Source organism: Saccostrea cucullata, unplaced genomic scaffold (genome assembly GCF_032062105.1).
Source record: "Saccostrea cucullata isolate Sc308-1 unplaced genomic scaffold, CSIRO_AGI_Scuc_v1 ctg1239, whole genome shotgun sequence".
NCBI lineage: Eukaryota > Metazoa > Mollusca > Bivalvia > Ostreida > Ostreidae > Saccostrea > Saccostrea cuccullata.
The window spans coordinates 116,922-189,010 of NW_026923555.1; the positions used below are offsets into that span (position 1 = coordinate 116,922).

The 72,089-nt window shown below is 32.6% G+C and overlaps 4 protein-coding genes and 1 long non-coding RNA gene across 6 annotated transcripts; 3 read left to right on the forward strand and 2 right to left on the reverse strand.

Annotated features, from left to right (window-relative positions):
* Positions 1–22,957: 22,957 nt before the first annotated feature.
* On the forward strand, positions 22,958–25,678 carry LOC134264304 (uncharacterized). Its single transcript, XR_009991489.1, has 3 exons — positions 22,958–23,266; positions 24,497–24,613; positions 24,903–25,678. It is a non-coding gene; the product is annotated as an uncharacterized LOC134264304 (long non-coding RNA).
* A 9,877-nt stretch (positions 25,679–35,555) lies between these two features.
* On the forward strand, positions 35,556–44,164 carry LOC134264309 (uncharacterized). Its single transcript, XM_062746608.1, has 6 exons — positions 35,556–35,771; positions 36,079–36,198; positions 38,438–38,558; positions 43,059–43,168; positions 43,705–43,755; positions 44,109–44,164. The coding sequence occupies exons 1-6, from the start codon at positions 35,558–35,560 to the stop codon at positions 44,162–44,164; spliced, it is 672 nt and encodes a 223-aa protein (XP_062602592.1). The 5' UTR covers positions 35,556–35,557.
* A 12,005-nt stretch (positions 44,165–56,169) lies between these two features.
* On the reverse strand, positions 56,170–57,735 carry LOC134264310 (uncharacterized). The gene is made up of 4 exons (XM_062746609.1): positions 57,731–57,735; positions 57,241–57,299; positions 56,498–56,638; positions 56,170–56,410 (listed from the first exon to the last, which is right to left on the reverse strand). Exons 1-4 carry the CDS (start codon positions 57,733–57,735, stop codon positions 56,187–56,189), a joined length of 429 nt encoding a protein of 142 aa, XP_062602593.1. The 3' UTR covers positions 56,170–56,186.
* A 7,369-nt stretch (positions 57,736–65,104) lies between these two features.
* On the reverse strand, positions 65,105–66,811 carry LOC134264305 (uncharacterized). Its single transcript, XM_062746604.1, has 4 exons — positions 66,713–66,811; positions 66,552–66,613; positions 66,106–66,246; positions 65,105–65,554 (listed from the first exon to the last, which is right to left on the reverse strand). The coding sequence occupies exons 1-4, from the start codon at positions 66,802–66,804 to the stop codon at positions 65,247–65,249; spliced, it is 603 nt and encodes a 200-aa protein (XP_062602588.1). The 5' UTR covers positions 66,805–66,811; the 3' UTR covers positions 65,105–65,246.
* An 836-nt stretch (positions 66,812–67,647) lies between these two features.
* LOC134264306 (uncharacterized) lies at positions 67,648–70,780 on the forward strand. Of its 2 annotated transcripts, none has more exons than XM_062746605.1 (5): positions 67,648–67,738; positions 68,013–68,259; positions 68,589–68,705; positions 68,823–68,910; positions 70,211–70,780. In XM_062746605.1, exons 1-5 carry the CDS (start codon positions 67,679–67,681, stop codon positions 70,260–70,262), a joined length of 564 nt encoding a protein of 187 aa, XP_062602589.1. In that variant the 5' UTR covers positions 67,648–67,678; the 3' UTR covers positions 70,263–70,780. The 2 variants fall into 2 exon arrangements, with proteins under 2 accessions (XP_062602589.1, XP_062602590.1); XM_062746606.1 differs by having other exon boundaries at positions 70,253–70,780.
* Positions 70,781–72,089: the final 1,309 nt, after the last annotated feature.

A 72,089-nucleotide genomic window follows, 5' to 3' on the forward strand; every position in this document is an offset into this window, starting at 1 on the left:
GAGGACAAGTTAAACAAGGCGATGAAAATGAAATGTTAAGGAACATGTTCTGGAATGGAATGAAGCCTAGTTTGAAGGACATATCAGGCCATTTGCATGACAAATACCTCGATTTTGATGAGCTGAGAATGGCAATGAGAGTAATCGAGCAGGACAAAGAGAAAAGAGCAGAATCAGAAAAACAGTCAAAGCCTATACCATCAAAGAGAGTTACTGTAGACAGAAAGCAGGAGGATACAGATGATTTAAGAGTTGTTGTAAATAGACTGTCAACGGAATTAGAGGAGATGAGGAGAGAAAGGAGAAATGATCAGTACAGAGGAAGAGGAATGACACGAGGAAATTACACTCCTAGATTTAGAGCTCCTCATAGATTCAGTATGCCATACAGATATCAGGCTCCTCAGATGCAGCAAAATACCAGATTTCAGAATCCACAATCAACAGCCTCTGAGGAAGTTGTATGTTGGAGATGCGGCCAACAAGGTCACCTCCAAATTGGATGTCGAGTTAACGTTGACCATTACAGAGGACATTTAAACGGACGTCGACCGTCGGTAAGGGGACGACGATAGGTCGGAGATTACAGAGCCCCATGTACCAGCCGAAATTGATCGGTGATTCAACAGAAACAGAAATTTTGATTTCACAGATTAAAGCCAAAGCCTTACTAGATACAGGATCAACAGTATCCACAATATCAAGATCATTTTATGACAACAATCTGCAAGAAAATCCTATTCATCCAATACAAGATTTCATCAACATCGAGTGTGCAGATGGAAATTCTCTTTCTTACCAAGGGTACATTGAAACAGAAATTCAGCCAATAGGAATTCCCAACTGTCAACCTTTACCATGCCTTTTCTTGATTGTACCAGATTCGAATTACAGCAAATCAACTCCAGTATTATTAGGAACCAACATCATCAACTTATTTCTTAGCAACACTCATCAGCAGTATGGAGAGAAATTCTTGCAGGAAACACCTTTACAAAACACCTTGGTATTTAGCATTTAGAAGTTTACAACTGAGAGAAAAAGCATTAATGAAGCAGAACTTTAGATTAGCCGTAGTGAAATCAGCTGAACAACAGACAATCACCATCCGTCCGAATAGCCAAGTAGTGATTAATGGATATGCAGATAGAAAGATCCCATACCACTCAACTTGTGCACTGCTACAATCAACAAAATACTCAAGAATTCCAACAGATCTTGACATTGAACCATCTGTCGTCAACTTCAACTTCAAAGAAAATCAAGTCATACCAGTGAACATCAGTAACTTGACAACAAGAACAGTGACTGTTAATCCAAAGGCAATACTTTGTGAGATACACCCAGTATCCATCATAGATCAGCCTCAACATCTACAACAGGAGGAGATAACTCATTTACAGGATGTGAAAATATCTACTGACAACTTATCATCAAGTCAGATACAGGAAGTACATGAACTACTCAGAGCGTACGAGGATATATTTTCAAAAGGCGAGACTGATATTGGATTTAATGACACGGTAAAGCACAGAATTGACTTACTCGATGAACAACCTTTCAAGCAGAGAACACGGCGAATACCACCTGCTATGTTTGAAGAGATTAGAAACCATTTACAAATGCTTTTAGATTCCAACGTCATAAGAAAGTCAAGTTCACCATTCTCAAGTAATGTGGTCTTAGTTAGAAAAAAGGACAACAAATTAAGGATTTGCATAGATTACAGACAACTTAACCAGAGGACAAAGAAAGATGCATATGCCTTGCCGAGGATAGAAGAAATTCTTAATGCTCTTTCAGGAAACAGTTACTTTTCAGTTTTGGATATGAAGTCCGGGTACCATCAGGTAGAGATATTAGAAGAGCATAAAGAGCGTACAGCCTTCACCGTAGGACCTCTCGGATTTTACGAATTTAACAGACTTCCATTCGGACTATCAAATAGCCCTGCCACTTACCAACGGCTGATGGAGAGCTGTTTAGGAGACCTACATTTGAATATTTGTTTCATTTTCCTCGACGACTTAATCATATTCTCAAGATCATATGAAGAACACATCCACAGATTCCAACTTGTTTTCGACAAACTCAGGGAATCAGGTCTCAAACTCTCACCAAAGAAGTGTAACTTATTCATGAAGAAGGTAAAGTATGTCGGCCACATTGTTTCCGAGGAAGGAATAGAGACAGACCCAGAGAAAGTGCAGAAAGTCCTGGATTGGCCCATACCACATACACCAGAAGAAATAAGAAAGTTTATTGGTTTCATCGGGTATTACAGAAGATTTATCCCCAATTTCAGTAAAATCTCAAAGCCATTGACAAAAATGATGCCAAAAGCTAATAGGAAGAAGGACAAAAAGGGAAAACAAGCAGCAAAGGAATTTAGATGGGGAACAGAACAACAACAAGCCTTCCAACATCTTAAGCAACTCTTGACAGAACCACCGATTCTTTGATATGCTGATTACAATCTTCCATTTGAGCTACATACAGACGCCAGCAAGCTAGGACTTGGAGCTGTACTGTACCAAGAACAACAAGGAAGAAAAAGAGTCATCAGCTACGCCAGCCGCAGTCTAAGTCCTACAGAGAAGAACTACGCAGCGCACAAATTAGAGTTCTTAGCTTTGAAATGGTCTATTTGTGAAAAATTTCATGATTATCTCTATGGACATAAATTCACAGTACTGACGGACAACAATCCCTTGACATACGTACTGACGTCAGCCAAACTTGACGCAGCAGGGCATAGGTGGCTAGCAGCTTTATCAGTTTATGATTTCAATATTATTTACAGGCCTGGTAAACAGAATCAAGATGCAGATGCCCTGTCCAGAAGACCAACTAATAATGATTTTCAGTCCATTTCTACAGATTCCATCAAAGCCGTATGTAAAGCAGTTCATGCAGAGCCACTTGTTACTACTTTGTCTTTAGATACTTCTATTATTGATCAAAATTTTTCTCAACAGGATGTTATTAACCAGCAGATAGATTGGTACAGTGTTCAGAGAAACGATCTGACCATTAGATCCTGGATTCATCATGTCAAGCTACAAAAGAAACCTAGACTTGAGGACTTACCATTTCATCCTCATTCACAGGCATTAGTTAGAAATTTCAACAAACTTAGACTTATCAATAATATTCTTTACAGGGAAACAACTTCATTTGACAACATGAATCAGCAATTAGTAATACCCAGATCATTCAAAGACAAAGTTTTGATGGAACTACACAACAAGTTTGGCCATCCGGGCAGAGAAAGAACATCATCTCTTGTCAAAGACAGATTCTATTGGGTAGGAATGCACCAAGACATCGAAAACTGGATAAAGAACTGCAACAGATGTGTGCACAGGAAATCAACAAACCAGAAAGCACCATTAGTCAACATCAATTCTTCCTATCCACTAGAACTGGTTTGCATGGATTTCTTGACATTAGAGATGAGCAAAGGAGGATATCAACATGTACTTGTTTTAACTGACCACTTCACTCGTTTTGCGCATGCGATACCAACACGCAACATGACTGCAAAGACAACAGCAGAAGCGTTATACAACAATTTTATTACTTACTACGGAATTCCAACACGAATACATTCAGACCAAGGAGCTAATTTCGAGAGCCAAATTATCAAAGAATTATGTCAGATTACAGGGATGAAAAAGTCAAGGACAACCCCTTACCATGCAATGGGCAACGGACAATGTGAGAGGTATAACAGAACTTTACTCAACATGCTAGGAACCCTGAAACCATCACAGAAACAGAACTGGAAGCTGTATATTAACCCATTAGTGCATGCGTACAACTGCATCAAGAACGAGTCAACCGGAGTTTCCCCATATTTCCTTATGTTTGGACGTGAACCAAAATTACCGATCGACATAGAGTTTGGCCTAAAGAAAGAAGAAAAGAAATCAGTATCCAAATACATCAGCAACTTGAAAGAAAACATGAAAGCAGCTTACGAACTAGTGAACAAAATTACCAAGAAATCACAGGAAAGACAAAAAGAGATTTATGATAGAAGAACAACAAATGCAGAAATACAGATAGGTGATAGAGTTCTAGTAAAAATTGTAGCTTTTGATGGAAAGCACAAAATCGCTGATAAGTGGGAAGAAGAGCCATTTTTGGTAATTGAACATCCTAATCCAGAAATTCCAGTATATAAAGTACAAAAAGAAACAAAAGAAGGAAAAACTCGAACTTTACATCGAAACCTTCTACTCCCTATTGGACATCTAGACTCTTATAAAGCCAGTTCAGAAGAGTCATCATCACCATCACTTTCCAGACCCATTCCTAAACCCAGGACGAGGCAAACAAGGAAGAAACAAGAACAGGTTCTAGAGAGAACACCAGAAACTAGAGAATTAGAAGATGACAGAGATGCTAGTTCTGATGAAGAGTCAGTTACAGAATTTATCTCGGTACCGGTACCAAGGATCCCTGAGGTTAACATCCCAGTAGATGTTAGTAAGCACCCAGGAGAGCAGAGAGTACACAGATTAGAAGAACAGAGAGTACAGAGCCCTAGAGAGCAGAGAGTACAGAGCCCTAGAGAGCACATAGTACATAGCCCTAGAGAGGAGATTGTACATAGCCCTAGAGAGCAGCCTGTACAAAGACCCATACAACAGATGGATCATATAGAAGAGAGTCAGGAAAGAGAAGAAGAAATACAGCATCATGATGCAGAGGAGGAAGTAAGAGATCGACAGCCAGTAGAGACAGAGGCGGAGCAACAGCAGAAACATGCTGAAGCCAGTAGTCCCAGATCTGATGATAAAGAAGAAGAACCTGTACCAGTGTTACCAAGGAGAAGTACTAGGGAGAGAAGAAAACCAGATAGATTGAACCCTCAGGAATATGTCTTAATGCAGCAACAGCAGCAACAAGAATGGATGAAGAAATGCGATTATCTGAATCGTTTGAAGTCTTCAACAGAAATGAAGTCATATGAAAAGGAAATAGTCCAAACAATGCTAGATATTTTAAAGAGAAATTAATCTGTTTTTAATTGTACATGTATATATTTATTTTTATTTCAGATCGTCCAGTTAACTTGAAGAATTGCAGGAACAGAGCAGAGTATAGTTAGTAAGTCCATTAGAGAAATGACGGGGACGTCATTTTCTAATGGGGGGGGGGGGGGGGGGGGGGGGGAGTTTGTAGTAGAGGTACTTTTATTTAAAATAATAAAAGTTAAGTGATTTTTAATGATATAAAATAAATATTAAATATAAACTAAATAAAGTATTAAATAAGTTATAAATGATAAGTTTTCCGTTAAAACTTTATTCTTTCCATTCTTTACTAACTTGGGTATTTAGTGCTATAGTTATACACCCCTTTGGATCCACACCTGTACATACACTTTTACATGACCACATACATATCTATTGGTCAAGTTTTGAAATGCTTAGTTTTCATTGGTTGGTGTTTTGGTCTTTGTGGTGTAGTGAGTTTTATTCAGTTTAAGCTCTAAAATTCTGACTTCTAATGGAGAAGACCTAGTTTGTTTTGCTGTTGAAATAATTTATTTCCTAAGACCTTGAGACCTAAGACAGTTCCAGAAATGTAAGTTTTTACTTGTTTTATATTACAAGATATGTTTTCTATAATATTTAGTTAAAAATGTGGAAAACAAGATATTTTACTTTTAATTGTTACATTAGGAGTTATCTGTCTATTTATTCAGATATTGATAAATCTGATGAAGTTTTGCAAGAGATCAATTTGTATATAAACCTGAAAATAATTTGAAGTGAAGATTTTGATAATCAAGATAATCTAAATAATTATTTATTTTGGGAAAGGTATTTGTAAAGGACAAATCCTGATTTTATTATTTATTGTACATAGGTAACACCATAAAATAAAGAAATGTATAGTTGAATTGGAGAAAGTTCAGTTCCATAAATTGGTATGTTTGTAAAGAAAAACATATAAGAAAGATAACTCTTCGCACGATTGTAAAGTGTAATTGCATTATAAGAGTTACCTCCCTTATTTCATGTGTAAAGTATATTTCTTGTGTATTATCATAGTAAATAATGATAATTTATTGTAAAAGGGAAGACAGATAATTTGTTATATTTTATAAGCGGAATATATGTTAATTGAAATACTATTTTGTACATATTTTTATGACGCAATTTGTATATTGCAGGACTTCGTTATATTATATTCCAATCATCTAAAGATATCATCAAAATAAACGTATAAATTATCAACTGTGTTTTCCATCATCATTGCCGGGAATACCCGCTACATTCACTAATACTTTATAATGTAAAGTCATTGTGCACCTCCTATTTTATTACTTTTTGATCTGAGACCTATTTTGGACTTCGTTATCATATAATCATCTGGGAGTCGGGGGCATCATTTAGTGATCTGAGGCAGGGGTAACTAAATGCACACAGTACCTCTAGATTTTATTCATACCAGATTGGAAAAAGGAAAACAAGTTTTAAAAAGAAAATCATACAGTTCTTGTTTATTTGTGTTTGTGTGTGTTTGTGTGAGAGAGAGGGTGTGTTATGGTGTAAAAGGGTATGTTTATGTATGAGAGTGTGTTTGAGGGTTTGTTAGTATTGTATGTATTCTAGAAAACAAGATATGGCAAAATTCATAAATGCTCACTGTTCTTATTGCCAAGTAATATATGTTTGGGTGTTCATATTTAAAAAAGACTTGTGTGTTTACAGGCACAATTATCTTCCTTGATAATTGTGCCTGTAAACACACAAGTCTTTTTTAAATATGAACACCCAAACAAAAGCCATAAAACTTTACGGTATTTTTTTACGTTTTGGGTATAGAACAATATTTGTTATTTAGTATCCCGAAAGGTCTAATCACCCAAATACCTTTGAAATATGAAAGTTTTAGTGCCAACTGTTCAAGTTTAGGGCTAAGTTTTTGTTAAGTGAGTCAAACTCTAAGATAAGGCTAAAATGTCAATAGATATATATTTATAAATCTTGCAAATCTTGAAAACTGAAACAAGAACAAACTTTGAAGTATTTATAAATTAAAAAAAGTCTCTCTTTAATCCTCTTTCTGTAAATCTTCAAAACTGAAAGAAGAAAAAAATTACTCATCTAGTATGATTTAAAAGGCTTGCAAAATTTGCAAACGATGAGTAATGTGCAAAAAATGCGAACAAAAAATGTGCGTTTAAAGTAAGGTATGTCAAATTGAAAAGGTCATTCAAGGACTAACAATTTTCCAATATTCGAAAGTACAACGTACATGTATTGTCCCGCATACGTTTTATTTTAATCCCAATACATTCCTCGTTTCATGGTAGTAGTATCTTTATTGGCTTATACATTACATATACTCACCGTCAATGAAAACGCAACACTCTAATTTTAGGGTGAAAAGTATATACGGGTTATAACTATATACCAAACAAGTTAGGACATCTTTTACTTTGCCAAATCAGTTATTTAATGGTTGAATGGTTTTCATTTCATTACCGAAAGCTGATTTTTTAGCCCTCTTAACAAATAACATTTAAATAAAACACCCCCCTTCCGACTATTTAATCAAATCATGCTAGTCCGCTATGAAAATTATACATGTACGCAGTCCGATTTCTACCACCCATTAGGTTTATCAATGTCTTTATCTGAGCGAAATAAATATTCTTGGGCATTTTTAATTGCCTGTTGTTCAGATACTGCGGTCGAATTTTCTCTAACTTGGCGTAGTGTAGTAACTCTTGGACTTCCGGTCAAGAAAATGTTATTTATGCTATTGAAACACATGAGCCTGATGAGTTGTGATATAGTGTACATTTGCATCTGCAGCTCTTTTTTTCTTTATTTTAAGAATTTCCAGCATAAGCAATGAAAATCGGTCATTTTGAGGAAATATAGGCATCACATACGGTAAAGAAAGAAGGATTTTTTCCCGGCCTTTTAGTACAATACTTATGATTAACAGTTCCAAAACCTTGAAAACCCAAAATATTGTTTAAAATTTTATTTAAAATGCAAAAATTTGATTTCTGTTAAGAGGGCTAAAAAGCAACTTCCGGTAGAGGAAGGAAATTCATTCAACCGTTAAATAATTGATTTGGCAAAGTAAAAGATGTCCTAACTTTTTTTGTACATAGTTATAACCCGTATATACTTTTCACCCTAAAATTAGAGTGTTGCGTTTTCATTGACGGTGAGTATATATTGCCACATTTAACATTTCTTTATAAACAATGGTTAACAGGTGTTACACAGGTGCTATTACATAATTTTATACAAATATATAGGAAAAAAATGAAAACAAAAACAAAAACAAAGTACAAAGAACAATGCAGGTGTCTTTTTTTGTATTACACATGTATTAATACTACTGTATGATAAAGTTTTCCCTCTTTTTAAAACATTCAAACACAAATTTCCCCAGTTTTTTAAGTATATTTTCTGAATCTGAATTAAGTAATTCAATAAATTTTGCCATACTAGGTCTTATATAATAATATTTTTTAATATATTTTTCTCTTAACTCGGTGTAGAAGTTACATATTAGAACAAAATGATATTCATCTTCTATTTGACTATGTAGTCAATGTAATATTTTTTAAAAAGATAATCGATCGCGAACAGTAATTTTTTGAATATATTAAATGGTATTCTTAATAAGTTCACTACCGGTTAAAACGGAGAGGACTATAGATGTCCTCTGAGTCTGTCAATCCATCTGTCTGTCCGACAGTCTAGGTATACCTCTGTCTGTCAGACTGTTGCACTTGATATTCCGCACTTTTCTTTCTACACACACGACTTATTAATTCATTTATTGGGCTATGTGGTAATTATCATTGTTGACAGCAATCAATAATTTCTAAATGACCTTTGTAATGTGTTGTATAAATTCCATTTAAATCAATTAATAAAATCTTATTCGTGGAAATGCGATATGTTAGCGCCAAGACGTTTCGCACCAAATTTTATCTAAAATAAATTATTTTAGTCAAAAGAATATAAATATATGTTTTAAGATGAACATTTGTATTATATACTACATGTAAGTAGCAAATATTCCGATTCTGCATGGTGCTATACGGGTGAGTCACAGTGCACCATGTTAGGGAACGGTCCGAAAACCCATATCACGTATCGGACCGGTGGGCAGATAATCCATATCAAACTGGAGGTAACGCTTGTATATAATTTAGAAGCTAATTTATTTGATTTAATTTAAGTGTATGGAAGGCATTCTTGTGGTGAAGGCTTGTCCGGAGACACAGCAAGACTTTTCTATGTGAAGTAACCGTAGATCATTAAATTTTTATTTTTATATAATTGTTTTTTATTCAAGCAAATTAAGTTTCATTGATAAACAAATAATGTCCGAAATTTTCTCATTTTGTATTTTTATAAAATTGAAATTTTCTTCCAATTGTATATAAAAAGCAATGTATATTTTAGAAAACAGGGCAACAGAAGTAAAAAGGATGTGCAACTCTCTAGCTCATTATTCAATGACCAGTGAAACGTTCATAGTAGCTGATTTGGTAGAGTGCTCGCTTCTTGATCGACAGATCCTGAGTTCAAATCGGCCGAAGTCGATGAAAAATGCGTGGCAACTGTTCCATCGCCATGCGTTCTGCACTTTGAATTGAACGTTGCGGGTCCTTCGGATTAGACCTTTCAAACCGAGGACCCGTGTAAGGGCAGACATTGGCACGGTATAGATCTCTCACTGCTTTATGGCCCTGAATGCCGAGAAAGTTTCGAATAGGATGTAAAAAACAATAAATCAATCAATGAATGATCATTGACTTGTACCTCTCTAAGATTTACAACAATATATTATGATTTAGAAGATCATTAAATACCAAAAAAAAATAAGAAATAAAAAAAATAAGAAAAAAAAATAAATAAAGTGCAACTTCACGAAGACTTAAAAGTATTTTATCTTCAGAATATTCGATAGCAATACGATACTGATTTTTATGATATACCTGTATTAATGTAATATCAATACTTCTTAACAAAAGCTATTCAAATAAAATATAGGTAGCAATCATGTAAAATTTATATGGTATTCAATAATTTAACTATTAGATATGAACGTTAGAATTACAAACTTGAAAGTGACAGACATTGTTAAATGTGATATTTAGTAATTGGGAGGAATGTCATTTTATTTTCAAACAAATCTGCATCAATTAAGTGCTATAAATCAAGTTTTATTTAACAAACAAGTCAAATATTGAAGGGAGCAGTGTTGAGATCGTCTTATATTACAATCAACATCAGACTGTTTTCTAGTATGTGTCTGTGGTTAACCGGTGTTAACTGTAACTTTTTTATTTAAATGCAAAAATTTTCTATTCAAATGTACACATATGGTGCAAAACATTTTTTGAAAGAGATTATGAAGCGTGAATAATTTTAAAAGGATGAACATCTCGCTTTACCTGTCCAGCAGGGAATACAGAACATGCATAACATATTCAATTTATTACTAAAAGGAAAAGAAGAAGAAAAGAAGAAAATTTTGATCGTGTTTGTGTTTGTATATATGTTGGTGTACTTGTGATTATATTCAATCTTTATCTTGAATACTTAGAAAAATAGAACATTTGCATGGTGTTTATTGATGAAAAATATTACTACTGTGATCCAGAAAATTCAGGGCGCGGATTTAAGAAAATTAACCAATTCACCTGGATTTTCCATCCGTTCTAAGTGATATGTGCAGATTCTATGAAATTAAAAGCACACGTTGATACGTAATTGTTTAAATATGTAAACAGGGCATGGGCTCTGTTATTGTTGATGTTTACATTACACCGAGTGTGTACAGTTTGCTAATTTCAGTACAAATCATAGAGGACGGACTCAAAATTCTGGTAAGTTGGTTTTTATTCCTCACATTTATACACGTGTAGTATGAAGATTTTGATTTGTCTTTAACAGGACATTGATTCCGATGAAGCCTATATTTTTTATATCTCTTTTTTCTTGATGGGAGTCACGTAAATGTCAATAAGTGAGTGTCATTTATTGTCTCCCGCTTTCGCAAAAGCGAAGGGGGCATTAAATCCCATTCGTCTGTTTATCTGTAAGTCTAGATCTGTTGTTCGGTCCGTCCGATCCGTAACACAATCTTTAATCTTTGTCATATATTTTCAATTAGAAGAGATAAAACTTTTATAGTACACGCGTATATTAAGTGTGACAAGACCTTTCTTAATACACATTAAAATTTAATCCCCTGAACTTGAAAGTATACCTACTTTTAAAAACATTAATCTTGGTCATGATGTTTGAATTAGAAGAGATTGGACATATATATATATATATATATATATATATATATATATATATATATATATATATATATATATATATAATTGTGATCAATCATAAATTTTGAAATATTTAAGGACTTATAATCGGGAAAAAATAATTAACAAAGGCGTAAGCAATACATAGCTATGTGGTTGTTCGAGTTCGAGAGTTGGTGGCACAAATTAATTGTAGAGTTTACACTAAATTGAGAGAATAATTTGGTTTTGTATGGTCAGGAATTGGGTCTAATTTACGTTCATTCTGGTGAAGTCATTCAATTTGTTAATACCATTTGGGCGGAATGACTTCAATCTGTGCATCCAGAACTTTTCTTCGCTTTTCCTCTGAGCATCTGTCCATCTTGGGTTATGGTCAATCACCACTACTGTCATGTCCTCCCATTTGTGACCCTCAAGGTTGAAATGTTCCCCAACGGGTTCATTGAGTTTTTTGGTCCTAATGGTCGAACGGTGGTTATTGACTCTCCTACGGAGATCTCCTGTTTCACCAACATACTGTTTGGAGCAAACTTTGCAACTGATGAGATAAATGCAGTTGTCAGTATGACAGGACAAATTCCCTAGTATTTTGTAGCTGCGGCCTGTAACAGGGCTGTTAAAACTGTCTGTGCCAGTGCTGTGCTTACAAAGAAGACATCTCCTGTCAGAGCAAGTTTTAAAGCCCCCGTTAGGTAATGGGTTGTCCAGTCTGGTTCTTACTACCATGTCCTTTAGATTCCTTGGGCGTCTGTATGCAGCCAATGGGGGTTCCATAAAGACCTCTGCCATTCGTTTGTTTGAATGGAGAATTGGTAGGTTCTTTTGAAGGATACCGCTAAGGTTCTTAAGGACGGGATGGTATGTGGTTACCAGAGGGACCCTGTCGCTATTGTCTTTTTCCTTGTAGCGTAATAGGTTTTGCCTGTCATGTTCCGCCATCTCATCAATAGCTGTTTGTACGGTGCGGGCATTGTAGCCTCTTTTGCATAAGTGGGACTTAAGAAGACCACTTTGCTCCTGATATAAGGCAGGGGACGAACAGATGCGTCGAATTCTGGTGGCTAGACCCTTAGGCACTCCCTTAAAAGTTTGTGGGGGATGAGAGCTAGTGGGCATAAGATATAGGTGGGAGTCTGTGGGTTTGGTGTGGAGACTGAATTCGATTTCACCATCAATCAGGGTAGATGTAGTATCTAGGAATACGTTTTTCGAATTAGATACGTCTACTGTAAATTTGATCGACTGATGAAAGGTGTTGGCAAACGTAATGAATGCCTCGAGGTTCTCGCGACAATCCACCCACTTCATCTCTATATCGTCAATAAAACGCAACCAGCTATGAGGCCTAAATGGTGCTTGAAGTAACAAGTTGCGTTCCAGTCTGCCCATGAAGACATTGGCATAAGACGGTGCCATTTTCTTACCCATTGCAGTGCCATTAACTTGCAGGTAATGTTTTCCATTAAACATGAAGTTGTTGAACTTAAGAACATGTTCAAGGAGCTTAGCAAGGGACTCGGTAGAAGGAACTTGTATGGATCTACTATCCCAGACTTCTCTACAGGCTTCGATACCCTCATCGTGCGGAATATTGGTGTACAAAGATGTGACGTCCATAGTCACGAGGAGGGTATGATCTGGGAGGCCAGTAGAGGGCATCTTGTTAATGTAGTCCGTAGTGTCCTTAAGATAGGATGGCAAACTTTCTACGTGTGGACGGAGATGTAAATCAATGAATTCAGAAATTTTCTCCGTGGGGTGTCCAATTGCGCTGACTATGGGGCGACCTGGCATGCCTTCTTTGTGTATTTTAGGAAGCAGATAGAATTGTCCTGGTCTACAGTGAATAGGATTTAAGGTCTCATAGACGTGTAATTAAGTATGTAAGTATCTAGTGTTCAGTAGTTTAGTAGTAGTGCTAGTTGTTTTTGTTTCTCTTTTTCCTTTGTTCTTATGACTTTTTAACTTTTTTCTTTGTCCTGAGGAAGGGACAGGGCGTCCCGAAAATTTGACAATTTTTATTGTTCGTGTCGTTGGTCATTTTTAGTGCTTTATATCTATAAATATATATATATATATATATATATATATATATATATATATATATATATATATATATATATATATATATATATATATATATATATATAAAAGTAAAAATCCAAAAATATCACAAAAAATTTACTGCAAGCGCTTTCGCCATGTTCGGCTCATGAGCCGAACATGGCGAAAGCGCTTGCAGTAAATTCACAAAAAAATTACTGCAAGCGCTTTCGCCATGTTCGGCTCATGAGCCGAACATTGCGAAAGCGCTTGCAGTAAATTTTTTGTGATATTTTTGGATTTTTACTTTTAAATATACCAAAAACTGTACCGATTCTTCATTTTGTTTTGAAATTATTTATTGATCGGTACATGAATCCAAGATGTCACAGACCAGAGCTAAGACGGTAGCGGAATCCAACGGAATTATAGGGATTTTAGAAGAAATCTCGGAGAAAATTTCTACACTTTGTAGTAAGTATGAGAATCTTACCGTTGCAATCAAGGATATGGAGGAACGGAACCGCATATTTCGAGAGGAAGTCCAGGTTTTATTATCTACCAGGAATGCTGACAACGATGGAAATATTATGTCACATGGAAATAACTATGCGACTAATGCGGAAAATATAATTCAACAATGGAGCGAATTAAATCTTGAAAAGGAAGCTTACAAGAAGAGGAGACAACTGAAAGATGTATGGTTTAAACTTCTTAACCAGAGGAAACAGGCATACTGGAATGCTATCAAAAATGAAAATCTTGCCAATACCTACGAAAACTGGAAAAATGAAGAAATAATTATTTTTCCCAGGAAATTTAGGATCAAAACGATCGACTCGGAATCCACCGAGGAAACAGAAATTAGAGCTAATTTAGCACTACAAAGATTTGAGACGGAAATTACATTACTTCGACTGAGAGTTCCTAAATTCAAAAGTCAGTTCGAAAATTGTGATAAAGTTATGACCGAAGAAATACAAAAATGCAGTAATGGCAAAATGGAGGAAAAACTACTGGAATTATGGCTTAAGGATGTGTCAAGAGAGGAGGAGAAATCACAAAAATTCTTGGAATCTAAAAAATGTGGTTAGATTATTACAAAGAAAACTACGGCAATGAAACAACCAAAACACCAAATAAATCAAAACCGGAAAACAGGCCAACCAAGAAAAATTTCAACAGAAAACCGAGAGACAACTTTCCGGAAAGAAAAAACAACAGATTTACCAACTCTAAATCTAGATCAAAGACACCTCAAGAGCGTCACACATCGTATGCAAATGCCGTAAAAAATGGCAATTTACCTAAGCGAATTGCCGATCAGAGAATACCGAATAACCCACGAGGATTCCTCCCAAGAAATCAAAACAATTATGGTCCGACCAAAGGAAGATTCAACAATATGAGAACCGGTCATAATGGCGATAGAGGACAAAATGGCGGCCATCAAAATCAACCATTACAGGATCAAGAGATTAGAGAAAAACGGAACTCGAATCAAAATTCGAACAACAGAAAACATTTTTTAGGACCACGCCAAACTCAAAGAACACGGAAAAAACAAGCAACTTTCCGTTTCAAGAGTCATTAAATAATAAATCGACAGGTCCCAAAATTATTAATCTCTCAAGCAGAGATTTAAATAATATCGAAAAAGAAATATTATTCAGGGGATTAAAATTTACGCCAACACCAAACAGGGACAATGTGGACTTAATTGCAGATACGGATGAATTTTGTTGCAAATTACGTTTAAGAGAATATTTTCAAAATTCTCCATATGATGATGAATCCCTTGTTAGAAACAAAAAAGGATTTAGACCGCCGATAAACAGAGACAAACATTTAGAAGAATTTATAACATGTCTTAAGTCTTCTGCTCACTCTAACAAAGAAGAAACGAGGACAAAAAGTAATATATCTAAATCCCAACAAAATGCAATACAGGATCTACGGAATGATTCATCCATAATCATAAAAGAAGCTGATAAAGGAGGCGCTGTTATTATTATGGACAAACCCCATTATAAGGAAATGGTACTGAACGAATTTCAGAACTGTCGGTTTTATAGAAAATTAACAGCCAGCGAAGATCGTCACACAATGCTCAAGGTTGAGAAATTACCTAAAAAATATGCCGATAATTTAACAAAAAATGAAATTGATTTCTTAACTATTTTTGAATTGAAATCCAGTAATTTCTATGGATTACCAAAAGTCCACAAATCTAAGGAGATCCAGGAAGCTGTGAAAAATTGTGATGACGCATATATAAAAATATCCCAACCTGCTGACCTTAAAATACGTCCGATCATCGCTGGACCTGCATCAAGCACCCAACGACTGAGTAATTTATTGGACATTTTATTGAAACCACTATGCAAATTATTACCCAGCTTCGTAAGAGATGACATGGATTTTCTGAATTATATTCCCCCAAATGTAGACCCAAACACTATTCTTGTCAGTTTTGATGTTACAAGTTTGTACACAAATATCCCACATACTTTGGGACTGGAAGCAGTTAGTTACTGGATAGACAAACATCCGGATATTATAAATGAACGATTCCCAAAAGAATTCATTTTAGAAGGACTGAAGATAGTGTTGGAAAATAACCATTTCCATTTTGACAATGAGTTCTACCTACAAATAAAAGGAACCGCCATGGGGACAAAAGTTGCTCCCTCATACGCAACTTTAGTGATGGGATATTTAGAAGATCAACTATATGGAAAAATACCTGAACTGTTTGATGTCGACTTTGCTAACTACATAAAAAATAATTGGAAACGTTACCTAGACGACTGCTTCATATTTTGGACCAGGAGTGAAGAAGACTTAACTAAATTCCATTCACTTCTAAATAACCTCCATGATTCCATACAATTTACTATAGAAAAAAGTCGTACGGAACTTCCATTTTTAGATCTTCTTATTATAAAGAATGGATCGTGTATAACTACAGACTTGTACTGTAAACCCAACACGCACCAATATTTGGATTTTAGATCGTGCCACCCATCCCACACAAAACGTAATATTCCGTTTAATTTAGCACGGAGAATTTGTACAATTATTACAGATGAAACCCTACGATGTAGACGTTTGGAAGAATTAAAACTATATTTAAGACGACAAAATTATCCATTGGATTTAATAAACATTGGAATAGAAAAGGCATCCGAAATTCCAATAGAGGACCTAAGAAATCCACGCCATATAGACGACACCGATGATGACGGGAAAATAACCTTTGTAGTTACCCATAACCCAAGGAACAGAAACATCCTTATGGACGCTAAAAGATTTTATCCCATTTTAGAACAATCGGAAAACATGAAAAGTTTAGTTCAGCCAAATGATATCATAAACACTCGACGACAAGCACCAAGTCTTAAAAAAACTGTTGACTAAGGCCCGTTTTACAACACAGGAGGGAATTCCAACTATTAAAAAATGCGGAGATCCGAGATGCGGAACATGTACATATTTAGAAGAGGGGAATAAAATCCAACTTAAATCAGGAATGGAAATTCGAACCAACTCATCTATGAACTGTAAATCGGAAAACGTCATCTACTGTGCCATCTGTCCGACGTGTAAGGAATATTATATTGGACAAACGGGAAAATTAAATGCCAGGGTTCGTGTGCACAAGCAACAAATTAAAGACCCTAGTGTGCGTAATACACCGTGTTGTGAACATTTCGCAAAATGTGGCAAAGGAATATTTAAGATTTTCCCTTTTTATAAACTTCCAAATGAAAACGAAAATTTACGTTTGGCAAAAGAAGACTATTTTATCAACCTCTTTAAACCCAAACTTAATCGCAAATGATAATGTAAATTTTATATTTTGAAATTTCATTTGTATAATGTATGAAAGTTAGTGCAAGATTTGTACATTAACAATTACGCCAACTTAACGCTACCTACATCTATTATGACGTCACAATGAACTTTATGCTTTTGACGTTACCAGGTAACCTACCTGACATTTGTTTAACTGCCTGAAGAGCCGAACATAGCGAAAGCGCTTGCAGTAAATTTTTTGTGATATTTTTGGATTTTTACTTTTAAATATACCAAAAACTGTACCGATTCTTCATTTTGTTTTGAAATTATATATATATATATATATATATATATATATATATATATATATATATATATATATATATATATATATATATATATATATATATATATAAGACCAGTGTATTATTTAAGACTATACCTTTCTCAATACACTTTAGTTTTAGACCCCGTGACCTTGACCTTGAAATTTGAATTTCTTTTTTTTTTAAAATAAGACTTAATTTGACCATACATGAATATAGAAAGAAATAGAGCTTTCATATTACACATGTTGATTACCTATGACAAGACTGTTCTAAATACACCATGATTTTTAACCCCATGGCCTTGAAGTTTGATCTACTTTTCAAAAATTCAAATTTGCTCATGACGTTTTAATGAGAAAAGATATGGCTATTATTTTAAACATATGCATTGCTTGTAACAAGACCTTTCTAAAAACACTATATTTTTTATCTTGTGATTATGTCCTTTAGTTTAAACTAATTCTCGTGAATGTTATTTTTTATAACGTATTTTTGAGAATTTGAAATATATCCTCTCTTTATTAAACTTTTTTTTTTTCAACCTTTACAGAAGTTGATATATAGGGCCAATAACGTTTTTCATCTATCTTTATTCGGGTGCTTACTTAATTGCACTTCTGCTTCTTCAGCGTGATGACCTCCTTCTGGAGGTCCAGGACTTTCCTCTCTGTTTTTACCTTCAGGAACTTCTCTTTCATCATCGAGTTGTAAATTTTCCTATTCTTACTTTTCAAGCATTCTTCTGTTGAATTCACATGTTAAATTTTGAATTATACTTCAAAAACATTGAATACAAAACTATTTTTTTTTATTATTATATTTGTCAAATATGTTTTATGTATTACATTAACTGGTTACATAAAAAATTATTGTCTACTTTGTTGATAATTTTTAAATAATTCAATAGATTTGTTCTATTTGCTGAAGAAAAAAAATCACGCGAGTACTGCTTTGTGCTATTTCAATTTATTTTTAAAGCTTTGGGTAATTATTAGCCAATTGAAAAGAAGTTACACAATTAAGGTTGTTTTTATTATCAAAAATATACTAGATCATACTCAAATAGATCTTCAACTGTCTCCATTTACCTACAGATATTATTACATGTCTCAACAATACATATTATAATCAAATTACCGGGGGTAATATAAATAATGTGATTTAACTTCATTTTCTCTTTATTTTTGATGAGAGAGAGAGAGAGAGAGAGAGAGAGAGAGAGAGAGAGAGAGAGAGAGAGAGAAAGAGAGAGAAGTACATTTTGCTAATAAATCTTTCTTTTCTTTTCTCTTATTTCTCTTATGGCCATTGGATGATTTTTTCAGCTTCTTGCCTTCCTTGGATGTTAAATAAAGAATATTAATCTACTTTTTTTTTATTATTCATTAAATGAGTCTTAACAATTTTTGTTTCGAGAATTTAATCTTGAAATTAATACTTTGATTTTGATTATTTTTGTCTATCATGAATGATTAGGAGTTTAAATAATAAACATTCACGGAACATCAACATCATTGTGCATTGTTAAGTTAATTTGCTGTGTCTTTTTTACACTTATTTGAAATAACAAAATTGTTCCTGTTATTGCTGAATTTGGTATTAGAAAAAGGGAACTTATTCCAAGATTTTTATCCAAATTGCCAGCAATTATTTATATTTTTTCTATTTCAGATTTAGCCTGAGTTTTAGATTCCCGTAATGAACTGCATTATTATCTTGTTTGTACTTTTCAACATGTGGATATTAATTAAGGTATGTACATGTTATTCTTGTAATATGTACTGTGGAAAGAAATATATATAATTTCCCTTACGCTACCTACGTCAATAAAGTAAAGCTCCTTTAGTACAGACATGGAGATAGGGAATTCACGGATAGAGCGAAGTTTTTCTTTGTTCACTTAAAAATTCTTAACAAATCTTTGTGAAATTTTACGGTTATAACGAACTCTGATGTAACAAATTTACGGAAATAACGAACTGGTTTTGGGTCCCGTTGGGGTTAAATATAATGAAATTTACATTTTTTAAAACAAATTTTCTAAGATGTTAAAAATTCGAAAAATTAAAGTGACTTTATTTTATGTTAGCATTGGTATATAAATTTTAGTTCATATTAATACCTTGATTTTCAAAGTTATGTTTTATAATATTTGCTCCTGTAACATATTTCGTAGTAATTAATACTTGAAGGAAAACATGCATGCGAATTCGCTAAATGTTGTATACGAATTCGTTATACGGATATAACGAATAACGGATATAGCGAATTAAATTCACAGGTTAGGACTTCACTTAAACCGAGTTTTACTGTAATTGATTGGTCAAAATCATCTAAACGAGAATAACGTGGAATTAGATTTGCTAAATATGTACAAACCATGGATCTCTAGTGATTCTTCGATGCTCCTAAGCTATCCCAGTGCTTTAGCTATTCAAGGTCTGAAACCAGTTATTTGAGCTTCCAAAGCTCTCAGATCTTATGTCTCAGAGCAGTGTTTCTAAACACTCTCTATCAAACTTTTATTTTTTCAATAGGTTTGGAACCTATAGCACCCAAAATGGTATATTTGCAGTATATTGAGACCCTCGATTGAAGCACAATAAAGCCCTTAACTTTAACTCTATCAAAGAAAGATACTCATACATCTCTGTATCCAGGAATGAAAATGAGTGCATAATACATTAGTGGACTACACATTAATGACTTGGACATTAAGCCCTTTAGTCAGTTTACATTGAAATAAAACTAACTAGTCAACATGTTCTTATTTCGAATGCTCTACACAAATACGACCTCATTCTCCTTGGCAAGGTTATTGCCTGATGCCATGGCGTCAGGCTCAACTAAGTATTGTTATTTCCGAGATGCGAAACTAAGAGGTCAGAGTTAGCCACGTAGCACAGTTAAGGTTAAAGTAAGGAGGCATGGCCTAATTTGTACAGGAAATGTTTACTATGACGTCACACATAATAGAAGGTCTTCAAAATACCACAAAATGAAGTTATTTGCTATTTTAAACAGCTGGATAGCTGAATACTACATACAAACTTACTAGTACATGCAGTTTTGTCGTTTGTTAAATTCAATACACTTGTCAATGTGACATCATCTCGCAAAAATGACACAGTTTGAACACAGTGGAGACTGATCAATTCACATTTTGTACAATGAAAAGTGTCTTTTTTTCTCAAAGAAGATATTATTTGCAATTAAATAAAAAGCGTTAACTTGAATGCGATGTCTATTATATTATTTCACTTATAAACTGTCCATATATTCTCCAAACAAGTGATGCCGTCGTGTGTTTGTATGCAGATTAATTGAAAAAGTAATGGAAGGGCCATAATAAATTCATTTATTTTAAGGACATACGCTCAATATATCATGTCAAGTTTTTACACATTAACTCAAGAAGCATTAAGATATTTGAAAGTGCTGCGAACCTCACGAAATCTTGCACATAAATTAATTATAGCTATATATAATGAAGATGACCAGCAAAATATTTAACCTGCCGTCCAACAAATTAAGTTTTAGCAATTAAAAAAGGGAATCAACATAGGTTCGCAGCATATTTCACAAATTATATATAGTATTGAAAAGTATTATAAATAAAACTAAGATTTTTACCTTGTTTATGCCCTTGCAATATTGGAATTTAAAGGTGACCTCTAAACTGCAAGTATAATTGCTAAAGACGTGTGACGTCGCTATCACGTGACAAGTCTAAATAAAAAATCTAAATGTGCCCAACATGTAGATTTAAACCACCTTACATCTTTTGATATCAGTGAAGTCTTAAAAAGAATCGCCCATCGTAATAAAGTATGTAATTTTTCTCTTAAAAATTCGGCGATATTTTTATTTGTAACCTTAATTGTGCTGCGCAGTAAAAATTTGTGCATGCTGATTATCAACGGATTTTGTTACCTGTGTTTCAACATAAAAAAATAACCATATGACTTATACAACTGTACAATACACTTATATTTTTAAACACCCCACTTGAAAAGTGGGAGGGTATATAGTAATCGGTATGTCTGACCGTCCATCTGTTACGCTATGGGGTACCCATTTCTTATCCGCAACTGCTTTCATACCACTGAAGGAAATTTAATGAAACTGTCACAGTCTCTTTATTACATATAGCCATTGTGCACCTCTTATTTTACTTTTTGATCTGACATACATTTGGATTTTCCAGAGCAAAACATGAATACTGCCATTATATTCATATAGGAGGCGGGGGGTATTATTTAGTGAGCTCATTACTCACAGCACCTCTAGTTTTCTTTCAGTTTTTTGCATGATGCTTATTATTCCATACGACTTCCTATACAGTCATGTCCGCTTGACCTTTTTCCTGTGTTTCTGTACTACTGGATAAGTTCACTTGTTTTCTAGATAAGAAGTGCACACACGACACACTCATTTAGCACGAAATGTCACGCATAGTTCTTTCCACCCTTCTTCTGGACTATTCAGTTATATGGAAATGAAAAACGCATGAATTATAATAAAGTCTGCTTTTTATCGGAGTCTAGATCGAGCTTTCGAAGAAAAAATAAATTGGTGATATTATCAAGTATGTTTGAAGTTAAATCATTTAAAGAATTCAAATAAAAACGAAAAGAACAAAAACTTCTGCGAGGTTGAACTGGCCAAATAAAATTCTGATATCATATCTCGCTCACCTCCTCCCCTACAGGCTAACAGAAAATTAGAAAGTGTCCACTCACATTTCAGGATTGAGGAAGTTTATTACTTATTTGCTCTTACAAATCGAAAAATAAACATTCTGATTGATTGATTGTATACTGTTTTACGTCCCGCTCCAGAATATTTTACTGATATGGAGACGTCACCATTGCCGGTGAAGGGCTGCAAATTAAGGCCTATGCTCGGCACTCAGGGCCTTTGAGCAGGGAGGGATCTTTATCGTGCCACACCTGCTGTGACACGGGGCCTTGGTTTATACGGTCTCATCCGAAGGACCGCCCCATTTAGTCGCCTTTTACGACAAGCAAGGGGGTACTGAGGACCTATTCTAACCCGGATCCCCACGGGGGTAAAACATTCTGAGTCCGTGCCTATCGCCATTTATATATCACCGTCAAAGAGCTAAATTCACGAATGGGCTAAATCGGCCTAACGATTTTCGGAAAAAAAGTGAGGGGAAGAAAAAAAAAATAATGGAAATATTATCCTAAGGTATTAAACTTGAATAGTTTACCCCCAAATTTTTATTTGACGACGTCATATTTGTGCAGAAAACGTCTAAACACATGCACTTTGCCACTTTTTATAAAAAAGAGCATTTTTGCGTCTTTGGTTCAAATTGCTGTGGCCATACCCTTTGAACAAAATAAAATTTATCCTATTAAGGTTGTATGAGTGTGAGCATTCTACATAACAAAAATTGGAACGAAAGTTGTAAAAGTTGCATACAAAATAATGTCAGTAAAAGTGTTTATATCATTAAATAATCAATAATATTGTACATTCAAATTTACTTCTTATTTTTTTTCTTATTGAAAATGAGTATTAAAATATCTGCATTGTCATCGAGTACGTCTCGTATTTTTACGACAACTGACCCGTTTCCGATCTCCATAGTAACGACAGCGCCTGGATTTCCCAAAATGACGAACAACGGAAAGTGGGACGTGCCGAGGGCGGCTTTGCCACTCGCAAACGGATTTTTTAAATACAGAAACCAGTCAGAAGCAGAAGTTGATTAGTGTCTATTCAAAAACTGGTAAGAAAAAAGTATCGGATACATGTAACACGCCAAACACGGTTACGGGGGCTCAAAATTACACCTGTGCTGTGACTGTGTGCCAATATTTCGACAGTCTATCAAGACGTGTCGTTTTCATATATCCCAGAGGCTAGACAATGTGTTAGATAAAAGTTTTTGGAATTAGGCTGCACAGAATAAGGCTTAATATCAACGAGAAATCAGCTGTATCAAGATATGCTGAGCGATTCAGTAGTGTTCATAACATATTTTCTTCTAGATATTCTTAGTTATTCCCCGTTGTGAAATAGAAAGTACATAACCCGGCATTTTATATGTAAACAAACTGCTCGGAGATTGCAAAGAAACTAATTTGTAATGTAGGTTGAAGCAAAAGTTTGAAGAAATTTAGATTCAGGTATGGATAGGAGAGATTTTCTGTTGGAAAATATGTCTTTAAAATTGAATAAATATGATTCATAATACTAACTCAAATTGTGTTGAAATCTTCAAACAAAAACCTGTCAATGCTGCATCCACATGTATATTTACACATTGTGATAATTCAGAGAAGGCTATAAAGGATATACACATCTATATATAAAAAAAATAATGATAGGGTTGTGGTGGCTGGGGGGAAATATGTTGGTATGCATAAATTTAACACATTTTTATGGTAAGGTTTTTTTTATTAGATCATTTGATACAAAGCACAAATATTTTGTCATTTACTTTTATAAGTAACATGGAAAGTCAAGAAAATTCAATAAAAGTCAATTCCTAGTGAGGGTCAAATCACATTCGAGGTCATATCAGTATAATTTCAAGAAACTTATAGTCACTGTGTTATTTAATTTAATATACTTAATTCATTACTGATAATTGTACATACAGGTATGATTTTTTTTCCCAGTTAGGGATATGATATCAGTATCAAGGGAGGGCATACTGCTTTGCAGCTGTCTGTTTGCAACTGTATGTCTGTTGGTCAGTCTGTCCACCACCAGTTTCTGTTTATTTTCTTTGCAGAGGTTGCATGTATTGAAATGAAATTTGGTATACAGATTTATCATAAGAACATTTAGGTCCAGGTTTGTTTTGGGTAGGTAAGATCAGGGAATTTTTTTACAGAGTTATTTCCATTCGACTTAGAAAATTTCCAATTATCTGGGGGATGGGCAATGAGTGTTTTACAAACATATCTTAACAAGGATTTGTTAATCTTCAAATATCCTTGTTGTTTCACAGGCAGCAGAATATGTCTACAAATGAAGTTTGGGAAGGAACTTTGTAGACTTCTGGATGTGCTGTAGAGGAGTTCTCATGATAAAGACAAAATATCAGCAACGAGAGGTTTTTTTATGGGTAAAATTTTTTACCTTCATCATGGAATTTGACTAACTCTTGGAAAAACTTTAACCCTTTAACTAATTGAACTGATTTTTAAATTTGACCTACTTTTGAAAAAGTCAAAATCTATAGTGGATAATTTTTGAATGAGAGTGATGCAACTCTTATATGTATTCTTTTGTATTGTACCTGTATATGTTGTACCGGTATTTAGTAGGAGAGTATAACATTTATTATACCATATATCTCTTTTAGTTAAGTTTACCTAAATAAATGAATATATAATTAATTTATTTTATTTTAGCCAGAGCATATGCTACACATATACTACAAATTTTGGCCATCAATGGAGAAAACCACTTCAACCAGTACATATTTACATGTACATGTACTACCATTCTACCAAAGACTCCGATTCATCCAAAAGTAAGAGAGATAACTGGAATTAGGACCGGGGGAAACAAAATGTACCACAATGACAAAGAGTGAGGTGAAAGCAGTAAACATAAGGACAGGTCCTACAACCTTTTTGGATTTTTGTCTACCAATGACAGTGTGATGGAACTTGGTTGAAATATAAGATATTATTATGTTCCTGTACTTTTTCATGCATTGATATACTGTCTTGTGAAATTATGGGAAAAAAATGTCACACAGGTTCATGGTTTTCTAGATACTCTTCCATTATTTAAACTAGTCAAGTTTTGTCTGAGCTCATAAAACAACAGTCTGAGCTCATAATACAACATAAAGTTATTGTTTTATATGCTTGTGATAAAAGTTCAGGTATAATATAATTTCATAAAATTTGTACAATATTCATTTCAATACATATTGTATAATTTGGAAATGTTATTGGAATAGTTTTATTATTAAACATGAAAATTTAGCAGAGAAAAGATGTTCAGAGGAAATTTTGGCTGAATATTTTCTCAATAGCTCCACTCTTTTTTCTGAAACTTGGACTCATTGATTGATTGTTATCGTATTACATGTAAAACCTATGCATTTTTTGTTTCCAGTACTCTGCATGTAGTAACATGTATTTGACAAGGATTCATATTTCTCATATCTGATTGTTAGTCAATGGACAATAATAACTGGCATTGTAAGGTCTTATACTGTGAAACATTAACTTTATTTATTTTTTATTTTACAAATGAAAGTTGTTCAAGTATTTATAGATCATAAAATTGTGCCATGCTCATTTTTTATTTAGATTGTTTTTATTGAAATGTAACTGATTTTAGAGAAGTCGTAAGCATGAAAATTTTGCAGAGAAAAGTTGATCAGAGGAAATTCGGGCTAAATATTTTCAAAATGGCTCCACTCTTTTTTCTGAAACTTGGACACAATAATTAATTGTTTTTTTAGTTCATGTAATATCTATGCATTTTTTATTTCCATTACTCTGCATATTGTAAAATATGTGATAAAAATTCATATATTTCTCATATTTTATTGTTTTGAATCATTGGACAGTATAGACGACTACGGAGGACATTTAATGAAACAACTTTTTTTAATTTAACAAATGAATATTTTTAAGGTAATATATAGTTCATAGATTATTGTACCATGTCCATTTTCCATTTTAGCTGTTTTTATTGAATTATAATTGAAGACAAATTTAGAGCAGTCGTAAAAACAAGAATTTTGCAGAGAAAAGCTGTTCAGAGGAAATTCGGGTTAAACATTTTCAAAACGGCTCCACTCTTTTTCTGAAATTTGGACAAATTGATTGATTGTTGTTATATTTTATAAAACTAAATTGTTTTTTTCTGTTTCCATTACTCTGTCTATGTTTTATAATTTGATTAAGATCCACAACTTATGTATTTTGGTCAGAAAAATTAGACGTCATAGGTGGCGCCGCAAGCACAGTTTAGAATATGTTAAAAAAAATTCTTTTTTGTTTTAAATTTTAGAACAGATGTTCCTTGTTTAATAAAAATTAACATTTCAAAATTTTACATAATCATTGACTTATTTTTTTAAACTGGTGTGTGTACTATATTTTTAAGGAAAATATCACACAGAGTTACCTCCCTTAGTTTGGCAACCACTAGGGGGCAAACGGCTACACTCTTTTTCTTTATATTATAATCATGCATTGCTTATACATGTGTGTATCCATTAATACCAAAATCATTTGTTTTCCATTACTTTGATTTCACACTCGTAGTACCTTAAAAAGGAAATTAAAAAAAATGAAGAAATATATCGTTATTTATTTTTTTGTTAAAATGGTGTGGCCACATTGAAATTTATACTTTTTGTTTGATTCAAATCTCTTCGCATAGACCATAAAAGTTGGAATAATGACAGGGGTTTAGGCCTATATACCCACATTAATTGAAAAGAAAGAAGATTCAATATTGTTTTTGTAAATTTATTAATTTTTAAATGTAAATGTTCCATTTATTATAAGTTATTTTGTGTTGTGTTGCAAAAAAGTACGAAAATGTCTCGGAGTCTCTATAAGCATGATGCATGAAGATGCAATAATGTCGACTTGTCGCGCCTCATTCCTAACCCAAGACTTTTTAGTCACGCACAGCTGATCTAGGTTTAACTTATCATTGATTATGCTGAATGTTTAAAAAAAAAGTGTACTATTCCCCCAATCTTATTTATTTTACATACAATGTATGTATGTTTTTTCACCCGATCCCGTCTCGTCGTCTCCATGGTCACTATGTAATCAAAGGGAGATCACCCGAGAAACTTTATTTTCTCCTGAGTGAAGTAGTCGGAATAAAGCTTAGAATATATTTTCAACATAAACAATTAATCGGAAGCAACTACCAGGATGTATATTTAAATTGAAAATTATTGTTTTACCCCTTTACAAAACACAAATTGTGTTTGTTATGAAGTCGACTGGCATCACAAATGTCATAAAAGATAAAAATGATTTATGTTTGGCGGAGTTAAAAGCCATGTGGCCCTATCCAAAACCAACATGCATTTCAAAACTGCTGTTTGCATTTCAAGAAGACCGATTAATTTTAAAATATTTATTATTTAAAATATTTTACGATCCGAGACTTTATAACATATGTAACGAAGTATTGAACCTAGAAAATTCGAGATGAAAAATAAAATATTGATTCAGAAATAAACAATTTGAAAAATATATTGATTTTAGATCGTGTTTAATTTTTGTGATAGGCCTTTATTAGACTGATACAAAAGAATAACTTACTACATGTACTGAGATTGTGACAGCTCTTTATGGTTGCAAGGAAGTAAGTTTCCAGTATCGCCTTCATGCCAAAGAAAAAAAGTCAAAGGGAGACTACTTGCTATCTCTTTTTATTTTGAGTTACTCCTCTCTTGATGAAAATGTAACCTGTTCAACCTCAGGTCTAAGGGGAAAAGACCAACCAAGATTAGCATGCTTGTTTATAGCAATGTAGATTCTTAAGGGAGGTAGAGCCTCGACATAAAATGAGAAGCTAAGAGAGAGAGAGAGATGTCTAGGGGTAATGCCGATATCACCACAATATCATTTTAAATGTATGACAAGTAATTATCTATGGTTGACAAATAGCAATGCAGATAACGTTAGTACCTGTTTATTTATAAGACAATAATATAATTATGTAATGTATATGCCAAAACATAATAAAAAGAAATTAATTGTCTTTCATTTTTTTTTTAAAAATCTGTATGATAAAAAAAAAATGAAGAACAACTGATGTTTCGTGAATTGGTCATTGAATTAATTCATTGTATATGTCCCAAATGTTTTATCATTAAATGATTTAACAGATAAATTTACCTGGCTGTAAGAGATGAAGGCGATGTCTGTTGTATAGAATATAGCTTCATAGATAGCATAGACATTGGAAACAAATTGAAAATGGGGGGGGAGGCTAATTGAAAGTGGGGGACTAAACCACCAAAAATAGGTAAGCCCCAATTTTCAATGCTTATATAATGTCTATCTTTTGCAAAAATATGGGACTGCGTCTAACGCAGCCCCCCCCCCCCTCTCCCGGTTCCAATGCATCTGGATAGGGCGGTTGTCTCTAATTCATTCAACATGGTATCTGGGGGAGGGATTGGTATGGTAATATGTCACTTGACATGTGGTCTAGAACCATATGCTGGAGCTGTAATATTTTTTGTACACTTTGCATTTATTATGTTATTATGCTGTCCGTCCTCACGGTGTGCAACATAGTCAGCAGAAATCATAATGGACATTATCCAAGTCATTATGATCGTTAGAATGTTCATACCGATGATGCAGGCTTATTTTGTCATTGCGCATGCCTTGATAAAATAATTCTTTATTGATAAAACATTTATAAATGTCATGAATAAATTAAAAATTTTCATCAAAGTTGTTGCATGAACTGCTCCCCAAGAACAAACCTTATTAAGTGTCCGGATATGAATCACGGTGCCAAAATGTTTCATACATATATATATATTACAGATGAATTACAGTTTCAAATGCACAACGATTTTTTTCACTCCGCATATATTTTGATAGAACATCGGCATTGTCACATGACAAAGATTGATGATATAAGCACGTGAAGTTAATTTCGTATAAGCGTCAGAACCATGGAGAAGGGGGGGGGGGCTTAAAGCTCCCCTTTTTTGCCAAAAAACTTCATAAAGGCATTGAACATTGAGGCGCAGCTTTAACACCCACCCCCCATTTCAGAACGCACATGTTCATATGTACATATACTGCTCTGTGTGCGTAAGATAGCCGTCAATCGCGGTGACAAAGCATCGATTTTGAACGTGGGGGGCCAGCAAGAGATTTTTTTCCGAAAAAGTTGACAAGCAAAATGGAAAATTGCCAAAACTCAAAAATCCTATTTCGTGGAGGAAGGGGGGGGGAGTAAAAGCAATTTTTTTCAATGCCAATTTTCTTTCTTTTTTTTTTTTTTTGCATACATTACTACATTTCCTTGACATCACTTTACTTCAATAACCAGTGGGGGGTGGGGGAGGCAACCAGCCTTTCAATGATCATTTTCAATAGTAAAGGTAATATTGGGGGGAAAGTGGAGGGGCAGGACTCCCCCCTGCCCCCACCCCACCCCAGTTGCTACGTTTCTGAATCGTCACTATTTTTCGTGTATTACATGTAAAAACAATGTACATTTCAAATGTTCAGGAAATGCCATAAATTATGGAAAAGCAGCGAAATCTTTAAATGACAATATAATAAATGGTGATTTAACTTCAAACATATTCATTTTTGATTAAACATTTTTCTTAGCACTTGACTATTCTCTAACAGTTTGTATACAGTAGGACTATATAATAACACATTTAAGGATATTAAAATCCGTTTTCATGGCTACTATAGTATATATTTTACTACAAGAAATTCAGTTTTACTCAGATTTTTTTCTTTGATAGATTGACACTTTTGTTTCTGTTCAGCTTAATCTGTCCCTTATTTTTCATTAAAAGGTGTTACATGTATCCACGATTTTTCCAGTCAAGCGTTATATATAAAGTTTACAAATAAATTTAAAAAAAAAACAATCCATTTTCTTTAAAAATATTTCTTGAAAAATCAGAGAAATATTTTCCTAAAATTTTGAAGAATGGCCTATACTGGTGATTTTTATTCCATTACCGTACATGTGTTATTTTTATACAAAACGTCAACGTTACGATGTTGAAGCATATAACGTCAACGTAATGACGTGACAGCAATAATTAAGAAAACAATACTAAATTAAACGGTTGCTAAAAAAAAAAACCCAGAAAAGATATTCTTTAAAAATAAAATGTTTTACAACATACTAATCTTAGAGTATAATTTCAGAAAGTTTAATTTATTTTGATGACTAGGCTTGAATAGATGACTGCTCATTGGTCTTGAGTGCAAAGTATTTATAGCTCTCCAGTAGTACAGGCACCTCCATTAAACAAACGAAAAACAGAAAAAAACTATTTTTTACAAGAAGACTCTGTCCAGACTGAGCCTCTAGTGGTTTGTACTTTCATAACAAATGAGAAAAAAGTAGCAGTTGGGACTTGAAACTTTAGAACAGCAATTAGAATAATGGTTCTTGATTAAGTCTCTTTTTGTGGTAATATATTGCAAAATAGACTACAACTGTGGGAGTAGCTTTTATTAAAATTTTACAGTATATTCAATTATAGTTACCATGGCAACATCATTCATCAAAATAAAAAAAAACCAATACAACACAATTATGTATCTCAGTGTAGTCTACTAACATGCCACATTATATTATTATCAGACTAAAACTGTATTTGGAATAGCATTTTGGGAGTATTTTACTGACATTTTTATATATAGCGACTACGGCAACAATTATCATCAAAATCCAAAAACTGATATATAGAATTATGTTTCTTAGTGTAGTCTACTTGTGTGCAAAGCTAATTGAAATCAAAAGTTGAGTGTATGAGGAATAGAATTTTTTAAATATTTCACCGAAATTTCTTTGTTTAGTAACCAGAGCAACACTTTTCATAGAAATCAAAACCCAATACACAGAATCATGTATCTTAGTTTAGTCTCCTCATGTACAAAGCTAATTGAGATCAGACAAAAATTGCCGGAGGAGTAGCATTTTGAATGTATTTCTAAAAAAAAAACATTTTTAGTAGCCACGACAATACCGTTCATCGAAATCAGAAACCGATATACAGAATTATGTATAATAGTGTAGTCTATGTGTTGGCTAAGTTATATTGAACTCAGACAAAAACTATAGGAGGAGTACTGGTAGCATTTTGATTTTTGAAAACTTGTTTACAGATAGACAGACGGACGGACTCCGGACGCATTACCATCGCATAAGATCTTCTGGTATTTGACTGGTTGAGCTAATAATCAGTTAAATTTCTTTTTTCATGCCGCAACTGCTAAGACATGGGTCTTAGCTCTATACGTTGTCATCTAGGTGTTCCACTGTTGGACTCAAACCCGCAAAGTTTGAATAAAATCTATGCCACGCAACTCTAGAGCGAAAGTTGAAACTAGTTCACCATTAGATATTAGACTGAATACGTCGACATTTTATTAATGATTGTTTTTAGAAAAGATGACAAAGATATTTTCTGAATTAAGTGTTCACGTACAAGTATACATGCATACAAATTAATTTTTTTTATATAAATTATGCTTCCTGTCAATTTGTCTCTATAAAGCACATTCCCTACTATTCTCGCACAGTGTTCTAAGGATTTTTAAAGCGTAAGCATATTCTGCCTAAATAGTGCACGGATTCCATTTCTGAAGATAATCCGACAACGCCCACACCGGGGAGCGAATTCACGACCTTGAGATTGTCAGTCCAACGCGCTATCGATTACACCAGAGACGCCGTTATCTATAGTATTGTACTATAATATATATATACACTCACGTGCCAAAAGTATGTCAATTTTTTCACAAAATGACCGCCATAGTTTTTGTTTACTACGTGAATAAAAATGATGCATTTACCTTATTTCTTCGTATTTTGACTTAATATTTTGTGATGAAGCCTTTGGATGCGATCACTTTCCGACATCGTTTCGGTAGACTGGAGTAGAGAGGCCTGAGGTAAGTTTTTGACAGATTGTTCCAAGCATACTGTAGTTCGTGTTTCAAGTCGTCGATGGTACAGATGTGGAAAATTTGACGTTTAACATGATTTTTCAAAACAAGCCAGACATTTTCAATTAGGTTTAAATCAGGGGATTGCGGGGGCCAAAAAAAATGGTAGAATGCCATTCCTATGTTTCCAGTCTTCCGTCTCTCGTGAGCGATGAACAGGGCAATTGTCATCCATGAAATGCCAGGGTGAATTTGCAAAATATTTTACTATCACGGGCCATAAATGTTCATCTAACACACTAATGTACTTCTGCGAGTTCATATTACCATCAACAAATGCCAATATTCCAGCTCCATGGTATGTTATTGTCCCCCACACCATTAACTTCAAGCAGCGTGTTTGCCCTTGTCCAAGATACCCCAGGCAATAGCCTCTCCATTTCTCCGATGTTTTCCTCCAAACTTTAACTTTACCATCTGGTTTTACAACTATCGTCATTTCATCACTGAAAATAACATTCTTCCATTGTTGGTCAACTTTCCAAGTTAATTTTCCCCTACAATACTAAAGTCGTTTCTTCCTGTTCACTTCACAGACCCCCAATTTTTTTGCCACAGTCCTTCTCCAATACTGCTGACGATGAAGCTCGCGCTGAATAGTTCTCTTAGATACAGAATTTGGCACTGATCTGTTGTATTCATCGGTTATTTCCGTTAAAGTTTTTCTTCTGTCTTTTTTTACGATTCTGGAGAGCGCCTTGTGGTCGCGAACTGTCATGGATGGGGTCGTCCACGTCGAGGTTTATTTTCAACGTCTTCCCGCTCACGAAATCGCTTTAAGAATCGACAAATTGTCGAGGAATTCAAATTCAGTAATTTGGCCACTTTAACCGCTTTTAATCCACTTTCTATTAGGGATATTACGGTCTTCTTTTCATCAATAGTAAGTTCTCGTCCCCTTCGTCCCATGCTTGTTGTTTACATTGACAATGGGAAAATAGCAGAAGTTATGACTACTTCCGGTTTACAAAGGCATAACATAATATACAGCAGCTTAATGGTGACATAAGTAAGTCAAAATTCGTGAGTGAAAATAAATTTTTATTGAAAAAAAATTATTGATTTAATTTATTTATTGCGGCCATCTTGAAAAAAATGAATACTTTTGGCACGTGAGTGTACTTAGTTTCAAATATTTCACACTTAAGATGAAAAATAAATAAAATAATTCTTCTAAATTATTTTAATGCAATCCCCCCACCCCCCCCAAAAAAAAAAAAAAAAAAAAAAACAGACAAACAAACAAAACAAACAAAAAGAAAAAAGAAAAAAAAACTCAGCTGCTATCTCAACATTATTCCTAAATCATGGAACATTCAAAATTAAAGAAAAATATTATAACGTACATGTTGAACAGAGTGACGTCATAATAGAGTAAACGAATACAACAGGTGATGAAACATTGGGAATAGAGAAAATACTGCCCATTTTATAAGTGCACTCCCCTCCGCCCCATTACCGTTTGTCAAACCTTGACTACTATTAATGCATAGTGCATACAAAGTACAACACTATACTGTAAACCAAGTATTATACGCGTGCGATAAATATCCGCGAGTTCCCCGAGTAACCTCTGCTCGCGGATATTTATCGTCGCGAACCAGTTGTTCATTATATTCCCATATCATGATTTATTTAGAGTTATTTGCCCGTTTTTCAATACCGATCCCGACGGTTCAACAAGTAATCACGGAAGAACATTACTGTTAGGTACAAGAAGCAGTTGAAATTTAATTACAAACATTCAGAAAAAATAAAAACGAATGGCAAATCTAAAACTGTTTGTCTAAAAATGATTAAATGTCAATAATCATTTCAGCTTGTGTTATTATTGTTCATTTATTGTTACAGACGAGTTAGAGATAGCCTGGTTAATTACGGCTAATTATGGCCCAGTCCTGCTCTGTTCAAACCATTTATAATAATTGCCCCTTGGCCGTGTAGATCTTAGAAAGCGTCGATTTAATTACCCAATTAGCATGAGACACTTTTACAATTGAGAGTTTTAAATCGACTTTAATCTCCTAGATTTTTCCCCGATTTTCGTTTGAGCGTTGTGAAAATGCGTATGAAGTATATTCATGGTAAACATTTTATATACTTTAGGGGCGGATATAAGATTTTAAATGGACGCAATGCACAGAATGTTTTGAATAATGCGTAAGCAGACCTCACGCTACCATTTTACCTAGTTTATGGGCGGATATAAATTTTTTATTTGATTCAAAAATACTCGTGGAAATTAAAAAAAATGTGACCACTCGTTCGCGGAAATAAATCGTCGCGGATAAGTTCTCTGGCGGTCAGTCGCGAATAAGAAATGACGCGTATAATAATTGGTTTACAGTAATATGAAAACTGATATACCACTCTTATAATTGACTTTAATGCCATAAAAAGAAACAAAAAAGAGACATAAAAGAAAAAAAAAGAAACAGTATTTGGTTTCTGTTTTATATTTATTTTAAATAATTCTTAAAAATTGATTATATAAATATATTGATTATATTTTAAATAAATCTTCTCCGATTTTAATGGGCATCTGCCGTTCTGTTCATGCGTGAATCGTTTAATATAGGCGGTCACGTGACCTCATCTTTAGCGTTCTGTCATAAAGATTAAAGATTTTTCTGAGTTTTATTAATCTTTCCATGCGAGTTAATTTTTATAACAAGAACAGTTCATTTGTCAGTAATGATCAAATCTCGGCAACAGAATGGATGGATTAAAATATCCTTTCCAGAAATAATCATGGTGGCAATCAAACCAAATCTTCTGTCTCGGGAGAGACCTTTATTCAAGGTGGATAGAGAATGGGTGCCTCCTTATTACCACATCTAATATGTTTACAATCTAAAGTAAAAGATATCTTAAGTATTAATAATTACATTATTGTTGTTATATTCAACAACCAATTTTTCAAAGTATAAAAAGAAGGTTTTTGAATGCAATTGCTTAATTAAAAACATATTGATAAATCCTATCATGGATAGAATTTATAGAAAGTCAAGTGTCTTAATGAACTGTGTACAAATTATTATACGCTAATTTTAAAGAATTTCTAAGATAAACCATAAATTGTACAGTTGTTTGTTGAACAAGTACGACTGAGGCAACCATTTTTCGACACAAGTGACCTATAAAGTGACGTCTTTTTCACATTGTGACGTCACAAATAAGGATCAAAACTTTATTCAGCATATGATTTTTATAGAACTTTCGTATGGCTATGTATGTTCCATTTTTTCCCTAATCTGTATTGTAGATTTGAAGATATAGAGATAGTTCGCTAACTTTTAGATTACCCCTTTTATATACATAAAATATTTTATTTTTAGACTATGTCTTTGAAGTCACAGAAGACTGTTTTAGTCACGGTGGTAGAGCATTGTCCTGCCAATCATGATGAATGGAAAATCGCATCTGATAGAAAAAAATGTCAGGAAATATCTGACATAATATTTGATGAAGAAAGTCCTGTGTACCATTGTGTTCCAAGTTATAATACAAAGAAATTTTATGAATTGTGTGCCGGAGTCCGACATATCGCTTTTGGTAAGATATTAAAAAAAAAAATACCCAATTAAAGAAACAGAGGTAGTAGAACTCAAAGATGGTGAAAGATTATCGTAAAAAAACCGTCTTGCTTTTGTTTGAAATAAATTATACTTTTACTGTGTACATATTAAAAAAATAATGATGTTGAAGAAACGTCACTAATTCATGCATTTTGTTGTCTTTAGTATTTTTCATCACGTTTTGGTTCAAAAGTGTATAGGGATCAGTTAGATACGAGAAGTACTAATATATATGTGACATAATGATGAACAAATATCATATTTAATGAAAACAATTTTTGCAGGTTACTGTGTAGAGTATAATATCTTTTCCAAGAAGGTGCAGGAGAAAAATGAAAAAAGATGTTTAAACTTTACAGATCATCCATGTCCAATGTACTATCCGTCCAACGAAATATATAAATGTAAGTTTAAAGAATGCTGTATCAGGCATTTTTTTTGTATACGTAATGTATTCTATGAATATCAGTGCAAATTATAGAAAACTTCCAAGGTTATTTTTCAAGTCATAGTATTCAGGGTATTTTTAGATGTCTTTAGAAATTGTATAATTCTAATACTGTTCACAGTGGATATTTTCGCCATTGTTTTTTTTTTTTTTGTCTCTTTCGTCCTGACCTTCATTAAACGAATTTAAAATGGGACAATTAAAAAAGAAAATACACGATAGTCTAGTCCTGATTTTTAAAAGATGGCTTGAAATAAGATTTTATATATTAAAGACAAATACTCCTTTTTTGTCCAGCATAATACTGAACCTATTTCGGTAAAGTTAAATCCGAAAAAAAGTATATTTGCCTCCATGAAAATTGAAAATGACGATTGAAAATGACTGACACTCATTTTTTTTTTTGTAAATCACCAGAGCCGAAGGGTCAAGTAAGCCTTTTTGATCACATTTTGTCCGTCGTCCGTTCAGCTGTCTAGCTGTTCGTCCGTCTGTAAACTTTTCACATTTTTGACTTCTTCTCAAGAACCACTGGGCTAATATTCACCAAACTTAGTACAAGGCATCCTTGGGTGAAAGGAATTTTAAATAGTTTTAATGAAGGGCCAAGTCCCCTCACGAAGGGAGATAATCAAAAAAAAGACAAAAATAGGTTTGGGTCATCAAAAAATCTCAAGAACCACTAGGCCAGAAAAACCGAAAAAGTTAATATGACAGTATCCTGGGGTAGTGTAGATTACATGTTGTTCAAATCATGATCCCTGGAAGTTGGGGGGGGGGGGTGGGGGGGGGGGCAAGAATTGCGAATCAAATTTTACATAGAAATATATAGAAAAAATGTTTGAAAATATTTTTCTCAAGAACCACTGGGCCAGAAAAGCTGAAACTAATTCGGGAGCATCCTGGGGTAGTGTAGATTCTAAATTGAACTAATCATGACCCTTGTTGGTTTGGCGGGGTCACAATGGAGAATCAAAGTTTAACATATATTATATATATATTATATTAACATATATTATTATATATGTATGTATATATATATATATATATATATATATATATATATATATATATATATATATATATATATATATATATATATATATATATATATATATATATATGAAAAAATCTGTAAAAATCTTCTCTAGAACCACTGGGCCAGAAAAGCTGAAACTAATATTGAAATATCCAGAAGTAGTGTAGATTCTTTATTGTTCTACATGTTGTTCTTTTAAAAATCTTCTTCTCAAGAAGCACAGGGCCAGAAAAGCTAAAACTTATATGGAAGCATCAAAGGGTGGTGTAGATTTCAAATTGTCTAAATTATACTCAGTTGGGTAGGGTCACAATATGTTTAACAAGGGGGATATGAGGTAAAGAACAGAATGATCATAGATTTTCAGGTGAGCATTGTAGCCCATGGGCCTTTTGTTCATATTTCTCTCAATTTTGTTTAAACAGGAGAAAAAAGGAGTATAATTTTTTAAACAAAACTATAACTTTGCGAATTTTAAATGGGGTAAAAATGTTTGCAAGTGTGAAAGGGAGAAAATACCAAAGAGCAAAAATAGTCATGTATCCAGTTCATGCATCCATTTTAACAATTCCATAATACTTTACTTCCACAATAATTTATTGTTTCAACATACTGTGGAAAATTTGCCAAAAAACTGATACATAAATATTGCTTACGTTTTATTTAATGACATATTTTAATTTCTTTAACTGTAATTTTGGCTTAAATTGAAAGCATTTTAATTCGACACCTGCGCAATCTGTAACACTTTGAAATTGACGTCAAATTTTTTTGTCTAATTCGACATCCTGTCTTTTCGACACACATGCAATTCGTCTCCCAGTGCATGTCGGATTAGACAGGTTTTGCTGTATTTTCCTACATAAATATACTAGCAAACAGTCAGTGACATATCTCATTAGAAAGTGTTGAAAACGAAATATCTGTGCATTTACGTGCCTGACATGAAAACGTGAACTAAATGTCTTTTTTTCTTATTCTTGCTGTATTTCAACTGAGTTTTCGAAGCAAAATTTGTTTGACATACACACCCGTAGATAATTTGCTTTATCAGTTAAAAAATATCTTGTAGGTTTGAATTCTCAGAGTAGTAAGAGAAAAAAAATAATAAATAGACAATTGTGTTTTTCATGATGCAAACTTATTACCTTTACAGACAGGGGGTGTTATGAATTTGGGAAAATAATACAAGCAGATAATGATCATAAAATGACCACCCGAAAGGATCGGATAAAAGACACAATACAAGAAACTACATGGGAATATGAAGAAAAAAGGTATAGAACAGTTATATCTTTGATACCAAAAGAAAAATTTTTCAGCATGCATCATAGATTTTTAATGTATTCAATTCCTTCAAAGTTTTAACTACCCACTTTAGCTGGGGCGCAGAGAGAATGGAGAACCAACAATGAGTGAAAGGTGAAATAACGCTGAAAGAGCCATGCCTTGTGTGCATATTTCATGTGAATATGGTGCCTTTTTCATGTTATGCTGTTGTTATTTCATAATAAAGCACTATGCACCTTCACATGAAATAATATAAAAAACACAATCTTATTATGAAATAACTTCATAAGTCATCTATGGCGTTCCATAGTGAACAATGAACATAATTTAGAGAACGATTAGTGAAAGTAGACCATAAAAGGAACACAAACTCCAGCAAATAGTTAAGGTGTAAATTAATTTTGTTATGTAATGATAATTCTATTGCTGAAATAATAATCTCTGGTTAAAGTTTAGAATTTATTTAAGTCCAAAAGTATAAAATCAAAAATAATATTTTTACACAAAATATTTCTTAAAGTGAGAGTGATCGTGAATTACAGACAAACTCTCGCACGTCTCATCTTTGACAAGTTCTCCCACATTTCATAAATGAACTGATGAAACAAGTTTAAAGACAGTAGTAAAGTTAGGGGAAAGCTCAATGACAATTTATAACACAGGAAACAATTTGAGTAAGCATAACATATTCAAAGAAACACCAATGTAAGATCCGACCATCTTACAGATAACAATTATGAAACACTTGCAACAGTGTAATTTCTGGAGATAAAAAAAATCAATATATTACAAATTCACAGTACATCAATTATAAGATTTCAACAATACCTATATCATTAGAACATCTAAGAAACTAACAAATTGTTTGTTTTTTTTTTTTTTTAAATATGCATTTTTACGCAAGTATATGACAAATGTTCGATAAAAGCTTGATAAACGATTTTGGTTTTTTTCTCCAAAATGTCTTAAATGTTTGCTTTCTCTTGTATTATGCAATTCTGTTGTCCTCTTTTTGAAGGTACACGTACAAATAGAATGATTTCATACTACACATTAAATATTATAAACAAATTGTGTAGATCAATAATTGCTAAATGACTCTGAGTGAAAAGTATAGGTCAAAATTTGAAGCTCTTTACGAGTAATTGGTGGCGTCTTTATCATCAGTGAAAATTCTCTAACGGCACGTTATTCAAATAAAACAAACAAAAAAAAATTTCTGTAACAGACCCTTCTTCTGGTTCATCATATTTATATTCATTAGAAATAATGCAAAAAACATTCTATAAATGGAAAAATTATATATATTACCCAAAGTGAAAGGGCATCAAGACTTTTACAAAGACCTATCTGAATTAAATTTGTTTAAAATGTCATATTTTGGTTCCATCTTTTTACCTCAATGTACTCTTTGAATCAAATTTATTGCTGTTTTTAAGAAGCATTTATAAGTAAAATTTCACAACTTTAAGGTACATGTATATCAATTGTCAGCTTTTTAAGAAAAGTTCACACAGAACCACTTTTCTAACCCAATTTATAAAATATCTAAATTCAACAACATGAATCGTTCAACATTCGATGAAAAAAAAAACGGTTCAAAAATCAACAGAGAAGCATGATTTATTGGGGACTATTTTTATGGTGGAAATTATTATATTATAATTATAATTACGCAGGGGGGATAAGGAAGCATACAAAATATTCTACCTTGACTAAATCAGTGCTATATTATGACGTCATAGTAGGCGAGATGACGTCAATTCTAGAACACAAGTGTTCGTTATATTGGTATTAAGAGATGTAATTTAACTCTAGAAAATAAATAGAAACGTGTTAAAATTAACAACAATGAAATATGCTTACTTTGTTATCCTGTAGTTTGTCATTTTGATTAAAATATACCACCGATGACGTCATATGTGTACATCAAGTAACTTTGGAATTGATTATGTCGTGTAAAGAGAATTTGGCTAAGACAGCATGTACAAAGATACTTAATATGGAGTTTAAAAAGCAAATATCGTGAATATCTTGTGAAATTCATATGGAGTAGAGTTAATAAAACGGGTATGCTAATTTATTTTCATTGATTTTATTCTCTTTCGAAAACAGTCAGCTATAACTTATCCCGGTCGGCCTTTCCTCTATCATTTGTGACAAAAATAATGCATTAGAATAACAGTAAGCTGCATATTTCAAAACATAAAATTTGTACAGATGGAAAGTTTGCCTCCTAAAATACTTGGAAAGTGCTGCTAGAATCACGAGTTAAACATGATTTTACGAAAAATCTCGGTTCATATGTAAAAAATTTAAAACATCGGGTAAGGTTTTGTGCGAATGTGCGGAATAATTATTTTACTGTCGGGACAGTGAAATTCTAGCAGCACTTTTTAGGCAAAATAGATATTTTTTCAACTACATCATTTACTCAAAGAAATTATTAAACTCCGGGGTATTGTTGTTCTGTTAGATTTTTTATTATGGAAAATTTCGCTATTAATAGAAATCACGTGATGCCGTGGTGTTGGTGCACGTCGTTGCGTTATACACTCTTTTATCTTTATGCAATAAATAATAATAGTTTACGTTTATCAGTGGTTTTGGTAAATTCTCAAACTTAATTTTCTTTAAAAATTCTAAATTTCCCGGAAAATGACTTATATGCTTCCTTAACATACCCGCGTACTGCTATGGTTACATCTGATAAAATATGATAAAGGTTAAGGTAATTAACCAAAGAATTAAAATTTTAGTGCAAAAAGGTTAACTTTATTGTACCGTATCATATAGGAATTTGTACAAGTATACTGACACCTATTTTCTATTCAATTTCTAGACATATTATATAAGTTCTAATCCAAAATATTTTTCTAAAAGAAACCGTGATTTAACAAATTTCACGAGTGACACAACTTAACTGTGTTTTGAATTTAAACTAAATTTCAGCTGTTTAAATACCTTATCTTTTTATTTAAATTGAAGTGGGGGAGGGGAGGTTAAGATAGTTTTGGCAAAGGCCTATTGTTCTTATAACCATGATCATTGTACACGTAATAACCAAATCAAATATGGCCGTGTGATTGGAAGCTGTTTAAATTATTGAATCCCCCATCGTTACTGAATAATCGAAGTTATATAATATATACATGTATATTACATATATATTTCTTGCTTTGTCCGTCTGTTTATGTCTGTTTGTCCGCAAATTTTCCAAATTCCTTGTGAACAAGCCCTTATTTTTGGGTAATGACGTATTTGATTTTTGACCTTAACCTTCATGTTTGATAACATTTTGAAAGAATTTATCCAACTAAAGTTGCCTTGGCAATAATTTTTGAAACAGTTGGTGTAAAGGCTTTTAAAAATAACGAGTAAAGGTATTTAAGGCCTAACAATTTGGCTTACTGAGACCACATGCTTCCTCTGGCAATCGAAGTTAATTGACTCTGCTTCGCTATGAATGTGAATGTCTCGACACGTACAGGTGTACTTGGTTTCTTCCAAGTCACAAGAATTTGAAAGAAGTTGTAGCCTAGTATCAATCCCTATCATTTCTAACTACCAACAACCATAGACTTAAAACTACTACAGTCATTGAATTATTACTAGATTACTAAATACTATATTTTATAATAATGATATAAAATTCTTCAATATATTTTGTTTTCGATCTTGTCTTTATGCCTTCATCATTAAAGATTTTTTGTCTTTCAACACATCAATCCAATTTTATCCTTAAGCTTCATAAAGACATTATGCAAATGAAACAATGGATTGTTCCGGGTAAAAGGTAACGAAATCGATCTTTGTGTAGTTTATCAGATTCGATTTTTTAAATAAAAACTATGCAAATGTCACAAATTAAAAAAAAAAACACATATGTGCTAGAAAATTCGTGTCTCTCCAAAATGTTTTTAAGCTATATATTTTTTATATCTTTTAAAAGCGGAGAAGATATAGATTTGAATTATATCAGTTTCTATTTCGAGTTAGTCAAGACGGAAATGGCAATTGTCATTTGCATTTTGAATTAGGGCCATTTTGAAAAAGACATGTACATATACATGTACAAGAGTCGTTCGAAAAGTTCATGGACTTCTCTCATATATGTATTTTTAAAATTATTTGACGTCATATCTTATCACAATTCGGAAGAAATATTTTAAAAATAAATTCAAGTTACTATAAAGCATAGAAACAAAAAAAATAACAATTACGCATGTTGAAAAGGGCATTTAAAATATGTCCAATAAGACCAGGTTGATACAAAGTCATATTGATATCCAGACATAATACTTTATTTTGAAGTCCTATCTATGTGTTTATCAAAACAATGTTGATTTTTTATTTTATTTTATTTATTTTTTTTTTTTTGGGGGGGGGGTATAGAAATAGACATTAACATGTCTAATGTTATTTTTTTTGTAATTTTTTTTTGAAAGTTTATATTTATTATTCACATAAACATCGTTTACTTTCAGGCTAGTGGGAAATGAGGTCAAGGTGACAATTTTTGTGGCAACGGTCTTAACTATGGTTTTTGTTTTAGCATTGGCTATCATTTTACTAAGAAAGAAATGCGCAAAAAGAGGTAAATCAATTTTCCAACACTTTCGTTTTATAAAATTTTGTACAAATGTAAAAAATAAAGAATGGATTTTCATATGATTATAGTTTGATTTAAATACGAAACCTTCTTTTAAAATCCTTTTGACAAAGATATAAGAGGAGTGAAATCATTCTCAGGATAGAATTATACTAATAAATTTAACTTTTGCTTTGAAAAAAATGAAAGGCTTTTAAATCTTCTATTTACTTCCAAAGATAATCGAAATTAAAAGAAAAAAAATCCTTAACAAAACTTTTTACATGTATAAGGTTACGAAAAAAAGGTTTCTATGAAAATAATTTCATTTACATAATAAATTAATTTTCTAAATTGGAAATAGTCGGATACAAAATAAATGATTACTACACATTAATTCATTTTCTTTCAATCTAAGGTTTCGAAAATAAAGAGAGCATAAATCTTTTGAAGAAAGAAGGTAGACAAGATTCTACTTTTATTCTATGTCAACAAATCTTACATTTACTTCTTGGATAATTATATATTTCTGTCTATCTAAGGTAGCGTAAATGAATCCATTGACGAAGAAAGCAGTCTTTTGAAGACAAAAGGTATATGTGATTTACCTTTTTGTTACTACCTATACATGTATACATGCAAAGACTGCAAGCTTGTACTATATTTAATTAAAGCTATTGTTATAATACAACCAATAATTAAATCTTTTCATCATAATAATTTGATTATAATAAAGAACATTTATGAGCATAATTAATTTTTTTCAACATTCATATCATGCATTGGCAGATAAATTGATTATTATAGAAAAATCAGATTTCTTGCATGCTACGCATTAAATTGGCTTTTTTGTAAGAAATCAATAACTGGGTCATGAAAATAATTACAAACGATCCCATATTTAGAAAATATGTGCAGTAAATATTATATTTGAAATCAAATTCAGTCATTAATGGATACAAGTATGTAAATGTACCTCTACGAAGTGTAAATGACAGCTAGTTGGCATTAAATACAAACGAAAATCGTCGATGAGAATTTAAATGTGGGGATGAGTTTTCACCAACAATCAGGCTTGATATTGATGTAGAATCTAAATATGTTTTTTTGTCCCACGCTGGAAGGGGGTATCAATTTCGATTTTTACGCCCGTCCATCTGTCCGTATGTCAGAATCTGGAGAAAATACGCGCTTTTTCTGTATAATTGTAAACAGCTGCTCCCTATGGACCAAGGAAAGATGTCTATTGATTTTGAATTGAAAAGATCAAAAGTCAAGGTCATAAACTTTAGTGAAATATTTTGTCTGTTTAACACGTTCATTTACGCGCGATATCTTGAGAAGCCTTTGAGCTATTACAATGATATTTTATATCACAACTCCTGAAGAACCTTACTCATTCTTAGGTAAGAAGGTCATGGGTCAGGTTAAAAAAGCCAATGTGTGTGTAAAACATTCCTTTCTTCGCAGTACATGTATATAAAGAAGTTTAAGATTTTCTTTAAGGTTTACCATTAAAGAAAGGCTTGGGAGGTTTTACATTTTAACATAGTTCGATAGTCATTATAATTACGAGTAAAATGATATACAGCACAGTTACTATCTCTTTCGCTGACTAGAGATATTACTAAAAATAGCTTAGTTTACACCTGAGAGCTCGCACTGAAAATCTCTGTATACCGGAAGTGACGTGTGTGACGTCACAAGTGTGACTTGCAGAATAAGTATATATAAGTTAATCATCAACACCGTCACCTTTGGCGCAACCCTCAGAGGTTTGAAAACTGCAAGACGCAATAAAATGTGAAGATAATAAGCAGTGGTCATTTTCAAAACTAATTTGATGTCCTGTTTTCGTTGCCTACAGGTCTTGTAAAATTTTAAAATCAAACGCATGCAGGCAGTACGTTAGTTTCATTTTTTGATTTCTAATCCGATTTTTTTTCTTTATTCTCTCTTAATTTTTTTGAGTAATTTATTTTCTGTTTCGATCAGTTTTCCTACTCCATTTTTGTTCTTACACATTTAATTTACTAAAAATTTCTTTTTTTTAATTCGACCATAACCTTTAAAGCGGTGGTACAAGCACCACAACCCCCCTTCTAAAAAAAAAACATCGCTCATATATTTGATCAATTAAATTGTAATGAAGTGCCGGATCATTGTTTTGAAGTTCACATCATCGGTAAAGTGCATGTTGTAGATTTTTTTTTTTCCAAACCTCTTTTTTTCCGTATTCTTTTTCAATCATTGATGTTATTATCAGAAGATCATAATAATTTGACATTTGGAAGCTGTTCACCCCTTTCTTAGTATTGCCGTAACCCTATCTCAATTTACTTTGCGATTGTATTTAATCACTGCTTATATTTACGCTTGTGAACTCTTAATAATATTGTCTGTTGAAATTCTTTTTTTATCTCTGTAAATTAACCTTTTATAAAGCCATTTCATAAAGCATATGATTTTAATTTTTTTTTCAATCAGGAATGAAATAAATTTCGACATTTTTATTTTAAGATTTACCCACCCTGTCATAACCTGACTATAAAAATGAAAAGAATGAAAAGTTAAATAGGATTTAAAAAAAAAAATTAACTACGTTTTTTAAATAAAATCCTACAATCGTCATTAATTTGTGACTTTATTAAGTCTATTGGGGGGGGGGGGAGTGTTATGGCGTATACACATCACTCGGAGCTTCTTGCATGTCTCGTATATTTATTTGAGTGGAGTGTAGCGGAGTAAGCCGAGGATTGCCGGTTGTGCACATTATGCCAAAATGATCTTTCTATCACAAATAATTGAAGTTTTTGCTTGCAGTCACATGCGGAAATTTTACCGAGAACAGTGTGTATATGGATTTTCAGGGGCGAGGTGCATTTCACATCGTCTGTAGTTCTATACATCAATTGTCTTGTTCTCATTGGCACTGAATACGAATTTAATTGATTATTTAATTTACATAAATATAACTGTCTAACTTCCATATTACAGTAATGTTTAGATTGGACATCTACAAGGTAGAATGTCGATCATCCGGTACCCTTGACTTGTTCAATATTGAATAAAATATTGCATGAAACAACGTACAAACTCGTGAATAATGTGACACATAAAAACAGATTATACCTACATATCAATTATATTTTAACAATTTTATTAAACTCACTATACTCTGAAAGTCGAATTTAGCATCTGACTTTGAATTGAATGCGTTGCATCAAGCCTAGATATATACGTAACCTTAAACAAATTAAATTCCTCAATACTTTAACATGAGAATTAAAGCATTTTTTTCTCTTCACAAAATTGTAAAACATACAAATTTAATCTTTTAAAATCAATTTATACAACTGCAAGCAACGAAGTAACGTGCCTTTGATCTAAATTAATTTTAAAAAGTCATGCATCCAGTTTTACTGGAGGGGGTGGGGTCATTTGTTAAAAAAAAAAAAAAGATCGACAATGAAAAAATATTCTAAAACTTAAAACTAGAAAAAGAGTGGGCTCCCACAACAAATGAAAAGAATAAACGCAAAATTAAAATCAGTAGGGACTAACATTATTGATGCTTTCAGCTGTTTAGGCCTTTATATGTTAAAGTTTTTTTTTTTTTTTTTTTTTGGGGGGGGGGGGGTACTCAGTAAATAGGTAATGTGTCGAATTGTGTTTTTATTAAATATATATTTTTAAAATAATGATTTAAAATGCTACTTGTGAATATTTTCTATCGTTTTACTTATATACCAATCAATAGTATGCAAACGATTTGCTTCCTCAGGTTCCGCATCGTTTATGGTCGATTCTTCTTCGTCTGACGGTTCACTAGCCTAGGGATCAAAACGAGAGGGTTCTACTCCCACATTTTCTATATTATTCCATAGCAATGAATCCTCATCAAAACATGACAAGAAAGTTCTAACAAATCTTCCTCTACTGGACTATCAAAATTATCAGAAACCGCGTTTTCTGTCTATCAGTTGAGGGAAGCGAGACACACTTGTGACGTCATTTAACTTGATTGCATTTAAACCGGAAGTGACATTGTCAAGGATTGTCGATCGTTTTCACAGGTGCAAATGCAGACGTTCAACGCTGATTATCTTTGAAACGGCGGGACCGATTTTAGTCGGATTTTCGCCAAAATGTTTTCTGAAACAGGTAAAGTGAATTACGTTGATGAGTAAAAGTACCGTGGCCTATCTTTAAAGAACAAGATATGGTTTCCGTCCAAATATTGCCCTGTGAATTTCTAAAAGAAAAAAAAAACAGGTGTAAAAGATGGAAATTCATTCTTTCTAAATCAGAATTCCATGCAGAAAAATCCTACGCGGGTATGTTAAGGAAGCATATAAGTCATTTTTCGGGAAATTTAGACTTTTTTAAAGAAAATTAAGTTTGATAATTTACCAAAATCGCTGATAAACGCAAGCTATTATTATCTGATGCATAAAGATAAAAGAGTGTCTAACGCAATGACGTACACCACCACCACGGCATCACGTGACTTCTATTAATAATATTAAAAGCTAACAGAACAACAATACCCAGGAGATTGATAATTTCTTTGAGTAAATAATATTTTGCCTAAAAAGTGCTGCTAGAATCCAACTGTCCAATTAGTAAAATAATTATTCCACACATTCGCAAGAAACCTTACCTGATGTTTTGAATTTTTTACATATGAACCCTGATTTTTCATAAAACCATGCTTAACTCGGGATTCTAGCAGCACTTTCGAAGTATTTTAGGAGGCAAACTTTCAATACGTACAAGTTTTATGTTTTGAAATATTCAGCTTATTGTTGTTCTGTTGCATTAATTTTGTCACAAATGACAGAGGAAAGGCCGACCGGGATACATATATACCTGACTGTCTTCGAAAGAGAATAAAATCGATGAAAATAAATTAGCATACCTGTTTTATTAACTGAACTCCATATGAATATCACAAGATATTAACAATATTTGCGGTTAAACTCCATTTCACGTGTCTTCGTACATGCCGTATTAGCCAAATTCTCTTTACACGGCATGATCAATTCCCAAGTTACTTAATGTACACATATGACGTCATCGGTGGTAGATTTTAATTAAAATGACAGAATTCTGAATTACAAAATAAGAGCATTTTATTTTTGACAATGTTTACACGTTTCTATTCATTTTCTAGAGTTAAATAACAGCTCTAAATACCAATATTACGAAAACTTGTGTTTTAAAATTGACGTTATCTCGCCTACTAAGACGTCATAATGTTGCACTCATTTAGTCAAGGTAGAATATTTTGTATGCTTCCTTATTCCCCCTGCGTACAAATCATTTTCTCACATGTGTTTTAAATGCTAATTATGACGTCAGAAACATGTGTATCTTTCTGCATTTTCTTAAAAAAATGTAGAAGACACCAGTTTTCAATGGAATTTTCTATACAAATGTCCACAGGCATCTCCCACAAAGATTTTTAGATATGTTATTTTTTTTTTACTTTTGCACAGAATATCAAAAAATTAAAGTGAGCGACCTCTGTGGACACAATTTCCTAATGGAAAATTACCCTTGAAAAGATCCGTTTTGAAGCTTTTTCTAGTTAAAATAGAGAAAAGTGTCACTTAAGTCATATTTGCAGAATGGTTATTCTTCATACCATAATCTTTCCTGATTTATCACGTCATATATGCTTAACTAATATTTGAGCCAGTTGCAAAACTTTTTTGATATCATTACATTTTCAGGGCACAATAAAACTAAAATCTTATCTTCTTTATACCATAACTCCCGCTCGACTAAAAGTACCCTCTTTGACCCACCTCCTAGATCCTTTCATTTTCTACTTTTCTTCTCTCTACTTTAGGGGAATGGATATTCTCTAAATTACTTACATACACATTTATTTCTCCTATTTGTACAAATTTTAGAAATAATGAGGATTGTTGATTGATTATATATTGTTTAACGTCCCTCTCGAGAATTATTCACTCCTATGGAGACGCCTAAATAACGAGGAAGAAAACAATGAATATCCGCAATTTTGAATCCCCAGTTTGACCTCTTCAGCGCTGTGTTCAGGAAGATTAGCATATGTTTTTCTTTCTTACTTAGCAAATCTAATTCATAAATCAATGCAAAGCCAAAAAAATATTTTCAGTTAGATTTTTTTTTCTATAAATCAGAACAGTCACTAATACCAAATGCATGCTATCTTTCAGAAAATTTCCCATCTGATCAAGAAGAGGATATTCAGAATAGCTTCAATTATTCAGAGTCACACTACAAACTACAAATAACACGGCATAGAGTTGATATTTCTAACACAAAAATTGTAATTGAAAGACAAAATAATATTTCTCTGCTACTGATACAGCCAAGTCAGTCTACAGTTCAGATGAAAATTTTTACCTTATTTCTGGAGGGTAAAATCACAATGCGGGAGTCAACTGCTCAACAAGATGCACAGAATATTTTACGGCCGCAAATCATTATTGATTTTCGTCATTTAAATGAAAGAAAATGCTCGGCATTTTTTGATGAATTCATGGAATTAGTTACTACTATTAAAATATCAGGATGTGTACCGTTGCAGTTCAAGAAAATCATCAGATCCCGTCTACTATCTGCAAAATCGAAAAAAGGAGTTCTCAGTCAACGTATAATTTTTCATTCATTTCAAGCATTCTTTTGTTGTCTTGACCTGTTTCATGGTTCTGGCCATCTTGATATTTTTGACCTCATTTTACAGACGCAGGATCTACTTAAAAATAGAATTACAAAGTGAAATGTAGCCCTTGGGTGATAGAAATGAACATAAAGTCTGCTTAATGCTATTGTTTAATTATAACTTTTACCCCATGATATACTGTTTTATAAATCGTTTTAAACTGTACACTATGAAATTACTTATATAGAATTAAGGTAGGACCAAATAGATAAGTCACATTTTTCCTCAAATTCAATTTTTATGAAACTTTGATATTTTGTTCTTGGATACAAAATCTCTCTTTATATATCATATAAAAAGAAATTTAACCGCACGTTTTTTGCCCACATAGTCTGAAATATGGCCTATCAGACCCCTGTAAGAAGATTATGAAATCAGACATTCGACTTGAGAATGAGCTTTATTTTAGAATTTTCTATTTATCTATCGCAAATTTGTGTGAAACTTTTCATAAAGATAACCTTTTTGTTACTTTAAATCAGTAAGTCACATTAATACTGGAAAATTTGGATAAAATATTAAGTAAAATAGAACATACATTGTGTCAGAAACTAAAAATTCCCATGTAAATATCCAACAGTTTAAGTTATCTTAAAAGAAAATGTATAATTCAATTTTTACAAAAAATCAACAGAATGATTCAAATGGGTCCTAGAATAAAATGTGTAAAAATAAAGAAAATTGAACCGATGGTTTCAGATATTTTGGAGATAAAAAAAAATCAATGACAAAAAAAATTTAAAGATTCAGTAGATGACGTCACAATATTTGACCTTTGACCTCTTGATATGACCTTGACCTTTGTAGTATATATAAAGAATAAAGACTCCTTTTATGTGTGTCCAAATATCACCTCTCTTTTATTTATGGAACAAAAGATGCACTGCATTTTATAACAGACTGTTACATGCTAGTTTATTGCACTTAGATAGCATAAACACATTCCAAAATGTAAGCTCCCATGTGACCAATATATAGGTTTCTCTGATTTTTTCACAAAATATAACGCAAATATGCCAAAACTTATTATTTTTCTTTCAGAGATCATTCATTGCTGTCATTATAGTAATATTATTCTTTTTTCCTCCAGTACTTATTAAGAAATGGGTTAAAATAGAATCCACGAGTGTTTTGTCCTACCTTAAATTTGGTTTACTTTCCGCTGTTTGGAGGTACGTATAGTCCAATACTACACGTATAAATTACTACATTTCATTTTCTTATGGAATTAAATCCCCCAAAATCCATTGTTTTAACAAAACCTCGAAAATTCCAACTAAAGAAAATCTATGATTATATATTATTTTCATGTATCTTTTTGATGAAACGAAATGCTAATACATTGTACTTGATTTCACGATTACGTAGCAGAACTCTTTGGCGATGGAGGTAAGAAACGTTTATTGGATAAGGCATATGTGCTATTGAATAGAATGCAAGTAGAATGTATATGTACAGATAAAGTTGATTACATCTATCTTGCTAAACAATCGCAGAGCCACCCTAATCAATTTTGCAGAGGAACTAATCCTACAATGTCATATTTTTAACGATTTCTTTTAACTAAACGGACTTTTCTCATTGAATTTTCATTTAATATCGTTTCATTTTAAAGCTGAAAAAATTATTCTTAACTTTCCTTATCTGATAATCTACTTTTTTGAGTTCAATCCTTAAAAATAAATTGTTCTTTCGGCATAAAAATGTTCCAATCATTAGATTTTCACTACTGTAAACAATGTCATGTGCCCCAAAAATCTTTGATATCTTGATAAAATTTTGATAAAGATACTAAGAAACTTTATCAAAAGATATTAAAAAAAATAAATAAATTTGCCTTACATTTAAATATGTTATTATTGTAGCATAAAAAGTCATCGTAAATGTTTTGAAAAAGAGTTATAAAAGTGTGTAATAAACATCAACAGCCAGATTTCTTGTTTTTATTTTTCACAAGAATAGCTTACTCTATTGAGAGGCCATTCCGTAAATAACGGGAGTCTTTTAGATAACCTTTGCTATTTTTATTTGTCCATCGTCCTTCACCTTCAAATTCCATTAACGTTTGAAGACATTTTATCTTTTTCATGTAAGTGCTGGATTTGTTACAAACAATTCGAATTAAAAAAAATGGTGAACGGAAAATTTATGAATTTCTATATCCCTTTTACCTCTGGAATAAGGGTTGGGAAACCATTAAAATAACCGAAATCTAAGAAACTAACTACATTGAATTAAAAGCATGAAACGACCTTGTTTTTAATAAGCATTTAATCCTCACAATGGTTAAATTGATTACCTGACTTCATAAATAATGAAATATTTTGATTCTTCAAAAATATTCCCCTTTACCATTAGAAAATCAACTTATTGCAAAGTAACTATACATGTAAGCCAGCTGGTTTTTTTTGTTATAGTCGATTTCGTGGTGGTAGTGGGTATATCTATTATATATACAGGTACATATATGAAAGTACATTGATTCGGTCTACCAACTTTTCCCATCTGCTTTTAGAAATATACACGTATACAGCAGTTTTGATAAGCCTGTTTCAAAATTATGAGTAACTGTCGGGTCAGTAGTTCAGTTTTATAACGAAGCTCTATTGAATATATGAGTAAAGGGCATTATTCCTTCAGACATATTTCCTTTTTGAGCATTTAGCAAGTCAATTCACCATGAAACGGGTATGGATATGATGAATAGTGATGTTTCTTTTAAAGGTTTTCGCATTTCATGCCCTATTTGACAAGGATATTGTTGTAAAACAGCGTCTAATGATTATATTGGATTACATAAATTCTCTGTAATTGTTCTTCTCTCGTCCTAATTATAAGCAAACAAAGTTTAAAGTTATGAACATAGACGCATTCGATCCTCCAAAGAACTAATTACGTTACGTATTACTTTTGGAAAGTAATAAGTATATATATATTTACTTTCACTTTCATTATTCTTATTTAAAACAAAATGCGTGTTTGTGAACACTGATTCTCGCTCGTAAGGCAGTTAATGGCGAAGAATACAAGCTAAGATCCAAGGTACGGTACAAAGCCCAAAATTGTTGTTATCCAGATTAAGGTCTTTTCACAAGGAATACAAATGAAAACCCTAAGTGTTCAGAACATACATCTATAAATAAAGTTTTTTTTAAGTGGGTCAAACAGTAAGGTCAAGATAAAAACGCCAAAAACATATATACCAATTGAAAAATCTAGTCACAATATATACACATGTGAAGTACGTTTGTACGAATGTCCGAACACAAACTGTTCAAAAGTTAAGGAGAAGATTAAATTTAGATATTTTTTGAGACAAAGTCAAGAAGTCAAACTTGTGGCACCAAAAGCAATGTCTTGTCACAGGGAATACGAATGTGAAATATGGAATCGATAGTCCCGCCCAAGCAAAAGGAATATGCAAGTTTAAAGTATTTTTAGACCGACAGACAGATGGACGAACGGAGAGGGCAAAAACTATAAACACCGGAATCTTCGACTAAAGGGGCGTAAAACTGATTTTTTTTTTTTTACATATTTTGCTCTACATATTTTGCTCATGTAAAGTTCGCTATAGCTGTAAAATATGTCCTTGTTTTATTTACTTTTTTTCTATCAGGCACATGAAGGCAAATTTGGGACTTTGTGCACTGTATTGGACTTTAGAGGACATTTCTTTTTTATTACAGACACAAAAGTACTGAAATGCGTGTAATAACTTCTTATGATGTATTTCTGCTTTAAATTTCACCATGCTTTCAAATTCCCTACATCGACTTTCATCAAAACAATAGCGTCCGATTCAAATGGATAGTAGCTTTGAGTATGAAATAATACCTATTCTTAAGGTATATGTTAGCAGTTGAGATTTCATACGTGAACCGGAACGGGTACGTATAGTAATTACCTAAATTCTGCGCGCATTATGGGATCAATTTTAGCGATGACAAGTTTTCTACAAGTTCTTAGAACTTGTAGAATAGCCTTTTCGCGTACATACAAGTGTACGTGAAGAATAATAATACATGTATATGTGTGAAAATGCGATTGTTTTACATTATTTAGGATGTTTAGTTTCATGAGCATCTATTTTAATCAAGATTTGCTAATTACCTACAATCAAACTGACGTCAAAAACGTCTAAATAGTTGGAACAGAGAAACCGATCGTGGTGTTTACGTACACATACATGTTACGATTCATAAAAATCTTAACAGACAAATTAAAAAAAAAAACATGTGAAAACGAACGCCAAAGTATATGCACAAATACATGTAAACGTACGCTTACAAGTTCAACATCTCGGCCTCTATGTTTTTTTTTTATTTATGATTTGAAAAGAAAATTGAGACATTGATAGGAATACCAAAACATGTATCTTTCATTATCTCCCCCTGAAATTAATAAATAGAGGTTGACTTACAAAAATACAGTCACACCTATTTAACTGAATATGAATCGTTGATTATTAAATCATGCATATCACGTAATATATTATTATAATTAAAAATATTATGTTTTAAGATAGAAATTTTCAAAATTTGAAAAAAATGAGTATATATATTTTTAGATAATATGTTCTAATCGTTTTTTTCTAATATTGCCAAAAATAAAATATGAATTAATATTTTCAACTTAGTGAAGATACTATACATCACGTGGCTTATGTTTCAATGTTCCTGTTTAAGAAGAAGGAATGGTTTCCATACAAATTTTGCCCTGTGATTTTTCTAAAAAAATGAAACTGGTGTAAAAGTTGAAAACTCACGCTTTTTAAATAATCGAAATTCAATGCAGAAAAACCATACAAGTCATTTTTCTCACATGTGTTTTTAAATGCTAATTATGACGTCATAAACATGTGCATTTTCCCGTATTTTCTTAAAAAGTTGCAGAAGACACCAATTTTCAATGGAATTTTCTTTCAGATAACATGGTCCACAGGCATCGCCCACAAAGATTTTGAGATATGTGATTTGTTATTGAATTTTGCACAAAATATAAAAAAATTAACGTGGGCGACGGCTGTAGACACTGTTTTCTAAAGGAAAATCACCCTTGAAATGTGCAATTTTGAGGCTTTTTCGGTTGAAAATAGAGAAATGCTTCACATTAATGAAGTCATATTTGCAGAATGGTAAACCTTCATGCCATATTTTTTCCTGATTTATCAGTCATTTATTTAACTAATATTTAAGCCAGTTTCAAAACTTTTTGATGTCATTACATTTTTAGGGCACAATAAAGCTAAAACCATACTTTCTTCTTTCCCCTCCTTCTGGAATGTCAAATAATCAATACATGTTTTATTCGTCAAAATCTAATTTTGTATAATTAAAACCTCGTGACAGATTTATAATTATTTTTAATTTGTCATTAATGAATTAATAAATTATCATTGATGAAGCAATGAAACTAATAAACAGATAATTGTTCTTTTCTTCTTTTCCTAATGACCTTGATCTATATAGATGTATGGTTACACCGCTAAAATTAGATCGGCAAGTTGTGAGCATTCTTATATATAAATATTTACATTCGCTTGTGTTTGTCTACTAAGCAAACTGTGAAATCGATTTGGAAACCGTTTTCGTATATTTTAACTCGTAGAAATATACACCGAGAGCGCTTCATGAAAAATATGCCTATGTGCAAGTCTGTGTGTTTTACACACCATTACATCACACAAAACTTAAAAACATTTGTTAAAAAAAATATTTTTGTACACTGCTGTAAATTCACATATTTTTGTGGGGTCAAATTTTCGATGTTTGAGGAAAATATGCATATGAAATTTATTACAGTGTACTTTGTGATGTTCATAAATACGTGAGACTCTCAATTCCTCGAAAACAACGAAAATTGAATCCCCACAACAATTAGTGATTTCAAAGTTCCTCGAAAATATAAATTGATCTATGGAACTGACACTACAATGTTGTGTGTAATTTTTATTTTAAAAAAATTAATATGGAAAGGAATTGCGGATTTATGTAAAATATCCAAAAATGAAATTTAGGGTCTAGGGTCGCACATTCAAACCATTTGTTTTACTCTTTACGACGCTAAAACTGAAAGCTTTCAAATGTATTCCAATTGCGTTTGAACATTAAAAGATAACAAGAAATGCTTTATATTGTTTAATGATATCCACTTTATTTTTTTTATTTCGATAGATAGAATATTACTTTTTGTGTTTTAAATATCATTTTTCATTAATTTTATTTTTTTTCTTCTCATACACACTTAGAAAAATATATGCAATCCAAACAATATTTTTTCAGCATGTGTGTGCACTAGATTTCATTTTTTCTCACAAGTGTTACCTCGACCATTTTCTAAGTCCAACATTTCAATTTTTGAAGGACTGTCTGCTTTCCTGAGTTTTGGAAAGATCTTCAAGCCGATGTAAACGAGAAAAAGCATTGTGGAAAATAAAGCAAGCGACAAAAGACCAAAAGACATGAATGAGTTGATTGACATAGTTGGAGTCTTTACGAAACCTTCTGTAGAGTATCCTGTAGTGTCTAAAAAATAAAACAAAACATCCAAAGTATATATAACCTCCACCAATTGCAGGGTAAAAATGTATTTCGGTATTTTACAAAATTTACCGTTCTCTAACTTACAACCGTGAATATGATTGCAAGTATCGTTGTTGCACTTTTGTTTACATAATGACTGGCACTTTCTTCCAAAAGTTCCAAATGGACAGGGTATCGAACAAGCGGGACCATAGTAACCTATATTACACTCTGTAAAAAAGATCAGCTGAAATTTTTTTACTAACAACCTTTAAAAGTATTATAGTTCAAGCATGTGAGGGATTCAAAAGAGAAATTAATTTTAGTGATACTTTTTGCATTTGCTGACATTTATTTTCATTATGAAATCTACCCGCCAGTTTTATCCAGTGGCTGTAAATTGCGTAGCTCTTTTATTAATTTGAACCTTTTTTCTCCTCCAAAGAGATTTATCCCACTAATAGCACTGGATAGTTGTGTGATAGATAGTAGATTAAAAACCATTCAGTAAATCTCTTTCATGCATTTATTTTATACAGAAGAAAATTTTGAGCATATATTTGTCAACTACTATGGGAAATATGCCAAAGTATCATTTATGATATTTTCTAATCATATTTATTTCCACATCAAATCGGCATATGATATATACGAATATAGATATCTTGTTAATCGTTGTACATGTAATAACATTTAAGTTGACATACAAAAATTACATTGTTCAGTGATGAAACTGGTTTGAAGAGTATTTAAATAAAATGTCAAGGAGCTCTTTTAAAAAGTTCCATTTGTTACCTGATGATAATTTAGTTCAAAATGTAAAAGGTATTCACCAGAGCAAATCTTCCTTTTTGCGTCCCACAAAAACCCGTCACAGCATTTATGTGGTTTACTACATATAAATGTGATATGATTTAAGTCATAACATCAACCATAATTACCTCTGCCTTCTTGATAATGATTATACAAATCACTAGTGTTTCACACAAATTATTACCCTTCGCAGTTATTGTTCCCGAAAGATAGGTCAAATATAAAAATGTTGAAAATGATAACAATAATGAAAAATTGCAATGGACATTTTTTCAACATACTCCTAAACTTTTGTGAGATTTCACTTTGAAAGTGTTATTTCCTGTTTTTGTGTTTTATTGGGATTTCCGAAAAACACCATTCGTGAACAGTCATGTTTAGTTACATTTATTTCCGCAAAAAGAATTTGAATATTCATTCTTTTTTTTCATAATATTAACTTTTTGGCTTAATATTATCTTTTTTTTTCTTAATCTTTTGAAATTGGTCATAATAATCTTTTGTCAGTACCGCATCTCCCTCAATATCAAAAGTTCTTGATGAATGGAAAAAATAATCTTAGAGAAAACTAGAGAAAAAAGACAAAAGGGTGTGAAAGCGAATTGGAATTAAATGAGATTACATATAAAAAGACACGACATTTTTTTATAAGCCATACAAATTTTCCAACTCTTTGAGTATATAATTGTTTTGTTTTTAGTGAAAGACTTGGATATACATGTATACATGTGTAAACATACAAAAGCATACTCCTGTGTATGTATGTTGCAAGTGATATAACATTTCAGAAGCAAATAAAAAAAAGTATCATCATCAATACACTTAATTGACGACTTTTTCCTTTTTCCGATCATGACAAGGATCACAAGGTGATTGTGACCAGTCGGCAGGGAATGCTTGCTCATTCATGGCACCTGATCCCATCTCTGATGTTTCGGAGGTTTGTGTTTCCTCTGCTGCTATTTTGTACTGTTTTATGGACTTTTAATCTTGATTACTTTCATTTCGGGTTCTGCTCAATGGGATTGATTGATTGTATACTGTTTAACGTCACTCTCCAGAATATTTCACTGATATGGAGACGTCACCAATGCCGGTAAAGGGCTGTAAACTTGAGCCTTTGCTCGAGGAGGGAGGGATCTTTATCATGCAACGCCTGCTGTAACACGGGGCTTCGGTTTATACGGTCTCATCCGAAGGACCGCCCCATTTAGTAGCCTTTTACAACAAGAAGGGGTTACTGAGGACCTATTCTAACCCGGATCCCCACGGGGTCTGCTTGATGGGGATCGAACTGATTTTGAAGATGTTTATATTTCCTTGTTGGGCAGAGATATCAAAATGTCGCGGTAAAATTGACCATAACCTCGCGTTTCCACTAATTTAATAAATTTGGAATTCAATCCCCATCAAGCAGGGGATCACAACAAGGTTATGGTTAATTTTACCGCAAAATTGTGATATCTCTGCCCGACAAGGAAATACAAACATTTTCAAAATCAGTTCCATTTATAGTTTTAAATTAGGATCAATTCGAGTACGGAAGAACATGCGTTTAAAACATTGTCATTTGTATCAAAACAAGGAAAATTCAAAGGTTTTGTTTGGTTCATTCGAAAACTTCAAACTTAGATGTATGTTAAATTCATGAAAATTTGATTTAATTGTTTAATACCCGCTTAGGTGGTATTGAAGCTAAAAACTGCATTATTTCAAAGTAAGACAAACGTGAAGATTTTGGTTGTCTTTATTTTTATTTATGTTTCCTCATGCTGCACAATCTCACCGAAACTCTGTTTTTGCTGAGATATAATCAAATAAAATCAACACCATTGTAGAGATGAAATATGTCATTTATTAAAATGACGAAATAAGAAAATATATATACATACCATGATACTGGATCAGCTCAAAAGGCAATCGCACAAAATACATATTAATATACAGATCCCCTAAATTTACAGATAAACAATATTTGCAAAAAATTATAAAAACAGTAGGTATACAGCAATAAGATGGCATTACAAAAATAAAGATGCCAAAATGTCAATTGTAGCTTATAATCAATTTAAAACATATAAATGCAAGGTAGGAAAAGCTGGGGTGGTGGTGGGTGTGCCAATTTTTTTGTTGTTATTGGTAGCGTCAACAAAGCGAGGATGACCCTGCGCTGACTTGTCAGTTACAGACAGCATCAAAACACGTGATTAAGATGGACATCTCTGATTGGCTGATTGTCTACGGAGGGGTCAGGTTTGACCATGGAAAATTTTGGAGTTGCGTAACAAGCAGCCGAAAATGAAGAACTGGGGAAAATTACATAACATGGAACCTGACACTTGATAAGCCTGAGAGAATTCCAGCAAATGGAGAAAAATCAAAACATTGAGTTTGAACAATAAAATAGAACATCTAATTACTTACATTTAGACAAAAGAAAACTAGAGATACTGTGAGCGATGTGCTCAATAAATGATACCCCCGCCTCCCATATGGTTATAACTGGTGAAAAAGTCCATGTTTTCCTGTAGCCGGGAAACCCAAAATATGTGTCGGATCAAAAAGTAAAATAGGAGGTGCACAATGGCAATATGTAATAAAGATTCTGTGAAAGTTTCATCAAATTTCATTCAGTGGTATGAGAGGAGTTGCGGATAAGAGATGGGTACCCCAAAGCGTAACAGACGGACGGACGGACGGACGGACGGACGGACAGACGGACGGACGGACGGACGTACAGACGGACGGAATTAACGATTACTATATACCCTCCCGCTTTTCAAGCGGGGGGTATAATAACAGCATTCAACACATAAATGAAATTATTTACATAATTGTTGTTTTATTCTCAGTGTGTTTGTTTTATAACTACTTTTTTCTAGACCACATTTTGTTCATTTAAATCAAAGCATTACAACAAGACAGAACAAAAACTTTATTTCTGTATCAACATTTCACTTTAAGTGTTTATTTTTTATTTACATAAATACCTTAAATAAAAATTTAAAGGATTATAACTCTGGCGTCACAATACTCTGTTCAATGCAATACATCTTTCGTTGCTGATACAGCTACTATTATATCATACACACCGTATATACCCTACCACACGCTACATGTAGGTCTTTTTATTCATTATACCCCCCGCTTGAGAAGCGGGAGGGTATATAGTGATCGTAAATTCCGTCCGTCCGTCCGTCCGTCCGTCTGTTACGCTTTAGGGTACCCATCTCTTATCCGCAACTCCTCTCATACCACTGAGTGAAATTTAATGAAACTTTCACAGAATCTTTATTACATATTGCCATTGTGCACCTCCTATTTTACTTTTTGATCTGACACATATTTTGGATTTCCCGGCCATGGCAAAACATGGACTTTGTCATCAGCTATAAACATTTGGGAGGCGGGGGGTATCATTTAGTGAGCTCATTGCTCACAGTAATTCTAGTTTCTGTAAAAGTAGTAAAAATTTGTATTGGATTAGCTTTTTACTCCAAGTACTGCACTTTAGATATACATTGTATAAAGAAAGAATACAAACGAATCTTTAATACTTAAGTGTACAAAATATTTGTCCGCAATAAAATACATTCAAATAATAACGGGCTTATTTATCGAGAAAACATGAGAATCCCTGAGGCATATCCCAATCAGCATAGGGATCCCCAGAAACTGCTTGATCCCCCCCCCCAAAAAAAATCCCAACAAAGTAATGATTAATCTTTTTTTGGCTGGAGTAGAGTAAAAAAATGCTGACTAACAAAAAGAATGTCGGATCGAAAATTTTCTCTTTTACCTAAAATAATATATTTTTTTCAATTTTGCAGGCAGAGTACTAAATAATCTCTAAATAGGGCAAATTGTTAATTTTAAACTAGCATTCTTGACCTCCATATTGGACCTAAAGAAACAAGTTTGTGAGACAAACACTCTAATGTAATCATTTAAATGAATCAGATATAAATATTTTGTTGAATATTTGAAAGACAACGCCTCCCACACCCCCAAACTATTTTACTATCCTTTTTACTATCCTTAAGTTCTTTTAATTTTAAAATGATAAGGTATTTTATGAACGACATGTACAACGAACTGTATTCATTTATTTGCTATCACTGTACGGTTAAAGTCTAGTCACTCCCTCTGAACATATATTATTTTTCTAAAGGTTTTTTTTTATTGCTTCAAATACTATCCGGCATTTTGATAATCTAAACTAGAGGTACTGTGAGCGATGAGCTCACTAAATGATACCCCCCGCCTCCATATAGTTATAATAGCAAAGTCCATGTTTGTTGTGGCCGGAAAACCCAAAATTTGTGTCGGATCAAAAAGTGAAATAGAGGTCACAATGGCAATATGTTAATAAAGATTCTGTGAAAGTTTTATTAAATTTCATTCAGTGGTATGAGAGGAGTTGCGGATAAGAGATGGGTACCCCAAAGCGTAACAGACGGACGGACGGACGTACAGAGGGACGGACGGACGGAATAAACGATTACTATATACCCTTCCGCTTTTCAAGCGGGGGGTATAATGAAAGAAAAGTCACATGAAATTTCAAATTTTGATCTGTCCCTCAATGCATTTGTGGAATATGAAGTTACATACAAACATAGTGAGGTTTAGTTACTAATACATTCATCATAGGGATATTGTGCATTTCCTATTTTCTTTTGCTTCATTTGGGGCGGGTGGGGTTGGGCAAGGGGTGGGATTGGGCTTAGCTTTTAAAAAAAAATTACGATGTACTTGTTTATATTATCTCATTAAGAAGTTTGATTTATATCTTACGATTTATGTAGATATTGAAAAATTATGTAGATATTAGAGATTGTTCTATCTGACGTATCCGTATCCATATACGTATCCGTATCCGTATCAAGATATGAAAGGCATCTCGATCCTGATGTCTCAACCATTTAATACAATTTCCGTTTCTGTTTGTGGTTAAATAAGCCACAGTCAGGCAACGGAAAATAGCAAATGGCAATTTTTCTATTAAAAATACTAAACTGCTGTAAACCTCTTTCATTTCGTAGAAAAATATTTATTAAAAAAAAGATAATGAATAAATAAATTCAAGTTTAAAATATTTCATTTTAACTATTTTGTTTGAAATTAAATTCATTTTGTTTCAAAATATTTGTAGGAAATCTCCTTTCTCTTTTTCCTCTCGCTTAATATCAGGATATTTTATTGATATATTTTGAATTTGTCATATACCTTTACACGGTACATGTATAACGGTATAACCCCCCTCCCCCCTCACACACACTGAAATACAAAATACGTTATCATCAACGCGGTTGATAAAACACTGTAGCCGTTTTTAAAGAGACTATTCAAACTGGTTTCATAATTCGCTTCAGGACCGTTACAAGTATTGAGTATATGCATTGAAGAGCCTGTTCAACTCCCTCGTTTCACCTCCCCTCACACTGGCGTCAGAAGCAAATTAAAAGAAGGGAGGGGGAGGGGGGGGGGCTAATTGAAAGAGAAAAATATAAGTCCTGAAAAACCCTGACAAGCAAAAAAAGTACTTAAACACTATTTTGTGTGTGTGGGCGGGGGGGGGGGGGCGAACATTTTTCATCGCCATTTTTTTTAACACTACCACTTACTCTTCTTTGACTGCAATACAACATGCCTTTTGAAAGTGGAAAGGGAGCTTATCCTACGCCCGCAGCCCCCCCCCCCCCCCCCCGTTCCGGCGTCTGTGCTTCACAATGTGCACACACGTCATTTGATAACGTCTTTTGACTATCATTCATTAATCATTTGTGGTTTGATATAAAAACTATTTCAGAATATGGTATTCAAAAAATATAATCTCAGATCTTTTTTATGCTAAGATCAAAATTAATATGGCTCAAAATTTTCAAAATAATACATCTTATTTTGCTAAGTCTACTTGTCCATCGTGCTAATTTTTTATCCGACTTTCTTTTTTATTTATATGTACAATTTGGCCGAGATCGAGATCATTGTGCACAGTGAAGAGAAGGAACTGCTTCAATGTAGCCAAGAAAAAAATCACGCATTAAAAGAAAAATTACAGTGATGAAATACATGTATCAATTTTTTTTCAGAGCTTGCTTTGTTCACTATAAACTCGATCATGTACCTTTCATAAAAAGAAGTTATTATGCAAATAGAAAATTAAGAAAGGAAGATACATCGTATCCTAACATTTACTTTTCTCCCCCTTTATCAACAAGTGTTAAATCAATCGAGTACTACATATACTGCGTTTAATCGCAACACTGTCGGAAATTGTACATAATCAATTCTCAAGCCCCTTGAAACCCTGGATACGCATAGGTGTCAGAATCGGGGGGGGGGGGGGGGGGCTTAAGCCCCCCTCAATTTTCTTGCAAATATAGACATTAGACATAATATAGGCATTTAAAAGTGGAATTTACCTTTTTTGTTGGTTTAGCCCCCCTTTCAATTAACGCCCCCACTATTTGCCTGCGCCGCCCATGATACGGCTATCAACCTACCATTTAGGGAGTGTATTTAATCCGCCCCAGAATTACCAGCTATCCAATTTTTTTCTGGAGAACTATGACCATCAAATACGTTATAATTAATGGCATAGAAGATGATAAAAAAGAGGATTGACATTTTAGTAAATCCCCCATACACATTTGTTTTGCAATATGGTGAAATCTTTCCTAGTTAATGTACAATTACATGTTTTTACAATTAATTTACAAGTTTGAGATAAAGAGGTTTAACTGTATATATAATTATATATTTTTGGGGATATGTCGTGTTAAATTCTCGTAAATATTAATGTTAATTTTAGAATGAAGAATGAATACCCTAAGAGAGAGAGAGAGAGAGAGAGAGAGAGAGAGAGAGATTTTCGAACAATTTTCTACACATTTAAATAATTCAAATCATGCTTGTTTTTCTAATTTTATTTTTAAACTTTTACCCCCTCCCCTTCTCCCCCCTCAAAACATGATGCATAAGGTGTGTATAGCAACTGATATGTTTTTTATTAAAAATATCACACTACATATCATTTTTTAGTGAATGAGGTTAAAAATCAAACATGAAACGATGGAAATGTAACCAGATTGTTTAGACATCGGGATCGAGATGCCTTTCATATCTCGACACGGATACGGATACGTATACGGATACGGATACGTCAGATAGAACAATCTCTAATAGAAATGTAAATATTTAAATAGACGGACAAGGTGTTTTATATTATTCCAAAACTTTTCAATAGGCATATTATGTTTCATAAACATATGCTTTTGGAAGAATATTGTTTGGGGGTGTCTGGAATTTGCTGTCATGAAAGGACAAGCATAGAGAAAAAGCATGAGTGTTGGAAGAGATGATCAAAAACTCAAATAGTAAATGTGCCTTTATATAATCAAGGACAAACGAATTTTGCATATCGGTAACAATGTCTGCATTGGTTCTCAATGTAGTTTGATCAAATCATAATGTAAATTGTTCTCTCCAAACGTTTGAAAATATCGAACATTTATCATGAAGAAAAAAAAAAGATTTTCACAATAAATTGTAAATATATGTACAACATGCCAGATTCAAATAGATAATTTTTATTTATGTCAGAAAAATATGCATAAAAGAGGCTTACAAATCAATATGAACAAAGAAAGATATCTAATTTAGCAAAACATGTTAACAAACTTCGTCAGGAATAAAGTTTTTATATAAATTAATTGTAGAATTTTTCTACTCACAAGTTCATTCATTCAAGTAATTTTTATAATACTTAATTTTAAAGAATTGCATTTCATTTATACATTTTCCCTTACCAATACATAAAACAATTTTAAGTGCAATATTAAAATTATTATTCAAGGTTTAATAGTCCATAATCCAATACAAAATAGAAACAGAAAAAAGGACTATAGCAGCATGTTTTATGTCAAAATATAATTTTTCCCTCCCTCAATAATTTATTACGCAAGATATTCCTTTTACTTCAAATTAAAACATTTTCTAATCTTTAATTCTTAAAATTTGCTTAAAGCGCTTGCTCCTCAATGAGGAAAACGTGCCCCATTTTACTGTAGCTGTTATTCTGTTGTTTGCAGAACAGGCTGACAATGTACAATGTCAAAAGAAAACCTGCTAAAGCAACAAGAACAATAATTCCCTGTCGAATTTGTTTGGTCTTTGTGCTGTCATCATCTTTTATGTTCTGCATGTCTGTTTTATTTGGATTTCTAGTAGTAAATGATATTTTTCTGTTCTTCTTCTCATTTTTGAAATTATAATGGAAATAAGGATTGGTTTCAGTTTTTAGGGTTGTGTTTCCTACTTTTTCCTTTTCTGTAACAATATTGAAAAAAAAAATATTTTGATTAAAACAACAAACTATTTATTATTCATAAATTTGACTAAGTACAGAGAAGTACAATCTAAAATATATGCGTGGTGTTTCAATTTATTTCTATTTTTTACGCATTGTAATTTTGAATTATGTAATTAATGTTTTTTTCTTAAAACAATCCTTTATGCAATCATATATGTAAAGTTTTGCAATATTTTGGAATAAAAGTCCATTATTTAAATCTTTATATGAAAAAAAAACCATAAATATGGGGTAAAAAAAACCTCATTCACTTTAGTCATATCAATACAATTTATATTATTATTGTCAGAATATTTCTTTTTTTTTTCTTTCCTTATCTTGATATTTAAAGTTTAGCTTTCTTTTACATTAAAATATTTTTTTTTATATAACGTCATCGTCAGATAGATGTGTACAATTGTTGCTGTTTTTAATTTACAAGTAGTTCTCTTTTTTCCAAGCTAACACTTCTAAAATTTTATAGAAATAGTCTGACACCACGAAAATTCAATCTTGAAAATATACATACCATTCAATACATTTGTGATGCACCCATGGGCAAAATTGCAATTTTGGATATGACAGACACATTTACTTTGGCAAAAAAGTCCAAAAGTTGGAAAAGGGCACTTTATTTCGCAATGTCGACCAATAAACCCTTCCGGGCACTCTGTGCCGAAAAAAAGTTTAATTAAATATCATACATGTACTTGATTCATTTTTATAATTTACAGTCCACATATATACAATACATCTATGTTTTGTAAATGAACTGTCCTTAACAGAATCTCTAACATTTTAATTATCTAGATTTTTCAAAATAACGTTCGACATTTTAAATCGAAAATAATGAACATATTGATTGAACTCTATGAAGTCATTTTTTTAAAGCAAATCAGCACTGTCAGTTAAAGAAAAATAAATGAATAAATCAATAAATAATTTTGAAGAAATAAGTAAATGTAAGTAACTTACTAACACAAGTTTTGGTTTTGTTGTCCAGAGAATATCCAGAGCAGCAATCAAATGGGCTAGTTCTGAAATATAGATAAAACATGTTGTTTACAAATTCCTTACTGATTATAAATCTTACTTTTAAGCATAATTGAAAAATAAAGTTATCATAAGAAGAATACCCTTTGCAAGGTTTTTGAGACTCTGGACTGCTTGTTACAAAAACTATAAGATACAAAAGCAAAAAGATATATTTTATTCTCTTTTCCTTCATTTTTGGTGTTCAATATCCAACTAAAAGAGTTCTCTCTTAGTTCAAATATTTCCTTTTAAACATTGTGGAATGAATGATATCGTAAATCTCTATCTTTCCTGTGGGAAATACTCCTTGTTATTAATTAACAACAGGAAGAAATATCCAAAGAAAAACAGGAAACTATCAAATATGTTTCATATATTTTTTTTCTTTTTTATACATAATTATTAAACATTATATAATTAATTGAAAATTTTATTCTCGGATGTATATTTGGAACTTCATATCTAAATAAGGCATATTATATACGCTCCATTAAAAGATATAAACACTTGTAATTTAAGAAATCAAAAAACAAATTTTAATCAGAAAATTCTTTTACACTGTATACATGTATTTAGCCCTAGTGTCGTTATACATGATGAACTTTGAACAGACTTGGCGGAAAAGTATGACGTTTTATGTTGTACTGAGTAAGAAAGGTCTATGAAATGCAGCTGTAGTAAATGCCCTTAAAATTCAGCACAATTTAAATATATATTTTCCCTCTCTTATCTCAGCAATAGCTATCTTCTTGGTAAACAACTTCTACGTCTATCGATTTTAAAACTACACCACGATAATCGAGGAATACGTATTGCTGACTAAAAATAGCTTATTTAGAATCCCTGTGTTCTATATTTAGATTTTGATAATTTTCAGTGATAAATTTTCATAACTATGTATAGTATTCTTTCATTTATAGTATTTTCTGTTGCAGGTAAGCTTACTTATTTAATTTTTATATTTTGTGAATTATTATATTAAATTTGGTCTTTGAATATTTTTTTCTTATTCGTAGAACTTCTTTTTACTAGGTTTATTATACCAAAGCAAGAGTATAAAGCTGAAAATGATAGAAAATCACCATTTCTCAATAATTATACTATTAATAGCATCGTTTGTTTCAAACGTGAGTAACAGTTTTTAATGAATGCATTTTTCAAATCTGAACAAAAAAGTTATAAAAGAAAAATTGCATCATTAGGCGACTTAATTGATGTTTTAAAAGTTTCTTTGAAGAAAAAAAAGAATATTTACATACCTGAACAAAAAAAAAAGCAATACAAAAAAAAAAAAATTCCAGAAGGACCTTGAAAGAATTAACAGTACTATTAAAAGATTATTTGAAAAAAAAATCATTTCATTATGTTACAAAAAATGTTAGTTAATTTCTTTTTAAACAGGTAACTACATTTGGAACATGTGAGATATCTATATTAACAATGCAATATGTTGCAAAATGTCCAGAAGATAAGGAGTCGTGGACGAGAGCAGCAGAAAAATTAAATTGTTCGTCTATTCCTCAGTCGTGTGCAGAATCAATGGGACCCTCTTTTAATATTCAGAATTATATTTTTCAATACCATTGTGTTATAAACACTTGGCGAAATGCAACTATGGAAGTGTGTGCATTGAATCGTACAATATTAGGTACGTATGTAAGCAAGCTGGAAATAACCGTCTAAAAAGCTTTTAGATTTTATTGGAAGAGGGTTATATTCTATGTTTTCTTCTCTAAATATGCACATTCGCTAAATATATAAACATTTTTTTGTATATTGCTTACCGTTTGTTTTTAATTGACAAACTAGCAATAAGAAATGTTTAAAACATCCTCGATGTTATAAGATTGGGTAGGGTTAGTCTTCTTTCTTTTTTTTTTTTTTTTTGATGTTGTTGTTTCTTTGTAAAAAAGAAACATTATTTGTAATTGACCGTTATTAGTTGATAACCATTTCAAAAATCTCTATTTTATATAGGTTTTTGTGCTGAGTTTAATGTTCAAGGAGCGATTATACAAGATAACTACGATGCAGAGTGTACAACACATACACCTTCTTGTCCATCAAGTTATAATTCAGCTGAGGCATTTAAATGTAAGAAATGAGATATTAATTGATACATTTACAGTATTAAGATAGTTCAAAATCCGCTTATTAAGTATTATTATATATACCTTGGATCTTTGTATGAATGATTTTAATGATATTCAGATCCGTCATGCTATGAGATGGCAAAAAGAAACAGAATAACAAATACCAAAACAATAGAGGAAGAATTCCACGCTTCATCAACTTCGAGGTAGGATATTTACATTATAAAATCTTTCTCTCTCATTCTCATACTGGTTTTGCTATCCTATTTTAATGCATACACTGAACCAAACTTCTAAGTGTTCACCAAACATTTTGGAAGTTTTAAAGAACAAATGCAAACAATAGATAATTTCTTTAATTCTTGGTTAATGATGCATATTTAAGTTCGATGTTGCGTAAATTTCATCTAAGTATCTCGTCAGAATTTTAAGCAAAGTGTCAAGGAAATGATGTACCCTCAAATTGAAAATTCACACAAAAAAAATCTCATAGGAGTAAGACACACTACTCGCTCTACTAACTACAAGACAATCTTTATTGTCGGATACCATGTACCCTTTGAATAGGAGATTGACCCATCTGCTGCCACACCTACATGTACTGCATAGACCTATCAGAACAATTAAAATTGTGAGGAAAAGGGGGGGGGGGTCTTTGACATTTCTTTTAAAATGCCAAATGTGTTCAGTGGGATTCAGAACCAGGAATTGTACAGTGTATCGTCACGCAAATGCCTTTTGATCAATATCCTTGGGTGTTTAGCACGTAAGTGTGCCGCTTTTAGGATAATTCAGACTGATAGAGCTGATATAAGACTGCCTCTAGCACCGATTTCTTATCATTTTCGTACGATTGAAATGGTTTGTTTCCATGTTTATAAGATTTTTTCAGGACACTTGAACACTCCGTTAACCTGGTGTGACGCAAGATTTTCTTCTCAGAAGATCAAGGTCACTTCCGGTGTGGTTAAATTTTGTCAAAAAGTTTCAAATTGTGATAAATTAATGATGAAAAATGAGCACAGCCTATAGAAAAATGTGTTTAAATGGGTTTTGATACTGTTTGATATTTTTTTAAAGTAATATCAAGTACAATTAAGCACTAAAGTAAAAGTGAGTAAAACGTGGTGCAGAGATGGTCTAGATTTCAACATTCCAACGGCTCTACCTTCTATCTCAATGGTCATTTTGCCAATATTTTGTGTTTTTTAGTGAAACCAGTTTTTAAAATTTGATAATGATCACAAAGAATGCTTATTACATTAAACACGTGCCGCAAAATACAGATTTATTGTTTTTAAGCTTTGTCACGGAACATTGGTTTTCATCGGTGATATTTGATTTTTTTCTACAATTGTTGAGAAGACTCATGTATTGTAATTATAATTGAAAATATAATGCCATTCTCTAAAGTATTTTTTAAATAAAACCATTTATTAAAGTGAACACCTAGAAGTTTTGTTAAGTGTATATTGTCATCTGAATATCAGATAAACTTTTTTACAGATTTGTCCTTAGTTCATTTCTCACGATGCTCTGCTTATTTAGAAGTATATAGGGGTTCTTGAATAACCGGAACGAAGAAGAAGTTTACCTTCAAAAGTCATGCTCAACATTCCTGCAACAAACTTGGGGAAGATCAATGGACTTAAAAGAAGGAGCAGTTGTTTACTACACGATCTCCATCTAAAATATCAATTCATCAAAATATCAAATCAATGGCATTGGTAATATATTAATGATCATAATGATTGTATATTTGGCAAGAGAATGCTTGTATGTGAAAAATCGATGTTTTTTGTTTTTTTTTTTTATAGAATGTGTTACAATTTCGTAAATTGAAAAATGTTTAAGGCATTATGTAAAGAATTCTATTTTATATACGGGTATGTACACAAAGTGTTGAATCGGTTGTAATCTAATGTTATGTGAGTATCCAGGTACATTACTATTGCATATACTTAAGAGCTTGTATTTTAAAATCATATACCATACATTTCCTCTCAAAATGAATAAGTTGATAAAAGTGCCAAAGTTATTATATTTTCCCAATGCGTTTTTTGCCAATTTATGTGTAAAAAATGGAAAAAATAATAAAATAAACTAGATGCTGTCATGAGACAGTAATACCCGCACTAAGGTGTTTGCCTCTAAATACACGCTCCTACATATTGGGCGGCTTTCAAAGGAAATAGTCAAAATAATTCTATAATTTACATGTATTAATCAAATTGATTATGAAATTCTCAGACCCTGTGACCTATAACTCAGAACCTCTTATATTTATTTTATACATGCTTAATTCATTATATACAAGTCTGAATTTTATTAATGATGTAAATTCATGCACGGATCTGTCAGGGGGGGGGAGGGGGGGTCAGCCCCCCCCCCCCCCCCTTGGAATTTACAAGGTTAAAAAATGTATACACTAAAACAAGGAAAAAGTTACAATGGACCCCCCTTTGAAAATGCAGATCCCCCCCCCTGGTAAACACGAATATGTGTAAAATAGGTATGAAAAGTTAAACATTTGCGGCAATAGAAGTCACCACTACCCCTTACCCACCTCCACGATATAGGTTTTTGACGTTTGGGTGAGATTTACTTTAGGTTTTTTTTTGATTGTCAATTTCTGGGATAGGATTTTTTTTGACTGAGGTGGACCTCCCCCCCCCCCCCCCCCCCCCACCGGAAAAAAATTCTGGATCCGCGTCTGAAATTATATATGTTTTGCTCATAATAGGACCTTTTTAAATTTACTACCCCCCCCCCCTCGACGCCACAATCACACAGCACATACTTTTTGGAATAGGCTAGATGGAAAAGGTTTGTTAAAATTTAATATCGTTTGTAATGAATTAATTTAAAATTTGTTCTTGTACTATACATGTGAACATGTAAATTTCTACATTACATCACGTTGCATCACCCATTATGATATTTATAGATTAAACACCATTTGGCACACCTCGGCCGATTCCCACTTCATCTGATAAGGTGTTGGAATCGACGAAAGTTCGCCAAAATGGCACATGGTTGCAGTCTGGTGTGCATTGGATTAATTCATTTTGTGTTATAATTGGATTTATATTTCATGAAGTTTACGAGACACAGGGAGTCGGTAAGTAGAAGTCAATGATTAGGTTAAAGTTTAAAAAGGGTCAAAGATCATCCCATGCCACACTAGACGAATTTCATATTGTGAAGTTATCTCCCATTGTCGATGTGACATTCAGTTACTGCCAATACTGGTGCGGATCCAGAATTTTTTTAGGGAGTAGGGAGGGGGGTTCACATCTAAGTCAAAAAATTCCAGCCCAGAATTTCGTGACAAGCAGGAGAAAAAAAATGAAAACAAATAAACAAATAAAAAAACAATGATAGG

Bases quoted from the DNA above. Each gene is read 5' to 3' on its own strand.
- LOC134264306 (XM_062746605.1), top strand. From the start codon at position 67,679: ATGATAGAAAATCACCATTTCTCAATAATTATACTATTAATAGCATCG. The intron at 68,706-68,822 runs GTAAGAAATGAG...AATGATATTCAG, and splicing joins TTCAGCTGAGGCATTTAAAT to ATCCGTCATGCTATGAGATG. The intron at 68,911-70,210 runs GTAGGATATTTA...ACTTTTTTACAG, and splicing joins CACGCTTCATCAACTTCGAG to ATTTGTCCTTAGTTCATTTC.
- LOC134264309 (XM_062746608.1), top strand. From the start codon at position 35,558: ATGTCTTTGAAGTCACAGAAGACTGTTTTAGTCACGGTGGTAGAGCAT. The intron at 35,772-36,078 runs GTAAGATATTAA...CAATTTTTGCAG, and splicing joins AGTCCGACATATCGCTTTTG to GTTACTGTGTAGAGTATAAT. The intron at 43,169-43,704 runs GTAAATCAATTT...TGTCTATCTAAG, and splicing joins AAAGAAATGCGCAAAAAGAG to GTAGCGTAAATGAATCCATT.
- LOC134264310 (XM_062746609.1), bottom strand. The intron at 56,639-57,240 runs GTGAATACCTTT...TCTTTTTTACAG, and splicing joins AAAAAGGAAGATTTGCTCTG to AGTGTAATATAGGTTACTAT. The intron at 56,411-56,497 runs GTAAATTTTGTA...TTTATTTTTTAG, and splicing joins CGGTTGTAAGTTAGAGAACG to ACACTACAGGATACTCTACA.
- LOC134264305 (XM_062746604.1), bottom strand. From the start codon at position 66,804: ATGAAGGAAAAGAGAATAAAATATATCTTTTTGCTTTTGTATCTTATA. The intron at 66,614-66,712 runs GTATTCTTCTTA...TCTATATTTCAG, and splicing joins TCTCAAAAACCTTGCAAAGG to AACTAGCCCATTTGATTGCT. The intron at 65,555-66,105 runs GTATGTATATTT...ATATTGTTACAG, and splicing joins CATCACAAATGTATTGAATG to AAAAGGAAAAAGTAGGAAAC.